The sequence below is a fragment of the Phyllobates terribilis genome, unplaced genomic scaffold (assembly GCF_046119375.1).
Source record: "Phyllobates terribilis strain yellow unplaced genomic scaffold, ASM4611937v1 Scaffold_35__1_contigs__length_13245226, whole genome shotgun sequence".
Taxonomy (NCBI): domain Eukaryota; kingdom Metazoa; phylum Chordata; class Amphibia; order Anura; family Dendrobatidae; genus Phyllobates; species Phyllobates terribilis.
The window spans coordinates 3,965,219-4,037,307 of record NW_027362795.1 but is presented as its reverse complement, the minus strand read 5'-3'; the positions used below and the strand labels follow the sequence as shown (position 1 = coordinate 4,037,307).

Sequence of the window (72,089 nt, the reverse complement as noted above, 5' to 3'; positions counted from 1 at the left end):
CTTCTGTATCTGACACATCTTCTTGTAAAAAGGCATTGGATGCTTTACTGGGTCTGGTAAGCTGTTCATCAGGGTACCTGTCTCTGGGTATTTCCAGGAGTCATTGCGGGAAACAGGTCGAGTGCCAGGATGTAAGCTTTGGGGCTTATATGGACAGGACTGAGATGATGATATCCCCCCACCATATAGTGGTAGGTGCTAGGTCTTGTTCATGGGGTACTGCGGAGTGTCAGTGTCAACTGCTGATTCCTGTCCTCCCTGTTCCTCCTGATCATGTACTGCTATGTCATCCTTATTTTCTTCATTATTCTTTTTATAGACTGCATTAATTATTGGAGCTAGATTAGATGCTGGACAGGAAGTGGCATAGGAAGTGCCATCTATATAACCAATTGGGAATAGGGCAGGACTATTTCGGCTGGTCATATCACAGACAGAAAAAGTCTCACGATATTCTGAATTCTGCATTTTACAGTAGGCACATGTCCAGTCGTCGGGAATATATATAGGAGGTATCAATGGCTCAAATACAGCTGCTGCAACTGATGCATTTTCCTTAGGCGATGACTGATTCGCATTGCATTCAATAAATTGTCATATTCCTCTCCTCATCTGTCTTTTTACTTTCCTTGTCATTTTATACAAAATGTCCACATCCTGTAAAGCTTCATAAAACCTGGGGTACTTTTCTCTCTCCTTCAACATATTCTTCCATTCCTTCTTATCTACTCCTCCTCCTTTTGGAATTGGCAGGAGGGTTTTCACATGCTTTTTCCTTACTTTCTCCGCTACCAGCGCTGTGGGCTGTGTGTCTTCTGCGTGTGTTGACTGATTACTCACACCCATGACGTTGGTATCGTCAATTCCAGGTGGGCTGGCCCCCAACCCATCTTCTAATCTTCCCTCCCCAAAAAACGACAGACACTATGGCTTGGGTGTAATTGGCCGCAGTGGCCTTTATTAATGCATAATAAACGTGTTTGTATATATATACAGTACAGACCAAAAGTTTGGACACACCTTCTCATTTAAAGATTTTTCTGTATTTTCATGACTATGAAAATTGTACATTCACACTGAAGGCATCAAAACTATGCATTAACACATGTGGAATTATATACTTAACAAAAAAGTGTGAAACAACTGAAAATATGTCTTATATTCTAGGTTCTTCAAAGTAGCCACCTTTTGCTTTGATGACTACTTTGCACACTCTTGGCATTCTCTTGATGAGCTTCAAGAGGTAGTCACCGGAAATGGTCTTCCAATAATCTTGAAGGAGTTCCTAGAGATGCTTAGCACTTGTTGGCCCTTTTGTCTTCACTCTGCGGTCCAGCTCACCCCAAACCATCTCGATTGGGTTCAGGTCTGGTGACTGTGGAGGCCAGACCCCTCACTCTCCTTCTTGGTCAAATAGCCCTTACACAGCCTGGAGGTGTGTTTGGGGTCATTGTCCTGTTGAAAAATAAAGGATGGTCCAACTAAACGCAAACCAGATGGAACAGCATGCCACTGCAAGATGCTGTGGTAGTCGTACTGGTTCAGTATACCTTCAATTTTGAATAAATCCCCAACAGTGTCACCAGCAAAGCACCCCCACACCATCACACCTCCTCCTCCATGCTTCATGGTGGGAACCAGGCATGTAGAGTCCATCTGTTCACCTTTTCTGCATCGCACAAAGACACAGTGGTTGGAACCAAAGATCTCAAATCTGGACTCATCAGACCAAAGCACAGATTTCCACTGGTCTAATGTCCATTCCTTGTGTTCTTTAGCCCAAACAAGTCTCTTCTGCTTGTTGCCTGTCCTTAGCAGTGGTTAGCAGTGGTTTCCTAGCAGCTATTTTACCATGAAGGCCTGCTGCACAAAGTCTCCTCTTAACAGTTGTTGAAGAGATGTGTCTGCTGCTAGAACTCTGTGTGGCATTGACCTGGTCTCTAATCTGAGCTGCTGTTAACCTGCGATTTCTGAGGCTGGTGACTCGGATAAACTTATCCTCAGAAGCAGAGGTGACTCTTGGTCTTCCTTTCCTGGGGCGGTCCTCATGTGAGCCAGTTTCTTTGTAGTCCTTGATGGTTTTTGCAACTGCACTTGGGGACACTTTCAAAGTTTTCCCAATTTTTCGCACTGACTGACCTTAATTTCTTAAAGTAATGATGGCCACTCATTTTTCTTTACTTAGCTGCTTTTTTCTTTCCATAATACAAATTCTAACAGTCTATTCAGTAGGACTATCAGCTGTGTTTCCACCAGACTTCTGCACAACACAATTGATGGTCCCAACCCCATTTATAAGGCAAGAAATTCCACTTATTAAATCTGACAGGGAACACCTGTGAAGTGAAAACCATTTCCGGTGACTACCTCTTGAAGCTCATGAAGAGAATGCCAAGAGTGTGCAAAGTAGTCATCAAAGCAAAAGGTGGCTACTTTGAAGTACCTAGAATATAAGACATATTTTCAGTTGTTTCACACTTTTTTGTTAAGTATATAATTCCACATGTGTTAATTCATAGTTTTGATGTCTTCAGTGTGAATGTACAATTTTCATAGTTATGAAAATACTGAAAAATCTTTAAATGAGGTGTGTCCAAACTTTTGGTCTGTACTGTGTGTATATATATATATATATATATATATATACACACACACACACACACACACATAAAGATGAGGTAAGGTCCTTGAAGTTAAGAAGGGGTCTGGTGCTCCCAATGACAAAACTCCACTTGATCCCAGCCGCACACTACCAGCCCAGGAACACCATGAGCCCCCCAAACCCGGGGGGTTCAAACGGTTTGAAACCGCCACACCTGGGACTCGACATTCCTTTTATCTTAAGTCCCGCAACTCACCAGACCCCAATACCGCACATATAACCGAGGGATCCATGTCCTGTGGGCACTCCCATACCAATTTATACCCACTTCAAGGACCCTACGCATGCCTGCCCACTATGGGCAGCCCGGGCACACCTTTAACTCACAGGGAGTCGTCCTTCAGCGCCCAGAATAGGAAAAAAACCCTGTGGGGGAAACCTCTAGGGAACTATGGCTGATGGACTGCCCTTCCCCTGGGCTTAGAAGGATGCTGATCATTGCAATTCCAGGCTCGGCTTTTTTTTTTTTACATAAATTAATGTACAGCAATACAATACATAGCAAAACAATTCTCAGACTCCCTTTTAGCTACCCGTCATAGGCAATTGCCAATGGGACCTGCGATGTCTACCATTTTGAAGGACGGGTGGGACTTGTGTCGTGTCCAGAAGCTGGGAAGAAAGACCAGGCCACTCCCCCGGTGGTCCAATAAGTTCCTCTTTAGCCCACACATTCTCCATACCTGACCCCACCTATGCCGCACCCCCGTCATGCCGGCTTCCGCCCACATGCCCTTAGGCCATTGCTCCAGCCTTTTCTTGACATTGGTATCGTCAATTCCAGGTGGATTGTCCCCCAACCCATCTTACTTCTAATCTTCCCCTTCCCCAAAAACGACAGACACTATGGCTTGGGTGTAATTGGCCGCAGTGGCTTTATTAATGCATAATAAATGTGTTTGTGTATATATATATATATATATATATATATATATATATATATATATATATATATATATACATACACACAGTACAGATCAAAAGATTGGACACACCTTCTCATTTACAGCTCTGGCAAAAATTAGGAGACCACTGCAAAATTTTCAGTTTCTCTGATTTTTCTCTTTATAGGTACAGTACAGACCAAAAGTTTGGACACACCTTCTCATTTAAAGATTTTTCTGTATTTTCATGACTATTGGCATTCCCTTAATGAGCTTCAAGAGGTAGTCACCGGAAATGGTCTTCCAACAATCTTGAAGGAGTTTCCAGAGATGCTTAGCACTTGTTGGTCCTTTTGCCTTCACTCTGCGGTCCAGCTCACCCCAAACCATCTCGATTGGGTTCAGGTCTGGTGACTGTGGAGGCCAGGTCATCTGGCGTAGCACCCCATCACTCTCCTTCTTGATCAAATAGCCCTTACACAGCCTGGAGGTGTGTTTGGGGTCATTGTCCTGTTGAAAAATAAATGATGGTCCAACTAAACGCAAACCGGATGGAATAGCATGCCGCTTCAAGATGCTGTGGTAGCCATGCTGTTTCAGTATGCCTTCAATTTTGAATAAATCCCCCAACAGTGTCACCAGCAAAGCACCCCCACACCATCACACCTCCTCCTCCATGCTTCACGATGGGAACCAGAGATGTAGAGTCCATCCGTTCACCTTTTCTGCGTCACACAAAGACACAGTGGTTGGAACCAAAGATCTCAATTTGGACTCATCAGACCAAAGCACAGATTTCCACTGGTCTAATGTCCATTCCTTGTGTTCTTTAGCCCAAACAAGTATCTTCTGCTTGTTGCCTGTCCTTAGCTGTGGTTTCCTAGCAGCTATTTTACCATGAAGGCCACAAAGTCTCCTCTTAACAGTTGTTGAAGAGATGTGTCTGCTGCTAGAACTCAGTGTGGCATTGACCTGGTCTCTAATCTGAGCTGCTGTTAACCTGCGATTTCTGAGGCTGGTGACTCGGATAAACTTATCCTCAGAAGCAGAGGTGACTCTTGGTCTTCCTTTCCTGGAGCGGTCGTCATGTGAGCCAGTTTCTTTGTAGCGCTTGATGGTTTTTGAAACTGCACTTGGGGACACATTCAAAGTTTGCCCAATTTTTTGGACTGACTGACCTTCAATTCTTAAAGTAATGATGGCCACTCGTTTTTCTTTACTTAGCTGCTTTTTTCTTGCCATAATACAAATTCTAACAGTCTATACAGTAGGACTATCAGCTGTGTATCTACTTGATTTCTGCACAACACAACTGATGGTCCCAACCCCATTTATAAGGCAAGAAATCCCACTTATTAAACCTGACAGGGCACACCTATGAAGTGAAGACCATTTCCGGTGACTACCTCTTGAAGCTCATCAAGAGAATGCCAAGAGTGTGCAAAGCAGTCATCAAAGCAAAAGGTGGCTACTTTGAAGAACCTAGAATATAAGACTGAGTTCACACGATGTGTTTTTAATGCGTTTCCGTTTTTGCAGTTGCGTAAACGCAGCAGAAACGCATTAAAAACGCATGGTAGAAGGGCAGCAATGTTCCCCAATTGAAATCCGCATGTGCTGTGCCCATGATGCGGATTTTTCCGCAGCGTAAACGCTGCGCTCAAAAATCCGCAGCATGTCAATTAATTTTGCGTAAACGCGGCGTTTTCGCCGCCATTGACTTGCATTAGAACGCGCCAATTCCGCAAGACTGCATTTGTACTTGCGTAATTGGCGCGTTCTAATGTGCGGATGGTACCCGGGTGTGGAGGAGAGGAGAGTCTCTTCCACACCCAGGTACCATTAAAAAATCTGTAAAAATAGAATAAAATAAAAAATAAATGTATACTTATCTTCTGTCGGCCCGCGCTGCGCTCCTGCTTGGTTCCCGGCACTTGAGTTGAAGGACCTGCGCTGACGTCAGAGTCATGTGACGGGTCACGTGACACTGACGTCGGCAGGTCTTTCAATTCAAAGTTGTCGGCGAGGGAGAACGGACTGAGCGGGACACCGGGGGCCATCGGAGGGTAAAGTATATACACTCTCTCGGGTCACACTATATAAATCCATGCCGGTTGCATGGATTTATATAGTGTGACCTAGTTGTCAAGCACTTTCCAGGTGATGCTAAAATCGCCTGGAAAGCGCTTGTCAATCTGCATGCGGAAACGCATGTGGAAACGCATGTGAATCCGCATGTATTCCGCAGGAAAAACGCATGCACAATCTGCATGCGTTTTTTCTGCCAGGGAGATGCAGAAATTTTCTGCTTCATTTCTGCATCGTGTGCACATACCGTAAGACATATTTTCAGTTGTTTCACACTTTTTTGTTAAGTATATAATTCCACATGTGTTAATTCATAGTTTTGATGCCTTCAGTGTGAATGTACAATTTTCAAAGTCATGAAAATACAGAAAAATCTTAAAATGAGAAGGTGTGTCCAAACTTTTGGTCTGTACTGTGTGTGTGTGTATATATATATATATAATATACACAGTTACTTGGTTAGGTGCCGCTCAGATGTTTCGCCCCGAACTGAACCGTGCGCTGCGGCACAGAGCAAATGTAATATTATTTTCACACAACCAAATGGTAAAGAAATCAGTGAATCAGCTGTGGGATAGGAACGTAAGAACGTCCATGACACACTCAGATGACTTCCCTGATGGGTACAGTGTCCAAAATGGGGTCACTTTAGGGGGTTGTATGTTGTTCACACCTCGGGGGCTTTGCTATTGGCCCCCACAAGCGAGGACCAGGGCTGTGGCGTCGGTAAGCCAAACCATCGACTCCGACTCCTCAATTTCCATGACACCGACTCCACGACTCCCTCATACATGGCTCATGTTTAAGTGATAAATTTAAAGTAGGACACATTTTTTCAGCTAAAAGTCTAGACCCTTAGATCAGGAATAGGACAGACATTTATAGGACGTTTCATAACTTTCCCAAATTCTTATGAAAAATATTCCCCACATCCTGCATTGAACTACTGTACCCAATTTATTATGTATTTTAAGAGTCGGAGTCCGTCCATTTTATAGCGACTTCAACTTCGACTCCACCAAAATGGGCTCTGACTCTGACTCCACAGCCCTGGTGAGGACTGCCAAACACACACGGCTCCGCTCGGTACGCCTCTTATACGCGCTGCTCTGCTCCGTACGCCTCGTGCACATGTGGCTCCGCTCCGTACACCTCGTACACACGCGGCTCCGCTCCGTACGCCTCATACACGCGCGGCTCCGCTCCGTACGCCTCGTACACGCGCGGCTCCGCTCCGTACGCCTCGTACACGCGCGGCTCCGCTCCGTACGCCTCGTACACGCGCGGCTCCGTACGCCTCGTACACACGCGGCTCCGCACGCCTCGTACACACGCGGCTCCGCTCCGTACACCTCGTACACGCGCGGCTCCGCTCCGTACACCTCGTACACGCGCGGCTCCGCTCCGTACACCTCGTACACGCGCGGCTCCGCTCCGTACACGCGCGGCTCCGCTCCGTACACCTCGTACACGTGCGGCTCCGCTCCGTACACGCGCGTCTCCGCTCCGTACACCTCGTACACGCGCGGCTCCGCTCCGTACACGCGCGGCTCCGCTCCGTACACGCGCGGCTCCGCTCCGTACGCCTCGTACACGCGCGGCTCCGCTCCGTACGCCTCGTACACGCGCGGCTCCGCTCCGTACGCCTCGTACACGCGCGGCTCCGCTCCGTACGCCTCGTACACACGCGGCTCCGCTCCGTACGCCTCGTACACGCGCGGCTCCGCTCCGTACGCCTCGTACACACGCGGCTCCGCTCCGTACACCTTGTATACAGGCGGCTCCGCTCCGTACACCTCGTACACACGCGGCTCTGCTACATCCACACTGTAAACCCCTCCTGACCCCACACATAAACTTCAGCTCATCCAGCACCATGACAACCAGCACAGCAGAGTCCTGCATCCACTGAGGCCCCTGATCATGTGACCCCTGACTCCTCCCCTCCTGTGACCTCATCACAGCTCCTGTGCGCACAGAGCAGCCATATATGTGGTGGCGGCTCTGCAGGTGGAGGTATGTGGAGATTCCCCGTTATTCTCTATTATTTCTTCCTCTTCCTTCTGTGTCGCCTCAATACTCCGCAGCGCTGTACACACATTAATATCACCGTCCCCATCGGGCCTCACTCTCTCCTCTTTCTTCACACCTGTGCACATTTGCCGCCTTCTCCATCTGTGCAATGACGTTTTTCATCCATTTTTAGGAATATTTAACCCCTTGGCATCGGGCGATTTAAAGTTTTTGTGCTTTAGAACTAAATTCACTTTAAAATGCACTGAAAAAAGAGAAAAACCTTCATGAAATGTCCGGTGTGAATGAGCGGCGATGTGATCCTCCCGGTCGGTGCGATACCAAAATTAAGAAGAATTTATTATTATTTATTGGTTAAAATAAAAATCAGAATTTGGGGAAGAATGAGAAGGATTTATAATGTTTATTGTTTTTATATATATTTTATATTGTCAGTTATTCCCCATTCGGCCCCTGTGCACGTCCCCCTCCTCCATAGTGCTGTAACCATCCATGGGGGCCTAGATCCAGGGGCTAGCGGGCACATTATATCCCAGGGTTACAAGCCCTAGCCCATGAGAAGCGGCCCGTCCCTATTGGCCTCCATCCACATTGGACTATAGTTAGGGGAATGGATGGGATCCGCCAGCAGTCTAATGTGTATGGGCGCTTTCCTATTCTTATGAGGATGATGATGTTGGAGAGAAAAGGATCCGAAGCTTTGGATTTCCGGAGGCCGATTCTTTTGTTCTCAGGGAGATAAGCGAATGCCGGAGCAGCTCTCTGATAGAGAACACAGAAGCTCGGAGCAGAGACCAATGCTCTAGTGTATGGGGGAGTCAAGGAAGATAGATTTTGGATGTATCTGATGTGGATGGGGCCTTTGTGTATTTTCCTTTGGCTGCTTTAAGGTATGTGCTGACGATCATTAAACACAACACACTTACGCTGCGTGCAGTCCACAGTGGCCAGATGTTACAGCATAGTGGATGGGATTTGTACAAATCCCATGCCCACTATGCGTTCCTGTGCTCCTGCGGCACACCCGCGGAGACCTGCAGTATGCTGCGTTCAAAGCGCTGCCAAAAAAGCACCGTGTGCACATACCTTTATAAAGGTAACTGAGTTATTAGGCTTTAAAGCAGCCACCATTAACCCCTTGACAAAATACGGCGTACTAGGTATGTCAAATGCTAGCTCTCTGACTTTAATGCAAGCTTGTAAGACAAGCCCGTGTCTTTGCTGGCAGATGATGGCTGTGATAATCAGCCATCATCTTACTCGCTGTTAAATGCCGCTGTTAATCTGTGAAGGCGGCGTTTACATCGCAGGATCAAGTCGCCTAAGAGGACTAAAGTTTTAAAAAATGTGCAAATAAAAAAATTATGTTCAAATCACACCCCTTTTCGCCTATTAACCCCTTTACAACCCAAGGTGGTTTGCACGTTAATGACCAGGCCAATTTTTACAATTCTGACCACTGTCACTTTATGAGGTAATTACTCTGGAACTCTTCAACGGATCCCCCTGGTTCTGAGACTGTTTTTTTTGTGACATATTGTACTTCATGATTGTGGTAAAATTTCTTCTATATCACTTGCGTTTATTTGTGAAAAAAATGGAAATTTGTCGAAAATTTTGAAATTTTCAAAATTTGAATTTTTATGCCCTTAAATCAGAGAGATATGTGACGTGCCCCCTGGGCCGTGTGTGTGTGGGGATACCCGGAACCGGACCCCTTGCGGATGCTGGGGGTTGTAGTCCTTGCATGGCAGGGACCCGATCCCGTGGCTCAGGGTGGTCAACTGAAATGGCAGTCTAATTGTGTGGTTTTATGATATTTAAATGTCCGACTACGCCACCCGTGGATTGCGGTCAGAGAGTACCGCCGCTGCAGGGCAGACCGCTGAGGCTGGTATTGGGAATGCAGCAGAGAATAGTATAACTCCCCATGGGAGGAGTATAGCCTCAGGGCAGTGAATAGGGATGTTGGTGGTGATGGTGCGCGGGAGCAGCAGTAACCACACGGAGTCTGTATGCAATTCAGGGTCTTTACTGTTGGTGGTATTAAGGGACCTGTCCGGAATACAAGTTAACAATGGAGGCCTGGTCAGTCTGAGAGCAACTGGGAAATCCTGCTGGTCAGGGGGAGTTTGTAGGCCTACTGTGCTGACTTCACTCTTTCTTGGCTATCCCGCTGTAGTGTAGTGTTAGCCCACGTCTCTGAGTGTACCGTGTTGTTCTCACCCGTATGACTGGTGACTCGGGCCTTCCGTGCTTCTCACCCCTCCAGGGCAGTAGTGGTCCCTCTCGTGTAGCTGAGCCTCCGAGCTTCCTTGGGCCAAAGGACTTGAAGTCCCCTGCGTGGTGGTTTTCTGCTGCTGGGCTTATAACCCTCACAGCCTCGGACTCCAGTGTCCGGCTTAGTAAGTCTCTGGTCAGGACAAACTCTGCTAGTTCCCCTCCTGGCCTCGTGTTCCTCCTCTGCCTACAGGGACTCCTCAGCCTGCTGCTGACCTGTCCCTATCTGCAACCTTACTGGAACTTGGCTGGAACTAGACTCTCTAACCCCGCCCCAGATCCAGTTTATAAAGGGCAGGTTTCTCCCCTCCCTGGACTGAGGCAGGAGGTGCTGCATGCTAATTGTCCCCAACCAGGGAACCTCCCACCTGCTCTCAGACATGACATTGCTGTCACTGTGGCGACCAGACCTGGGGTGCTACATTCCCCCCTAGTGAAATTTAGTACTCCGGGACTAAACACATTTTGCAAAACACAACAGTTAACAACAATACAATAACATATATACAAGAAGTTTTAGTCTTTTTAGGTCACGGCGCTCCCGTAACCAGGTGTCCTTGTCACCCAAGATTCTCTTTGAGGGACCCGTCCCAAACCCTCCACGTAGGCCCTGGGGTGGCTACAGGGCTTTGATGATCCGGAGTTGGACCACGTCTTCAGCCACCTCCACGGGTTTTGTGTTTTGTGGTCGTCTTCAAAAGAGGGCACCTTACCAGGTGCAACTATGTACACGGTACAGTTCCGGTTACTCGTTGTCCATAACCTGTTAGTCCATGAACCCTGTCGGGTAACTAGAAAAACATAATTAGTAACCAGGTAACACAGACATTAAACATTTTTAACTTTTGCAATATACAGGTAGATATATTACATTTTAAATTCTCCAGCGAGCGGGCATTTGACCCCTAGTGCTCCTGGTGGACCTACATAACCCACTGTCTGGTGGTACTCTATTCGTGTCCCCTGTTTCCACCCCCTGTGTACTGGGTGTGCTTGTGTCTGCACTAGAGGTGTTTGCAGATGTTACGGGTAGGTTGGGCAGCTTTGTGCGTATTCTTTGGCTCACCACGGGCATGGCAGGTTCACTACTAGCAGAGGGTTGATTCTCCTGAGCTGCTGGTATGTACTCTTCTGCCTCCGGGGCCACTTGCTCTTCCAACACTACTTGCTCTTCTGCAGGCCCTTGAGGGGCTGGCTGGAGGAAGGTAAGGACGGGTACCACTATAGCGTTGTTGATTTGTGTCCAGGACCGGGGAAATTCTCCGAGCACTGTACTGACCATTTCTTCCCTTTCCTCTGCGGGTTGAGGGTCTTCATCAGCACTTTGCAGCTGCTCGGGACACCTCTTCAGGTGGTCTCTGGAGACAGTGGCTGTGGTCTCTCCTCCATCCTTACTGATAACACACACTTTTGGGTTTTCATGGCTCGAGGGCAGTACGGTGTACAGGTCTTTCTCCCACTGGTCATCCAACTTGTTGAGCCGTCTCTTCTTCTTCAAGACCTGCTCTCCAGGTGCCAGGGGAGCAGTAGGAGCATACTGGTTGTAATTCCTCTCTTGCCTCTCTCTTGCCTGAGACAGACTTCGCTCCACACTCTCCTGTACTTTCCGGTACAGCTGCTGTCGTTCTGTGTCACAGTCTGCTTCTGGTGAGGTGTCCTCAGGTGTCAGGACTCCCATCTCCAGGTCAATTGGCAGCTTACCAGGTCTTGCTCTCATTAGGTAAGCCGGGGTGCAGTTAGTAGAACCCACTGGGATATGGTTATACAAGTCCACCAGATCCGGCAGTTTCTCCGGCCACAGGCTGCGTTCCTCCAGGGGCAACGTATTGAGCAGGTCTATTACTACCTGGTTCATTTTCTCACACATCCCGTTGGTTTGGGGGTGGTAAGGCGTTGTCCTTATCTTCTTGCAGCCATAGAGGTTGCAGAATTCCTGGAAGACTTCAGCCTCGAACGCTATATCTTGATCAGTCAACACTTGCTCTGGATACCCGTGTGGGCGGCAGAAATACTGCTGAAATGCTCTGGCGGCCGTCTGAGCTATTAAGTCTTTGACAGGGACCACCACTAGGAACCGGGAGTAGTGATCTACGATTGTGAGGGCGTAGACGTATCCCGATCTGCTTGGAGCCAGCTTTACGTGGTCCAGGGCCGCCAGCTCAAGGGGCTGCTTTGTGATGATGGGCTGCAGTGGAGTCTTCTGGCTGGCGCGATCCTTCCTCCTTAGGTTGCATGGGCCACAGTCTCTGCTCCATCTCTCGATAGCCCCTCGCATTCCTACCCAGAAGAACCGCTCACGCAACAGGAACTCCAGCTTCTTCCATCCAAAGTGTCCTCCTCCGTCATGGTATGCTTCTAGGACCATAGCCGCATCCCGCCTTGGGGCCACTACCTGCCAGATCAGCTCATGTGTTCGAGAGTTGACGGTTCTGCGGCACAGCCTCCCCTCGTAGAGAAACAGCTTGCTCCTCTCTTTCCACAGCTGTTTGGCCTCTTCTGGAGCATCTGGATCAAGGTGCGCATCAGCCTGGGTCAGCATCTCTTTTACCAGGCGGACTGCGGGGTCACTATCTTGTGTCTCTGCCCAGCCGTGGTGGGGTAAGGGATTGAACGTAGCGGTGGCAGAGCACCTCTCCTTTACGCAGTGGGAACACTGGGTGATCCCATGACGGTGGAATGCAGGGAGTTCAATTTCTTCCAGTTCTTCTGGATCCTCTCCCCCGTCCTGCAAGTGAGGCATTCTGGACAATGCATCTGCGTTGGCATTTGTGCGCCCTGTCCGGTATTTGATGGTAAATTCATAATTGGACAGCCGGGCCATCCATCTCTGCTCTAGGGCACCAAGTCTTGCAGTGTCCAGATGTGTCAACGAGTTGTTGTCCATATACACAGTGAACTTAGAAGAAGCCAGGTAATGCTTGAAGCGTTTGGTGACTGCCCACACCACTGCCAGGAACTCTAGCTTGAAGGAGCTATAATTCTCAGGGTTTCTCTCTGTGAGTCTCAGCTTCCTGCTAGCATCAGCAATTACCCGTTATCTGCCCTGCTGGATCTGGGACAGTACAGCTCCTAGCCCCACGTTACTGGCGTCAGTGTGGAGGATAAAAGGCTGGCCGTAATCAGGGTAGGCCAGGATCTCATCCCCTGCGAGTACCATCTTCAGCTGGCGGAAAGACTCCTCCTCCAGCTTGTCCCACTTAAAGGGCGGCTTCTGACGTTTATTCCTTGACTGACCTAACAGGAGGTCCTGCATAGGAGCTGCCATTTTGGTGAATCCGGAGATTAATCTTCGGTAGGAGCCTACCAACCCGAGGAACTGCCGCACTTCCTTTAGGCTGGAGGGTCTTGGCCAGTCCTTTATCACCGTGATCTTGTCAGGGTCTGGGGCTACTCCGTCAGCACTCACCACGTGTCCCAGATACTGTACTTTTGGCTTCAGTAGATGACACTTGGAGGGTTTCACCTTTAGGCCGAAGCCTGCCAGGGCATCGAACACCTCTGCCAGATGCTTTAGATGGTCCTCATAGGTCTTGGAATACACGATGACATCGTCCAGGTAGAGTAGGACCATCTCAAAATTTCTGTGCCCCAGACAACACTCCATCAGCCTCGGGAAGGTCCCTGGTGCGTTGCAGAGTCCAAACGGCATACAGTTGAATTCACTGAGACCCATCGGGGTGGTGAAGGCGGTCTTCTCCTTGTCTGACTCTGCTACAGGAACCTGCCAGTACCCACTAGTGAGATCCAAAGTAGAGATGAAGTTAGCAGATTTTAATGCAGCCAAAGACTCCTCTATCGTAGGTAACGGGTATGCATCTTTGTGTGTTATTCTGTTGACCTTTCTATAATCTACACTCATCCTCATCGTGCCATCTTTCTTTTTTACAAGAACTAGAGGAGCTGCCCAGGGGCTACAGCTATCCCTGATCACCCCAGCCTCCTTCATTTCTCGCAACATACTCTTGGCATTCTGATAGTGTGCAGGGGGTACAGGCTGGTATCTTTCTTTTATGGGTGGATGGTCTCCTGTGGGGATTTGGTGTTCTACCCCCTTTACTTGCCCAAAGTCTAGCGGGTGTTTACTAAAGACTGTTTCGTACTCCTGGACCACCCGGTAGACTCCCTGTTTTTGGTGTGAGGGAGTGGAGTCGGTGCCCACATGCAGTTTCTGACACCAGTCCTCCATTTGTTTCTTGGAGCCGTTACCCTCCTCTGGTTGAGATAGAGGCAAGGGTTCCATGGCCTTTACAGAGTTCTGGTTAATGGTGAACAATTTGGATAGAGTGGCATACCGGGGCAAGTGTACTTCTCTTTCCCCAATATTTAGGATGCGGACCGGTACCCTCCCATGGCGGACATCAACCACCCCCCGTGCTGTCAAAATGGTGGGCCTACTGCCTGAGTAAACGGGTTCTACCATAGCTTGGTAGTCTCTACCTCTTAACCCGATTGCAGTCCGGCACCAGATCATCATTTCACTTTTTGGGGGCATGGCAATAGGGAATGGGTCACTCATCCTAACGCTACCAATCTCACCACCAGACAGTTCTACCTGTTGCCGCTTCATCAGGGCTCTGATCTCTTTTTGTAAGACACGCTGCTGGCTGGAGCTGGCATTCATTGCAACCTGCTGTAACATAACAATTATCTCTGAAAGACAATTTTCAATAACGTTAGTACCCAAGGTTATTTTAGGGTGACTTTCACGACGGTCAATGTCCACAATAATCAGTTCCTGCGCCGGCAGTTCAACTTTACCAATTTTGATGGTCACCTCCTTGAACCCCACCTGCGGCACGGGCTGACCATTGCTGGCGATGATGCTCAAGTTATTATCTGGGTAGCGGGTAATATCCATCTCATCCCAGTACCGCTTGAAAAGTACATAGGGGATGGTGGTTACCTGTGACCCGGTGTCCAACAGGGCACTCATGGGAATGCCATCCAGTACCACAGGCAAGACCGGTCGTCCCCCCACATACTTGTCACACCAGTTTGACGGGCCTGATGATCTTAAGCCTGGGGGTTGGCCCTCTGCCCCAGGTTGGGCCCGTTTAAATTACAGTACCTCGCAATATGTCCTGGCTGGCTGCAGCGTCGGCAGATTGGTTGTCCATCCTGGTCGTAGCGGTCCGTTGGCTTCCCTCTGGATGGTGGGATCCTCTTCTGTCGGCGCCACGGGACGTCCTCCGTACTCGTAGCCAGCTGGATCCTTCCTGGAGAGGATACCTGCAACGACTGCACAGTCCTGGTTAGTGCGGCAACGCTTTTGGTCAGTTCTTGGACCTGATGGTGCAGGTCTGCAGCCGGGTTTTTGCCCAAAGCCTGTGCATCAGCTCCCACAGGCTCTGCAGACAAGGGCACCGCCTCCTGGTGATAGGTGATAGCAGGGCGTCTATGGGTCACAACGCCACCTGGTGCCGGTTCTCGGAGCACCCGGATGGCCCTGTCTTTGAACTGTGCAAAGTCTAACTCAGGGTTCTGCAGGGCCATTAGGCGTAACTGGGTTCGGTGGTCGCTGGACAGCAGACCCTCAATGAATTGTTCAGTCAGCAGTTTATCTGCATTCCGCACACTGTCAGGGTCTGCCTGCTTAATGGCTCTCAGGGCCTCTTGCAAATTCAAAGCATAGTCTCTTATACTGTCCTGGGCCCGCTGCTTGCACCCATAAAATCTCATTTTGATCTCTGCTGAGGTGCGGGTATCAAAAGTGTCCTTTAGACGGGCTAAAATCTCCTTCACGGTCCTCTTGTCCCTGACTGACCAGGACTTTACTTCTCGTTGGGCCGCGCCAGTTAACTGGCCTATTAGTATGGTCACTTTTTTGTTCTTCCATCAGGGAGTATACCTTGATTAGGCTATACAGTCTCTCTTTAAAGCCGCTCAGGGTATGCGATTCCCCTGAGTACTGGGGCAACCAGGCCGCTCTGGGGATATAAGGCATCATGAACGGCATTACTGCGGCAGCGGCCGCGCTGGCGGTGACAGTTCCCTCCGCTTCCGTCATCCTCTTCCCCCCCCTAGTCAACCGTGGCCTACCTTCCGTTGTTTTTCTTCTGTAGGCCGCGGCTCCGCAGGTGACCGTCGGGGTTCAGGACCTTGCGTCGCATCTTGGTGACGTCAGCGTCCGCTCGGCTCCTTTCAGGACCTTGCGCAGCGTCGGGCCTCCAGTTCTCGCACGCTTTCGTCGTCCACGCCCCTCTTCTTCCCGCGCGGCGTCCCAGAGATGGCACCCGATGGCGGGAAAATGGCTGCAGATGACGGGAAACAGCTGCGGATGGCGGGAAACTCCACCAAGGTAAGTTTTACAGTCTTTCTTCAGGCACGCAGTACCCGTTGGTGGCGGGCACAAAATCCTGCTGACTACGCCAAAAGTTGACGCGCCCCCTATGCCGTGTGTGTGTGGTGATACCCGGAACCGGACCCCTTGCGGATGCTGGGGGTTGTAGTCCTTGCATGGCGGGGACCTGATCCCGTGGCTCAGGGTGGTCAACTGAAATGGCAGTCTAATTGTGTGGTTTTATGATATTTAAATGTCCGACTACGCCACCCGTGGATTGCGGTCAGAGAGTACCGCCGCTGCAGGGCAGACCGCTGAGGCTGGTATTGGGAATGCAGCAGAGAATAGTATAACTCCCCATGGGAGGAGTATAGCCTCAGGGCAGTGAATAGGGATGTTGGTGGTGATGGTGCGCGGGAGCAGCAGTAACCACACGGAGTCTGTATGCAATTCAGGGTCTTTACTGTTGGTGGTATTAAGGGACCTGTCCGGAATACAAGTTAACAATGGAGGCCTGGTCAGTCTGAGAGCAACTGGGAAATCCTGCTGGTCAGGGGGAGTTTGTAGGCCTACCGTGCTGACTTCACTCTTTCTTGGCTATCCCGCTGTAGTGTGGTGGTAGCCCACGTCTCTGAGTGTACCGTGTTCTCACCCGTATGACTGGCGACTCGGGCCTTCCGTGCTTCTCACCCCTCTAGGGCAGTAGTGGTCCCTCTCGTGTAGCTGAGCCTCCGAGCTTCCTTGGGCCAAAAGACTTGAAGTCCCCTGCGTGGTGGTTTTCTGCTGCTGGGCTTATAACCCTCACAGCCTTGGACTCCAGTGTCCGGCTTAGTAAGTCTCTGGTCAGGACGAACTCTGCTAGTTCCCCTCCTGGCCTCGTGTTCCTCCTCTGCCTACAGGGACTCCTCAGCCTGCTGCTGACCTGTCCCTATCTGCAACCTTACTGGAACTTGGCTGGAATTAGACTCTCTAACCCCGCCCCAGATCCAGTTTATAAAGGGCAGGTTTCTCCCCTCCCTGGACTGAGGCAGGAGGTGCTGCATGCTAATTGTCCCCAACCAGGGAACCTCCCACCTGCTCTGACATGACATTGCTGTCACTGTGGCGACCAGACCTGGGGTGCCACATACAGTACAGACCAAAAGTTTGGACACACCTTCTCATTTAAAGATTTTTCTGTATTTTCATGACTATGAAAATTGTACATTCACACTGAAGGCATCAAAACTATGAATTAACACATGTGGAATTATATACTTAACAAAAAAGTGTGAAACAACTGAAAATATGTCTTATATTCTAGGTTCTTCAAAGTAGCCACCTTTTGCTTTGATGACTGCTTTGCACACTCTTGGCATTCTCTTGATGAGCTTCAAGAGGTAGTCACCGGAAATGGTTTTCACTTCACAGGTCTGCCCTGTCAGGTTTAATAAGTGGGATTTCTTGCCTTATAAATGGGGTTGGGACCATCAGTTGTGTTGTGCAGAAGTCAGGTGGATACACAGCTGATAGTCCTACTGAATAGACTGTTAGAATTTGTATTATGGCAAGAAAAAAGCAGCTAAGTAAAGAAAAACGAGTGGCCATCATTACTTTAAGAAATTAAGGTCAGTCAGTCCGAAAAATTGGGCAAACTTTGAAAGTGTCCCCAAGTGCAGTTGCAAAAACCATCAAGCGCTACAAAGAAACTGGCTCACATGAGGACTGCCCCAGGAAAGGAAGACCAAGAGTCACCTCTGCTTCTGAGGATAAGTTTATCCAAGTCACCAGCTTCAGAAATCGCAGGTTAACAGCAGCTCAGATTAGAGACCAGGTCAATGCCACACAGAGTTCTAGCAGCAGACACATCTGTACAACAACTGTTAAGAGGAGACTTTGTGCAGCAGGCCTTCATGGTAAAATAGCTGCTAGAAAACCTCTGCTAAGGACAGGCAACAAGCAGAAGAGACTTGTTTGGGCTAAAGAACACAAGGAATGGACATTAGACTAGTAGAAATCTGTGCTTTTGTCTGATGAGTCCACATTTGAGATCTTTGGTTCCAACCACTGTGTCTTTGTGCGACGCAGAAAAGGTGAACGGATGAACTCTACATGCCTGGTTCCCACAGTGAAGCATGGAGGAGGAGGTGTGATGGTGTGGGGGTGCTTTGCTGGTTACACTGTTGGGGATTTATTCAAAATTGAAGGCATACTGAACCAGCATGGCTACCACAGCATCTTGCAGCGGCATGATATTCCATCTGGTTTGCGTTTAGGTGGACCATCATTTATTTTTCAACAGGACAATGACCCCAAACACACCTCCTGGCAGTTTAAGGGCTATTTGACCAAGAAGGAGAGTGATGGGGTGCTACGCTAGATGACCTTGCCTCCACAGTCACCAGACCTGAACCCAATCAAGATGGTTTGGGGTGAGCTGGACCGCAGAGTGAAGGCAAAAGGGCCAACAAGTGCTAAGCATCGCTGGGAACTCCTTCAAGATTGTTGGAAGACCATTTCCGCTGACTACCTCTTGAAGCTCATCAAGAGAATGCCAAGAGTGTGCAAAGTAGTCATCAAAGCAAAAGGTGGCTACTTTGAAGAACCTAGAATATAAGACATATTTTCAGTTGTTTCACACTTTTTTGTTAAGTATATAATTCCACATGTGTTAATTCACAGTTTTGATGCCTTCAGTGTGAATGTACAATTTTCAAAGTCATGAAAATATAGAAAAATCATTAAATGAGAAGGTGTGTCCAAACTTTTGGTCTGCACTGTATGTCACACAAAATAGTTAATAAATAACATTTCCCACATGTCTACTTTACATCAGCACAATTTTGGAACCAAATTTCTTTTAATTGGGGAACTATAAGGGTTAAAAGTTGACCAGCGATTTCTCATTTTTCCAACAAAATTTACAAAACCATTTTTTTAGGGACCACATCATATTTAAAGTCACTTTGAGGGGTCTTTATAACAGAAAATACCCAAAAGTGACACCATTCTAAAAACTGCACCCCCTCAAGCTGCTCAAAACCACATTCAAGAACTTTATTAACCCTTCAGGTGCTTCACAGGAATTTTTGGAATGTGGAAGAAAAAAAATTAACATTTAACTTTTTTCACAAAAATGTTACTTTAGACCCAATTTTTTTTATTTTCGCAGAGGTAACAGGAAAAAATGGACCCCAAAATTTGTTGTGCAATTTCTCCTGAGTAAGCAGATACCCCATATGTGGGGGAAAACCACTGTTTGGGCGCACGGCAGGGTTTGGAAGGGATGGAGCGCCATTTGACATTTTGATTGTAAAATTTGCTTGAATAATTAGCGGATGTGCCCCTGCTGTGCCTAAACAGTGGAAACCCCCCACAAGTGACACCATTTTGGAAACTAGACCACTCAGGGAACTTATCTAGATGTGTGGTGAGCACCTTGAACCCCCAAGTCCTTTACAGAAGTTTATAACATGGAGCCGTGAAAATAAAAAAAATCTAACTTTTTCCACACAAATGATGTTTTAGCCCCAATTTTTTTATTTTCACAAGGGTAAGAGGAGAAAATGGACCCCAAAAACTTTTGTGCAATTTCTCCTGAGTACACCAATACCCCATATGTGGGGAAAATACAGCGTTTGGGCGCACGGCAGAGTTCAGAAGGGAAGGAGCACTGTGTGACTTTTTGAACGCAAAATCGGCTGGAATCGAGAACGGACGCCATGTCGCGTTTGGAGAGCCCCTGATGTGCCTAAATAGTTGAAACCCCCCACAATTGACCCCATTTTGGAAACTACACCCCTCAAGGATTTTATCAAGGGGTATAGTGAACATTTTGAACCCAGAGGTACGACACAGAATTTGATGACATTAGGTCATCATATTGAATAAGTTGTCATCAGTCTTGAGCGCAAGTGCTCGCTACTTGAGTTTGCATCGGGTACTCAGGTATGCACCATGTATCACAGGTGCTCAAGTGAAATGCTCGATTCCCCGCCCGCATGTTTCACAGTTATTAGACACCCCCAAAAAAACATGCGGGGATTGCTCGTGCATGGCAGGCAATCGCCGCAAGGTTTTTTTTGGCCGTGAAGCATATGGGGCGGAGACTCGAGCACCCGCGATTCTCAATGCATACCCGAGCACCCGATGCAAATTCAAGTAGCGAGCACTTGCGTTCAACACTAGTTGCCATATCGTCATCTTTTTTTTTTTCAAAAGTAAAAAAAAAAAAAAAAAACCCTACCCTAGCCCAACCCTAACCCCAACCCTAACATTAGCACAACCCTAACCCCAACCCCAGCCCTAGCGTTTATTTTTTACGCCATTCCTAGTGCGGTATAAGTGATTAGACGACCTTATTCTTCGGGTCGGTGCGACTACAGAGATACCAGAATGATATCGGGTTTTTATGCTTGACAGCTGTCACACACTAAAAGACACATATTTTGTAAAATCTAGTTTTTGCATCGCCATATTTTGAGAGCTATAATTTCTCCATATTTTGGCCGACAGAGTCATGTGGCGGCTTGTTTTTTACGGGATGAGTTGACGTTTTTATTGGTGCCATTTTCAGACATGTGACATTTTTTGATCGCTTTCTATTCCAGCTTTTGGGAGGCAGAATAAACAAAAACCAACAATTCAGGAATTGTTGTTTTTTTTTTAAATTTTTTTATTCTACTCCGCGTGTGGTAAAATTGATAAGGCAGCTTTATTCTTCGGGTCAGTACGTTTACAGCGGTACCACATTTATATTGTTTTTCTTTTGTTTTGGCGCTTTTACACAATAAAAGCTATTTGATAGAAAAAAATTTTTTTTTTGCATCGCTTTATTCTGAGAGCTATAACTTTTTGATTTTTCGAATGATCGAGCTGTATGGTGGCTTGTTTTTTGCAGGACAAGGTGACGTTTTCAGCGGTACCGTTTTTATTTATATTTGTCTTTTTGATCGCGTGTTATTCTATTTTTTGTTTGGCGGTATGATGATAAAGCATTGTTTTTTGCTTCGTTTTTTTTTGTTTGTTTTACCGTGTTCACTGAAGGGGTTACTCATAATAATATTAATTGATGGGTGCATTATATTTTTATTTTTGGTGGATTATTTTTATTTATTTTTAAAATATTTTTTACAATTTTTTTTTTCACTTTCTGAGAGTTTTTTTTACTTTTTTACTTTGTCCCACTATGGGACTTTCACTTTTTTTATTCTGATAGCCTGCATAGCACAGGAATGCAGCACTATCCCTGTGCCATGCAGGCAGTCAGCGCTGCACAGTGAGAAGATTGTTTGATCATGCACTGAACATGACCAAAAAATCTTCCTGCTGTCTGGTGACCCGGATGTTGTCATGACGACATCGGGTCGTCATGGCAACACCCGGGAAGCCGCGGCAGACAACACTGGAGGCCGGAAGAGGAGGTGAGTATTGCGATCACCTCCCCTTAGCCACCGCAATGCTGCGATCGACTTCGATCGCAGCATTGCGGGGGTTAATGTGCCGGGAGCAGTGCGGGACTGCTCCCTGCACATAGTACCGGGTGTCAGTTGTGACAATCAGCTGACACCCGGCGGCGATCGCGCCTGCACAGCCCGTGTGCGATCGCGATGACGTACTAATACAGGTGACGCTCTTAAGTCCCAGGGCACAGACGCGTATTAGTACGTCACGGGCTTTAAAAGGGTTAAAAATTAGGAAATAAAAATAATACACTTTTTTTCTTTTCACAAATTTCTGAATTTTTTTTACCACTTAAATAAAACAAAAACTGTGCGTGTTTGGTATCTGCATAATCGTACTGACCAGAAAAATCATGCTTTCAGGTTATTTTTACCATAAAATGGACGCTCTAAAAAAAAAAAAAAAAAAACAATTGCAGAATTGTGCTCTTTTTACTATTTCCCCACACTTGGAATTTTTTTCCCACTGTCCAGTATCACATGATAAAATGGATGGCGTCATTCAAAAGTACAACTCGTCCCACAAAAACCAAGCCCTCAATTATGTGGATGGAAAAATGGCTCTTGGAATAAGGGGAGGAAAAATCAGAAAGGTAAAAAAGGAAAGCTGCCTGGTCCTTAAAAAGTTAAAGAAGGAGCAGGGGTTTTGTGTTCATGTTTGGATTGTATCTGTAATGTAATCTCAAACCCATGATTGAACAGACTATACAGATATGGTAAAAAAAAACCCCTACTGAATAAATAGGATATGAAAGCCAAGCGTACTACATAGCTACAGTACCAGAACCAAGCTTACTACATAGCTACAGTACCAGAACCAAGCTTACTACATAACTACAGTACCAGAACCAAGCTTACTACATAGCTACAGTACCAGAGCCAAGCTTAAAGCGCACTTGTCAGCAGGATTGTGTTCAGTAAACCACAAACATTGTCAGGTGGGAGACATTAAACTGATTAAAATGATACCTTGGTTGATTAAATCCGTCCTCTGGTTCTTGTGTAATCTTTACTTTCAGTTTGAAGATCATGATATGCTCGTGCTTCAGGGCGGCCTGTGGGGTGCGCTCTATCTGGTGCTCTGCTTATATATTCATCTGTATGCTTTTATGACAGCTCACTGACCTGTCTCCTATTTTACATAATACATCTAGTAGTATGGAGCCAGGTAAAATAGGAGGCAGGTCAGTGAGCTGTCATAAGAGCATACAGATGAATATTTATACACCAGAGCATACAGATGAATATATATACACCAGAATATGTGAGTACCAGAGAGAGCCCACCTCACAGGCTTCCCCGAAGCACGAGCATATTATTTTCTCCAAACTGAAAGTAAAGATTAAATCCGTCCTGTGGTTCTTGTGTAATCAACCAATGTATCATTTTAATCAGTGTAAAGGAGCCCACCTGTCAATGTTTGTGGTTTACTGAGCAAAATCCTGCTGACAGGTGCACTTTAATACACAGCTACAACCAAGCTTACTACACGGCTACAGGAACAAAACCAACCTTACTACATAGATACAGGAACAGAACCAAGCCTATTAGAAGCAGACTGTATCAGAACCTAGATTACTGTTGATATACATTTACAAAAAGGTTACTATATATATATGATCAGAGAAAACTTACTGCATAGAAATAATAACATCCATACGCACTATGTACAGTAGATACAGTAACACAATTAAGATTGCTACACACGTGGTCAAAATTGTTGGTACCCCTCGTTTAATGAAAGAAAACCCACAATGGTCATAGAAATAACTTGCATCCGACAAAAGTAATATTAAATTAAAAATCTATGAAAATGAAGAAATGAAAGTCAGACATTGCTTTTCAACCCAGCTTCCACAGAATTTAAAAAAAAATTTAAGTCATGAAATAGGCCTGGACAGAAATGATGGTACTCTTAACTTAATATTTTGTTGAACAACCTTTTGAGGCAATCACTGCAATCAAACGATTCCTGTACCTGTCAATGAGACGTCTGTACCTCTCGACAGGTATTTTGGCCACTCCTCATGAGCAAACTGCTCCAGTTGTCTCGTGTTTGAAGGTTGCCTTTTCCAGATGGCATGTTTCAGCTCTTTCCAAAGATGCTCAATAGGATTTAGGTCAGGGCTCGTAGAAGGCCAATTCAGAATAGTCCAATGTTTTGTTCTTAGGCATTCTTGGGTGTTTTTAGCTGTGTGTTTTGGGTCATTATCCTGTTGCAAGACCAATGACCTGTGACTGAGACCAAGCTTTCTGACACTGGGCAGGACATTTCTCTCTAGAATCCCTTGATAGTCATGAGATTTCATTGTACCCTGCACAAATTCAAGACACCCTGTGCCAGATGCAGCAAAGCAGCCCCAGAACATAACTGAGCCTCCTCCATGTTTCACAGTAGGGACAGTGTTCTTTTCTTGATATGCTTCATTTTTCCGTCTGTGAACATAGAGTTGATGTGCCTTGCCCAAAAGTTCCATTTTTGTCTCATCTGTCCATAAGACATTCTCCCAGAAGCTTTGTGGCTTGTCAACATGTAGTTTGGCAACTTCCAGTCTGGCTTTATGATTTTTTTTCAACAATGGTGTTCTCCTTTGTCGTCTCCCATGAAGTCCACTTTGGATCAAATGACTGATGGTGCGATATGACACTGATGTTCATAGAATCATAGAATGGTAGAGTTGGAAGGGACCTCCTGGGTCATCTGGTCCAACCCCCTGCTCAAAGCAGGATTCACTAAATCATCTCAGACAGATGTCTGTCCAGCCTCTGTTTGAAGACGTCCATTGAAGGGGAACTCACCACCTCTCGTGGTAGCCTGTTCCACTCATTAATCACCCTAACTGTCAAAAAGTTTTTTCTAATATCTAATCTGTGTCTCCTCCCATTTAGTTTCATCCCATTGCTTCTAGTATTTCCTTGTGCAAATGAGAATAAAGATGATCCTTCTACAATGTGACAGCCCTTGAGATATTTCTAGACAGCTATTAAGTCTCCTCTCAGTCTTCTTCTTTGCAAGCTAAACATTCCCAAATCCTGCAACCGTTTCTCATAGGACATGGTTTGCAGACCAGTCACCATTCTGGTCGCTCTTCTCTGAACTTGCTCCAGTTTGTCTATGTCTTTTTTAAAATGTGGTGCCCAAAACTGTACACAGTATTCCAGATGAGGTCTGACCAAAGGGGAGTAAAGACCGATAATGACTTCACGTGATCTAGACTGTATGCTTCTGTTAATACATCCCAGAATTGTATTTGCCTTTTTTGCTGCTGCATCACACTGTTGACTCATGTTCAGTCTATGATCTATTAGTATACCTAAGTCTTTTTCACATGTACTGTTGCTTAGCTCTATTCCTCCCATTCTGTATATGCTTTTTTCATTTTTATTGCCCAGATGTAGTACTTTGCATTTTTCCCTGTTAAAAACCATTCTGCTGGTTGTTGCCCACTGCTCCAGTTTATTTAGGTCTTTTTGAATCCTCTCTCTCTCTTCTCTAGTATTAGCTATCCCTCCTAGCTTTGTGTCATCAGCAAATTTAATCAGTTTACCCTCAATTCCTTCATCTAAATCATTGATAAAGATGTTGAACAATACAGGTCCCAGGACGGAGCCCTGTGGTACCCCACTTGAGACATTCATCCAGCTGGATGTGAAGCCATTTACAACCACCCTTTGAGTCCGATCACTAAGCCAGTTATGAATCCACCTAACAGTTGCCTGGTCCATTGCATACTTGGTCATTTTTTCAATAAGGATGGTGTGAGATACTTTGTCAAATGCTTTGCTGAAGTCAAGATATACTATATCTACAGCATTTCCCTGATCCACCCAGTCAGTGATTCTGTCATAGAAGGAAATTAAGTTAGTCTGACATGACTTGTTAGTTACAAACCCATGCTGACTCTGGTTAATCACTTCATTCTTATCCATGTATTTATGTGACACCCCAGGGGTCTGGTTGCCACAGTAATAGAGATATTATGTCTGAGAGCAAGTGGGAGGTTTCTCTGGTCAGGATCCCTAAACATGCAACACGGTCCGCCCAGACCTGGGAGGGGAGGAATCTGCCCTTTTAAACTGGGTCTGGGGCGGGATTAGAGCAGACAGAGACAGAGCCTGCAGAACAAGCAGAGTAGTCAGAGTCAGAGTGGAGCTGCATACAGTTCCAGACACAGGGAAAGCAAGAACAGGAGCTCTGTAGGAGCAGTAGCAGAAGTCCAGGGGCTGGAGCTGAGCAGAGCTCGCCCTGGACGAAGACACTAAAACCGGACACAGGAGTCCGAGGCTGTGGGGACTGATCTACACCCAGCAGCAGAAACCAGCCGGCAGGGGATTCCAGGTCCTCTGCCCATAGAAGCCCGGAGGCTCAGTCACAGAGAAGGGACCAGCGCCGCCATCCAGGAGCGGAGGCTAACAGAAGGCCCCAAGTCACCAGCCATACGGGTGAGCACCACACGGTATACTCAGGGACGTGGGCTACTTGTAACCGCTGACAGCAAGGTAGCCAGGAAGAGTGCAGATTAACAGGGAGGCCTACAACTCCACCTGGCCAGGGGAACTCCTGCTTGCTCGCAGACTGATCAGGCCCCTTATACTAGCCAGTACTCCCGGGAGGGTCTGCCTTGTACCATCAGTAAAGACCCTGAACTGCACCTCATGTCTCTGTGATTCCTTGCCGCTCCAGCACCATTAGTACTGGGACACTCTCACCATCACTCCCATCATCTCTCACATTAGCTGCCCTGAGGCAATACTCCTCCCGTGGGGAGTTATCCCATATTCGGCTGCGCAACCAACATCAGCCTCAGCGGTCGGCAGCGCAGCGGCGGTCCCCACTGACCGCAATCCACGGGTGGCGTAGTCGGACACTTATTACAACATTTAGACTGCCACTGGTTTGACCACCCTGGGCACGGACCGGGTCACCGCCACGGAGAACTACAACCCCCAGCGATCCGGCTCCGGGTATTCCCCCTGCACAGCAGCAGCAGCACAGGCCCAGGGGGCGCGTCAACTTTGGCGTAGTCGGCAGGATTTCGTGCCCGCAACCACCGGGTACTGCGTGCCTGAAAAAGAGACTTTTATACTTACCTGTGGTGAAGTTTCCCGCCGTCCGGAGTCGTTTCCCGCCATCCGGAGCCGATTCCCGCCATCAGACGCCATCTTGGACAGTTTCCCGCCGTCTTCTGCCTTCTTCCCGCCATCCGCAGCTGCTTCCCGCCTTCGGACGCCATCTTCGGGACGCCGCACGGGAAGAAGAGGGGCGTGGACGCCGAAAGCGCGCGAGATCCGAAGCTCCGCCCCACGCTCCGCCCCACGCTCTGACGCTACGCAAGGTCCTGGAAGGGAGGAAGAGCGATGCTGACGTCATCGGAGCGCGACGCCAGGTCCTCAACCCCGACGATCGACTGCGGAGCCGCGGCCTACGGAAGAAGAGCATCGCAAGGTAGGCCACGGTCCACTAGGGGGGAGGAGGATGCCGGATACCGAGGGGAGCTCCACTGCCACAGCCACCGCCAGCGCAACCGCTGCAGCAGTCATGCCATTCACCACGCCCTATATCCCGGGGGCAACCTGGCTACCCCAGTACTCAGGGGAGTCACATACTCTAAATGACTTTAGAGAAAGACTGGATAGCCTCTTCCAGGTGTACCCCCTCACAGAAGAGCAAAAAGTGAGCATCCTGGTGGCCCAATTAATCGGGGCAGCCCAAAGGGAGGTAAAGTCCTGGCCACCTGGGAGGAAGAGGACTGTCAGAGACATACTAGCCCGGCTGAAAGACACATTTGACACCCGCACCTCAGCCGAAATAAAGCTCAGATTTTACGGGTGCAAACAGCGGGCACATGAGAGTATAAGAGACTATGCTTTAAACCTACAAGAGGCCCTGAGAGCCATTAAGCAGGCAGACCCTGACAGCGTGGGAAATGAAGATAAGCTGTTGACTGAACAATTTATTGAGGGTCTACTGTGCAATGCCCATCGAACCCAGTTGCGGGCAATGGCCTTACAGGACCCTGACCTGGACTTTGCACAGTTCAAGGACAGAGCCATCCGGGTGCTCCGAGAACCGGCACCAGGTGGCGCTGTGACCCACAGGCGCCCTGCTATCACTTACCACCAGGAGACGGCGCCCTTGTCTGCAGGGCCTGTGGGAGCTGATGCGCAGGCTTTAAACAGTGACCCGGCTACAGACCTGCACCATCAGGTCCAAGAGCTGACTAAGAGCGTTGCCGCGCTAACCAGAACTGTGCAGTCTTTACAGGTCTCTTCTCCAGGAAAGATCCAGCTGGCATCCGGACCGGAGGACGTCCCGTGGCGCCGACTGAGGAGGACCCCACCCGCCAGAGGAAGACCCAGCGACAGATACAACGAGGACAGATGACCCATCTGCCGCCGCTGCAATCAACCCGGACATGTGGCAAGGTACTGTCATTTAAACGGGCACAACCTGGGGTAGAGGGCCAACCCCCAGGCATAAGACCATCAGGCCCATCAAACTGGCGTGATAAATACGTAGGGGGACGTCCAATCTTGCCTGTGGTACTGGATGGCATTCCTATGAGTGCCCTACTAGACACCGGGTCACAGGTCACCACCATCCCGTACGTGCTCTTCAAGCAGTACTGGAATGACTCGGACATAACCCGCTACCCAGATGACGACCTGAGTATCATCGCCAGCAATGGTCAGCCCGTGCCGCAGGTGGGATTCAAAGAGGTGACCATTAAGATCAGTAAAGTCGAACTGGCGGCACAAGGACTGATAATAGTGGACATAGACCGTCATGAGAGTCACCCTAGAATAACCTTGGGAACTAATGTGATTGAAAATTGTCTTGCAGAGGTGATTCTCATTTTACAGCAGGTTGCCAAGAACGCCAGTTCCGGCCAGCAGCGTGTGCTCCAAAAAGAGATCCGGGCACTGATGAAGCGGCAACAGGTGGAACTATCTGGTGGTGAGATAGGTAGCGTGAGAATGTGTGACCCGTTCCCTATTGCCATGCCCCCAAAAAGTGAGATGATGATTTGGTGCCGGGCAGCTATTGGTCTAAGAGGTAGAGACTACCAAGCAATGGTAGAACCCGTCTACTCAGACAGTAGGCCCACCATTTTGACAGCACGGGGGGTGGTCGATGTACGCCATGGGAGTGTGCCCGTTCGCATCATAAATATCGGGGAGAGAGAAGTATACCTGCCCCGGTATGCCACGCTAGCCAAATTGTTCACCATAAACCAGAATTCTGTACAGGCCGTGGAACCCTTGCCTCCATCTCAACCAGAGGAAGGTAACGGCTCTAAGAAACCAATGGAGGACTGGTGTCAGCAACTGCATTTGGGTACTGACTCTACTCCCTCACACCAGAAACAGGGAGTCTATCGGGTGGTTCGAGAGTACGAGAGAGTGTTTAGTAAACACCCGCTAGACTTCGGGCGAGTAAAGGGGGTAGAACACCACATCCCCACGGGAGACCATCCTCCCATAAAGGAGAGATACCGACCCGTACCCCCTGCACACTATCAACACGCCAAGGGGATGCTTAGAGACATGAAGGAGGCTGGGGTAATCAGGGACAGCTGTAGCCCCTGGGCAGCTCCACTAGTCCTAGTGAAAAAGAAAGACAACACCATGAGAATGTGTGTAGACTACAGGAAGGTCAACCGTATCACACACAAAGATGCGTACCCGTTACCAAGGATAGAAGAGTCCTTAGCTGCATTAAAATCTGCTAACTTCTTCTCTACTTTGGATCTCACTAGCGGGTACTGGCAGGTTCCTGTAGCAGAGGCGGACCGGGAGAAGACCGCATTCACCACCCCGATGGGTCTCAGCGAATTTAACTGTATGCCGTTCGGGCTCTGCAACGCACCAGGAACCTTCCAACGGTTGATGGAATGCTGTCTGGGACACCGGAACTTCGAGACGGTCCTGTTATACCTGGACGATGTCATCGTCTATTCCAAGACCTACGAGGACCACCTGAAACACCTGGCAGAAGTGTTCGAAGCTCTGGCAAACTACGGCCTAAAGGTGAAACCCTCCAAGTGTCACCTCCTGAAACCAAAGGTGCAATACCTGGGACACGTGGTGAGTGCTGACTGAGTGGCTCCTGACCCTGATAAGATCACCGTGATTAAGGACTGGCCAAGACCCTCCAGCATAAAGGAAGTGCGGCAGTTCCTCGGGTTGGTAGGCTACTACCGAAGATTCATTCCCGGTTTCACCAAAATGGCAGCCCCTATGCAGGACCTCCTGATAGGTCAATCTCGGAAAGCCAAAAGCCAGAAGCCGCCCTTTAGGTGGGAAAAGCTGGAAGAGGAGTCCTTCTGCCAGCTGAAGTTGGCCCTCACGGGGGGATGAAATCCTGGCATATCCAGACTACAGCCAGCCCTTTATCCTCCACACGGACGCAAGCAACATCGGGCTAGGAGCCGTACTGTCCCAGATCCAGCAAGGGAAAGAACGGGTAATCGCTTACGCCAGCCGAAAGCTACGGCCCACGGAGAGGAACCCTGAGAATTATAGCTCATTCAAGCTGGAGTTCCTGGCAGTAGTGTGGGCAGTGACCGAACGTTTCAAGCATTACCTTGCCTCCTCCAAATTCACCGTGTACACGGATAACAACCCGTTGACACACCTGGACACTGCAAGGCTTGGTGCCCTGGAACAGAGATGGATGGCCTGCCTGTCCAACTTTGAATTCACCATCAAATACCGGGCAGGACGCTCAAATGCCAACGCGGATGCCCTGTCTAGAATGCCGAACTTACCGGACGTAGGGGAAGATCCAGAAGATCTGGAAGAAGTTGAGCTCCCTGCGTTCCACCGTCATGGGATTACCCTGTATTCCCACCGTGTAAAGGACAGGCGCTCCGTGACGTTCAATCCCTTGCCCCACTACAACTGGGCGGAGACGCAAGACAGTGATCCCGCAGTCCGTTTGGTGAAGGAAATGCTGACCCAGGCCGATGCCAGTCTTGACCCAGACGCTCCGGAGGAGACCAAGCAACTGTGGAAGGAGAAAAGTAAGCTGTTCCTCTACAGGGAGAAGCTGTGCCGGAGAATGGTTAACTCTCGAACACATGAGCTGACCTGGCAGGTAGTGGTCCCAAGACGAGACGCGGCTATGGTTCTGGAGGCATACCACAACGGAGCAGGGCATTTCGGATGGAAGAAGCTGGAGTTCTTGTTGCGTGAACGGTTCTACTGGGTAGGCATGAGAGGAGCCATCGAGAGGTGGTGCAGAGACTGTGGCCCGTGCCACCTGAGAAGAAAAGACCGAGCCAGCCAGAAGACTCCCCTGCAGCCCATCATCACCAGACAGCCACTGGAACTGGTAGCTCTGGACCATGTGAAACTGGCTCCAAGCAGATCTGGGTATGTCTACGCCCTCACAATCGTGGATCATTACTCCCGGTTCCTGGTGGTGGTCCCGGTCAAGGACTTAACGGCTCAAACAGCAGCTAGAGCCTTCCAGCAGCACTTCTGCCGTCCACACGGGTACCCGGACCAAGTGCTGACAGACCAAGGACCAGCCTTTGAAGCGGAGGTCTTCCAGGAGTTCTGCAACCTGTATGGCTGCAAGAAGATAAGAACAACGCCCTATCACCCTCAAACCAATGGACTCTGCGAGAAGATGAACCAGGTGGTGATAGATCTGCTAAAAACACTGCCCCTGGAAGAACGCAGTCTGTGGCCTGAGAAACTGCCCGATCTGGTGGACCTGTATAACCACATCCCTGTAGGTTCCACCAACTGTACCCCGGCTTACCTAATGAGAGCAAGACCTGGTAAGCTGCCTATTGACCTGGATATGGGAGTCCTGACGCCTGAGGACACCTCGCCAGAGGCAGACTGGGATACAGAACGGCAGCAGCAGTATCGGAAAGTACAGGAGAGCGTCGAGCGAAGTCTGTCTCAAGCTAGAGAAAGGCAAGAGAAGGCTTATAACCAGTATGCTCCCGCTGTTCCCCTGGTACCTGGAGAGCAGGTCTTGAAGAGGAAGAGGCGGCTCCACAAGTTGGACGACCAGTGGGAGAAGGACCCGTACACCGTACTGCCATCAAGCCATGAGAACCCAAAAATCTGCGTAATCAGTAAGGATGGAGGAGAAACCACAGCCATTGTCTCCAGAGACCACCTGAAGAAGTGTCCCGAGCAGCTGCAAAGCCCTGAAGAAGATCAAGAAAACCCTCAACCCGCAGAGGAAAGGGAAGAAATGATCAGTACCGTACTCGGAGACTTCCCCCGGTCTTGGACACAAGTAAACGGCGCTGTCGTAGTACCCGTCCTCACCTTTCTCCAGCCAGCCCCGCAAGTGCCTACAGAGGAACCGGTAGAGCTGGAAGAGCAGCTGGCCCAAGAGGCAGAAGAATCCACACCAGCAGTCCAGGAGGATCAACCCTCTGCTAGTAGTGAGCCTGCCGTGCCCCTAGTGAGCCAAAGAGTGCGCAGAAAGCTGCCCAGCTTGCCCATAACACCTCCTACACCCTGTAGTGCAGAACCAGTTAGTGAGCTCCGTAGGTCCACTAGAGTCACTAGAGGTCAGATGCCCGCTCGCTGGAGAATCTAAACCAGTGCACTGTAAAGTTGACTGTTTATTGAAAAATGTTTATGGTTTATGTTTGTTGCCTGTTACTAATTATGTTTCTCAGTTACCCTGCAGATTTATTTGGACTAACAGGTTATTGACGCTGGATAACCGGAACAGTTTTGTAGATAGTTGCACCTTGGTGCCTCTTGCGAAGACGGCCGCGGAAGAGAAAACCTGTCTGGCGTGGCCTCCTTGCGGCCCAAAGTAGTTAGTCTACCCTTGCAGCCACGCCCAAGGACAACGCAAGGGGTTTGCTTTGGACAGGTCCCCTATTCTGTGCCAAGACTTCGCCTTGTTGGGTGACATGGACACCCCCTTTGTTTCATAAACTTCACCTAGGGTGATATGGACACCCGGTCACGGAAACGCCGTGACCTCTACAGACTAAAGCTTCTTGTAAATATGTTGTCTTGTTATTGTTATACCTTGTATTTATGTTTCTTTAAAAATGTGTTTAGTCCCGGAGTACTAAAATTTACTAGGGGGGAATGTGACACCCCAGGGGTCTGGTTGCCACAGTAATTGAGATATTATGTCTGAGAGCAAGTGGGAGGTTTCTCTGGTCAGGATCCCTAAACATGCAACACGGTCCGCCCAGACCTGGGAGGGGAGGAATCTGCCCTTTTAAACTGGGTCTGGGGCGGGATTAGAGCAGACAGAGACAGAGCCTGCAGAACAAGCAGAGTAGTCCGAGTCAGAGTGGAGCTGCATACAGTTCCAGACACAGGGAAAGCAAGAACAGGAGCTCTGTAGGAGCAGTAGCTGAAGTCCAGGGGCTGGAGCTGAGCAGAGCTCGCCCTGGATGAAGACACTAAAACCGGACACAGGAGTCCGAGGCTGTGGGGACTGATCTACACCCAGCAGCAGAAACCAGCCGGCAGGGGATTCCAGGTCCTCTGGCCATAGAAGCCCGGAGGCTCAGTCACAGAGAAGGGACCAGTGCCGCCATCCAGGAGCGGAGGCTAACAGAAGGCCCCAAGTCACCAGCCATACGGGTGAGCACCACACGGTATACTCAGGGACGTGGGCTACTTGTAACCGCTGACAGCAAGGTAGCCAGGAAGAGTGAAGATTAACAGGGAGGCCTACAACTCCACCTGGCCAGGGGAACGCCTGCTTGCTCGCAGACTGACCAGGCCCCTTATACTAGTCAGTACTCCCGGGAGGGTCTGCCTTGTACCATCAGTAAAGACCCTGAACTGCACCTCACGTCTCTGTGATTCCTTGCCGCTCCAGCACCATTAGTACTGGGACACTCACCATCACTCCCATCATCTCTCACATTAGCTGCCCTGAGGCAATACTCCTCCCGTGGGGAGTTATCCCATATTCGGCTGCGCAACCAACATCAGCCTCAGCGGTCGGCAGCGCAGCGGCGGTCCCCACTGACCGCAATCCACGGGTGGCGTAGTCGGACACTTATTACAACATTTAGACTGCCACTGGTTTGACCACCCTGGGCACGGACCGGGTCACCGCCACGGAGAACTACAACCCCCAGCGATCCGGCTCCGGGTATTCCCCCTGCACAGCAGCAGCAGCACAGGCCCAGGAGGCGCGTCACTTACATACATGTTGTTTAATAATTTGTTCAAAGATCTTTCCTGGTATAGAAGTCAGACTCACCGGCCTATAGTTCCCTGGGTCCACCTTCTTCCCCTTTTTGAAGATAGGAACAACATTTGCTCTTCTCCAGTCTTCTGGGACTTCTCCTGTTCTCCAAGAATTTTCAAAGATTATGGAGAGTGGTTCTAAAATTTCTTCTACGATCTCCTTCAGTACTCTGGGGTGTAATTCATCTGAACCTGGAGACTTGAACTCATTTATGTTAGCTAAATATTCCCTCACAATCTTTCTGTTTACAGATAACTTGGATTCTTCTATTCCTTTAAAAGGACAGTGAAGATCAGTTGATGTTACATTTTCTTTCTGAGAGAAAACAGATGCAAAATAGGAATTAAAAAGTTCGGCCTTCTCAACATCCTCTCTTACCATTTCTCCATTTTCATTCTGTAAAAATCCTATAGCATCTTTGACTTTTCTTTTACTTTTGACATACCCCCAAAATCCTTTTTTATTGCTTTTGACATCTCTTGCAAGCCTTAATTCATTGTCAGCTTTAGCTAACCTGATACGTGCCCTGCAGGATCTGCAGACTGCATTATAATCTTCTTTAGATATGCCTCCCTCTTTCCATTTAATAAACATTTCTTTCTTTCTTTTTAGCATGTGTTTAAGTTCTGTGTTCATCCATCCTGGTTTCCTTAAATGCTTCCCATTCTTCCTACTTTTCGGGATTGTTAACGATTTGTGCTTTGAGAATCTCATTTTTAAAAATTTCCCATCCTTCCTGGACATTTTTGTCCTTAAGGACATCCAGCCATTGGATCCCTCCTATTCTCTTTCTGAGTCTCTTAAAATCTGCCTTTCTAAAATCTAACCTTGAAGTTTGAGTCTTCACATGTCTTCCTCCTCTAGTTATCCAAAATTCTATAATAGCATGATCGCTGCCTCCTAGGGTCCCAGCCACCTTTACCTCCTCAACCATTTCCTCCCTGTTTATAAGGATTAGATCCAAAGTAGCAGATCCCCTTGTTTTCTCCCCTACCTTTTGGAAGATAAAGTTGTCAGCAAGAGAGGATAAGAATTTGCTTGACCTGTTAGTTTTACTTGAGAGAGATTCCCAACAAATATCTGGATAGTTGAAATCTCCCATGACCACTACGTCATATTTTTTGGAGAACTTGGTCATTTGATACATAAAGAGTTCATCCATATCTTCAGCTTGCCCAGGTGGCCTGTAGTAAATGCCTACAATGGTGTCCTTTCCGTTGTTCTCTCCTTGTATTCTTACCCAAACAGTTTCCACAGAACTCCCAGTCTCTGAAGCTTCAATCTCTGTGCAGATATACGCTTTTCTAACATACAATGCGACACCTCCTCCTCGTTTATCAAGTCTGTTTCTTGCAAATAAGTTGTATCCTTTTAGCCTTTTATTCCAATCATGTGTATCGTCCCACCAAGTTTCAGTGATTCCAATGACATCATATTTCTTTTCCTGCATTAGTAGTTCCAATTCTCCTTGTTTGTTGCCCATGCTTTGTGCATTTGTATAAAAACATTTTAGTTTGTGATTGGTTTCTCTTCCTCTCATATTTTTATTTAGATTTTTTTGTCTTTGTTCTTTCTTTCCACTTCCAGTAGCAGAGATCTCAATAGTATTTGTCAGCTGTATGGCTTTTTCTGGACTTTTGCTTCCCTTCCCACATTGTTCTAGTTTAAAGCTCTCCTGATGAGTGTAGCAAGGCGACTTCCAAATACATGTTTTCCAGTCTTCATAAGGTGCACCCCATCTCTAGCAAGTAGTCCATCGTATAGGTAATTCATTCCGTGATCCAGAAATCCAAATCCTTGCTGACGGCACCATCGACGTAGCCAGTTGTTCACCTGTAGAATCTTATTCCACCTCATTGTTCCATGGTCATCCACTGGGAGGATGGATGAGAAGACCACCTGCGCTCCCAATTCTTTCACTTTCTTGCCTAAGTCTTCAAAGTTACTGCAGATGGTTTCCAGGTCCTTTCTTGCGGTGTCATTTGTCCCCACATGTATTAGCAGGAATGGGTAGTGATCTGTAGGTCTGATCTGTAGGTTCTGTAGTGATCTGTAGTGATCTGTAGGTTCCTTGAGCTTGAAGTTCACCTTTAATCTCTTTAAAAGTTTTCCTGGGCTCTTTTGTTACCATTCGTATTATATCCGTCTCTTTGATTTGTCATAAATTTTCCTCCTGGGGCCACGTCCAGGGAGGTTGGCTACAGTCCCATGGATCTTAAATTTCTAAATAATATGTGCAACTCCAGTCACAGGAACATCAAGCTGCTTGGAGATGGTCTTATAACCTTTACCTTTAACATGCTTGTCTATAATTTTCTTTCTAATCTCCTGAGACAACTCTTTCCTTTGCTTCCTCTGGTCCATGTTGAGTGTGGTACACACCATGTCACCAAACAGCACAGTGAGTATCTGTAGCCCTATATACAGGCCCACTGACTGATTACAAGATTGTAGACACCTGTGATGATAATTAGTGGACACAACTTGATTTAACATGTCCCTTTTGTCACATTATTTTCAGGGGTACCATCATTTCTGTCCAGGCCTATTTCATGAGTTTAATTTTTTTTTTAATTCTGTGGAAGCAGGGTTGAAAAGCAATGTCTGACTTTCATTTGTTAGTTTTCAAAGATTTTTAATTTATTATTACTTTTGTCAGATTCAAGTTATTTCTGTGACCGTTGTGGGTTTTTCTTTCATTAAACGAGGGGTACCAACAATTTTGACCACGTGTGTATATTGATACAACAACAATGATAGAATACAAAGCATGTGGCTTGGAAACTGCTGCTCTCATGATTGTGCTGCATTCAAGCAGCACTGGGATTATATCAATAGTGAACATTACACGACGGTCATATAGTAAAGTCCCCACACACCAATTGTTTATTTAATTCTCCTAAAAAAACTGATAGGTTATGTGTACATAAGTCTCTGAATCATAATGGGGATAATTTGGGAAGCTTGGGGAACCTGACATGATCGAGAGGAGATGAGTTTAATGACAAACCTGAAAACATCGTGTCTGCATAACCTGCATTTTCTTACATCATAAGACACAATACGTATATCCACATCATTGGTTTTTTCCTTTAAAAAAATATTCCATATAAACAGCACGTAATTGACAAAGTTGTATCCTTTTTTTGTAGTAGACATAAATATATAAAACGCACATATACTGTATGTGCAGACCTTATCATACACTGCTCAAAAAAATAAAGGGAACACTGAAATAACACATCCTAGATCTGAATGAATGAAATATTCTCATTGAATACTTTGTTCTGTACAAAGTTGAATGTTCTGACAACAAAATCACACAAAAATCATCAAAGGAAATCAAATTTATTAACCAATGGAGGGCTGGATTTGGAGTCACCCCCAAAATTAAAGTGGACAAACACACTACAGGCTGATCCAACTTTGATGTAATGTCCTTAAAACAAGTCAAAATGAGGTTCAGTATTGTGTGTGGCCTCCACGTGCCTGTATGACCTCCCTACAACGCCTGGGCATGCTCCTGATGAGGCTGAGTATTGTGTGTGGCCTCCACGTGCCTGTATGACCTCCCTACAATGCCTGGGCATGCTCCTGATGAGGTTGCGGATGGTCTCCTGTGGGATCTCCTCCCAGACCTGGACTAAAGCATCCGCCAACTCCTGGACAGTCTGTGGTGCAACATGACGTTGGTGGATGAAGCGAGACATGATGTCCAAGATGTGCTCCATTGGATTCAGGTCTGGGGAACGGGCGGGCCAGTCCATAGCTTCAATGCCTTCATCTTGTAGGAAGTGCTGACACACTCCAGCCACATGAGGTCTGGCATTGTCCTGCATTAGGATGAACCCAGGGCCAACCGCACCAGCATATGGTCTCACAAGGGGTCTGAGGATCTCATCTCGGTACCTAATGCAGTCAGGCTACCTCTGGCGAGCACATGGAGGGCTGTGTGGCCCTCCAAAGAAATGCCACTCTACCCCATTACTGACCCACTGCCAAACCGATCATGCTGAAGGATGTTGCAGGCAGCAGATCGCTCTCCACGGTGTCTCCAGACTCTGTCACGTCTCTCACATGTGCTCAGTGTGAGCCCTCTTTGATCTGTGAAGAGCACAGGGCGCCAGTGGCGACTTTGCCAATCCTGGTGTTCTGTGGCAAATGCCAAGCGTCCTGCACAGTGTTGGGCTGTGACCACAACCCCCATCTGTGGACGTCGGGCCCTCATACCACCCTCATGGAGTCGGTTTCTAACCGTTTGTGCAGACACATGCACATTTGTGGCCTGCTGGAGGTCATTTTGCAGGGCTCTGGCAGTGTTCCTCCTGTTTCTCCTTGCACAAAGGCGGAGGTAGCGTTCCTGCTGCTGGGTTGTTGCCCTCCTACAGCCCCCTCCATGTCTCCTGGTGTACTGGCCTGTCTCCTGGTAGCGCCTCCAGGCTCTGGACACTACGCTGACAGACACAGCAAACCTTCTTGCCGCAGCTCACATTGATGTGCCATCCTGGATGAGCGCACTACCTGAGCAACTTCTGTGGGTTGTAGAGTCCGTCTTATGCTACCAAGAGTGTGAAAGCACAATCAACATTCAAAAGTGACCAAAACATCAGCCAGAAAGCATTGGTACTGAGATGTGGTCTGTGGTCCCCACCTGCTGAACCACTCCTTTATTGAGGGTGTCTTGATAATTGCCAATAATTTCCATCTATTGTCTATTCCATTTGCACATCAGCATGTGAAATTGATTGTCAATCGGTGTTGCTTCCTAAGTGGACAGTTTGATTTCACAGAAGTTTGATTTACTTGGAGTTATATTCTGTTGTTTAAGTGTTCCCTTTATTTTTTTGAGCAGTGTATATATATATATATATATATATATATATATATATATATATATATATATATAATCATACATATATGCAGACCTTATCCATACATACACCCACATATAGACAGGCTTACAGTATATGTAACCACACAGAGAGTCAGCACTTGTGAGGTAGCCAACAGGCAGATGCCCCCTTGCTCAGGCAAGCCCTGCGGTAATAGTAATACACCCGCCACCCCCAATTGCCATAGACCATAATAATGCTCAACTTTGTTCCCCTCCAAAGTTATTGTGCTCAATAATACTAAAGGTTCATTTAGACGTCTGTGTAATGTATGGACTGGCCGTGGGTCTCTCCTGACCTGAGCATGACGACTTCATAGAAGTTTATGTAGCTCCATGGTGAAGTCCTGGTGATAAGAAACAGGGAAGGGTCAATGGAATCTTCCCACCTGGTGGAGTTGAGACGGTCAGGCACAACTGTGCAAAGAGAAGTAGCACAATGGTATTCCTCTTATAGACTGCTTCTCCACTGTTCAAGTTGACAGAAGGAGGCAAAAAAATGAGGAAAAAAAAGCTTTATGATGACCCGAGGAAGATATCAGATCGATTTTGAAACACATTGCTATCTTTTAATATGTTTTTTGTTTTTCTACCCTTTCTCATCCTTGTCTTCAGCATGACAGCGCCCACCATAAATCTTCCTAGTCAGGTCACAGTCCAGAGTCAGAATTCCAAGGTCAGCGTGTGTCAAGGCAAAAAGGGTAATACAAACGGGTAGTCAATAGGGAAAGCCAGGGTCTGGCAACAGAATACCAGAATGTCTAAATTCAGAGCACAAAGCACAGAGGGAACAGACCACATTGAGCTGAAAGCTACAACTGGCAGCTATCTGAGACTGACAGCTCAGGTAAGTAGCAGGTTAATCACTAGGAACAGGGAACACTTTACACACCTGAAGGAAACTCAGCATCTCCCAATCTCAGATTGGACGGCTGAGCTGTCAATCAAAGTACTGACAGCTCAGCACGTCCCTGCACTAGATTAGATGACTGAGCTGTCAGTCACTGCGTCCAAGACACATTGAGCGGAGGAATCGTGACAGACACAATATCAAATACACTGCAGGACACAACAGTCCCCATGATAAAGTCGGAGTCAGCACAGGTGCAAAATAGATGAAACAACCACTCACACCGTCGGTTCATGGAGGGGCGGCTGCGCAGTATTATAAGTGTGCATGGATAAGGCCGATATAGGGCGCCAGTCACACAGATAAGTGTGGTATATAGTGTCTGGCCTATAACCTAATAGAGATGCTCACCACACACTAAACACTTGTACACGCTCCATCCTGCCGGGTACAGTGGAGTCCTGCATCCACTGAGGCCCCTGATCATGTGACCCCTGACTCCTCCCCTCCTGTGACCTCATCACAGGTCCTGTGCGCACAGAGCAGCCATATATGTGGTGGCGGCTCTGCAGGTGGAGGTATGTGGAGATTCCCCATTATTCTCTATATAGCCACCATACTCCGCAGCGCTGTACACACATTACTATCACAGTCCCCATTGGGGCTCACACCCTCTATAGACTTTATTCACACATTGCAATTGCATTAATTAAATTAGATTTCTACATTTGTGTGACCTCCCAACTGTTAGAGAAGATAAAGAGGGATAGATTGTACATCATGACATCTTAGGTCACGTCCATAACCATTCCTCTAACCCCTAACACCACCCATTACCATTTGATTCTACCTTGAAAACATAAAGTAAATGGACAACCCCTTTAAGGCCTCACTCTCACTTGCAATTAAATTGGTTGAATGCAATCCGATAAAAAATCAGATTGCATTCGGACCAATTTAATCCCATGTTTCTGTGCTCAGTTGCGTTTTTTTTTACAGCACCGATCAGATTGCGATTGGGCTGGAAAACAATCTCAGCATACTGCGATTGCGTGCTGGAATCGGATCACACGCACCCATATAATCTATGGGTGCGTGTGAAACATCGCACTGCACTCGGATAACACCCGAGTGCAGTGCGATACCCACCGATGCCAGCAGCAGAGGAGATGGAGAAATTGATTTCTACGTCCCCTCCGCAGCTATGCCGTGATCCTCTTCATGAGAGAGGATCGCAGCATGGAGCACTGACATTCGGCTCCCGCTCGCCGCAGAGCAGGAGCCGAATGTCATTAGCATATCACATCCGATGCTCTCGCAACGGATGCCATACGCTAGTGGGACCCCAGACTAAGGCTGTGTTTACTGCTAAATCCGTCCGTTGTTCTGTTACTTTGTAGGAATAGAGCAATGGAAAACAGACTGGAGATGGATTCACCATTAGATGCCCAGGAGTGGAGTTCGACTGTCACCACTGACTATAATGAGCTCCGTCAACTTTCTGTCAAGATTCCTATCATATTTCTCACCTAAGTTGTTCTTGTTCTTATAAATCCACTCTCAGGCCGTCTCCTCGGTGTTCCTCTCTATCCTCAGACCATCTCCTCTGCATTTTCTTGTTGGTCTCCTCAACGCTCCTCTTTACTCTCAGCCCATCTCCTCAGCACTGAGGCCATCTCCTCCATGTTCCTCTCTGCTATCAGGCCATCTCCTTGGGCTCCTCTCTGCACTCAGGCCATCTCCTCCATGTTCCTCTCTGCTATCAGGCCATCTCCTTGGGCTCCTCTCTGCTCTCAGGCCATCTCCTCAGTGCTCCTTTCTGCTCTCAGGTCATCTCCTCAGCGCTCCTCTCTGCTCTCAGGCCATCTAAGCGCTCCTCTCTGCTCTCAGGTCATCTAAGCGCTCCTCTCTGCTCTCAGGCCATCTTCTCAGCGCTCCTTTCTGCTTTCACACCATCTCCTCAGCTCTCTTCTTTACTCTCAGGCCATCTTCTCAGCGCTCCTCTTTACTCTCAGGCCATCTCCTCAGTTCTCCTCTCTGATCTCAGGCCATCTCCTCAGCGCTCCTCTTTACTCTCAGGCCATCTCCTCAGTTCTCCTCTCTGCTGTCACTCCATCTCTTCAGCACTGCTCTCAGGCCATCTCCTCAGTTCTCCTCTCTGCTGTCACTCCATCTCTTCAGCACTGCTCTCAGGCCATCTCCTCAGCGATCCTCTCTGCTCTCAGGCCATCTCTTCAGCGCTCCTGTCTGCTCTCAGGCCATCTCTTAGCGCTCCTGTCTGCTCTCGGGCCATCTCCTCAGTGATCCTCTCTGCTCTCAGGCCGTCTCCTCAGTGCTTCCCTCTGCTCCCAGGTTGTCTCCTCAGCGCTCCTGTCTCCTCTCAGGCCATCTCGTCATTGCTCCTCTTTGAAACTCCCCGGCGATCCTCTATCCTCAGGCAATCCCCTCAGTGCTTTTCTCTGCTCTCAGGCCATCTCTTCAGTGATCCCCTCTGCCCTAAGTCTGTCCCCTCATCACTTTTCTATGCTCCCAGGTAGTCTCCTCAGCTCTTCTCTCTAAATAAGCTGTCTCCTCAGTGTCCCTCTCTTCTCTCAGGCTGCCTCCTTCGCACTCCTCTCTACGCTCAGGCTGTCTCTTCAGCGCTACTCTCTACACTCATGCTGTCTCCTCAGCTCTATGCTCAGGCTGTCTCCCCAGTGCTCCTTTCTACCCTCAGGTTGTCTCTTCAGTGCGCCTCTCTGCTCTCAGGCTATCTCCTCAGCGCTCCTCTCTGTATTTCGGCCATCTCCTTTCTTCTCTGCTCTCTAGCTGCCTCCTTAGTGCTCATATCTAACCTCAGGCCATCCTCTCAACATTCCTCTCCACTTTCAGGCTGTCTTCTCAGCCCTCCTTTCTACCCTCAGGCTGTCTCCTCAGCTCTCTTCTGTACCCTCAAGACATCTCCTCACCATTCCTCTTTGACGTCAGGCCATCTTATTGGCATTCCTCTCTGCAATCAGGCTGCCTTCTCAGCGTTCCTCTCTTCCCTCAGACCTTCTCCTCAGCGTTCCTCTCTGCTCTCAGGCCATCTCATCATTATTCCTGTGTCCTCAGACTAGGGCTCATTACAACTTTGAACACCACAATGTGCCCTGTACCAGCAGAGAAGAGGTTTCCACTTTTAGTGTTCTGAACACAATCTACGAGCCTGTGTAACAAATACTACAATCAGCATTACTCACCTTCCCCTGCTCCAGTGCCGGCTCTCTGCTGCTGCTCGGGTCTTCTTTATAGGCTGCAGTGGTGATGTCATGTCTTTAGCGTGTGTGACAACCGCAGCCAGTCACTGAGCTCAACGGTTCATACTGAATAAATTGGCATCAGTTCTGAGATCAGTGGTTGACTGCAGCGGTCAAATGCGCTATAGTTATGATGTCACCTGGGCTGAAAATTTAGTATTTTAACAATTTTTTCATGTCGCCATTTTCTGAGACCCGTAACTATTTTCATTCTTCCATCGATGAACTGGTTTCAATAATTATTTCTTGTTTTCTTCGTTTTTGTTGATACAATTTTGGAGGAAATATGACATTTTAATAGCTTTTTATTACATTTTAATGTGGAATTGTGGTGATCAAAACCATTTTTCCTAGTGTTTTGAATTTATACCACATGGGAAAAAATATTTCAAAATTGTATTAATTCAGGCAGTTACGTGCATGGCAATACCGAATAATGTTTTCAATGTATTACATTTTGCTATTTACTTGGCAGGGGTGATATAAACTAAATTATTGTTTGTGTTTTTTTATATTTTGTCGTTTTTATATATATATTTTTCATTACTCTCCTTGTCCTGCCTGAATTTTTCTCCACTTCCACATAGTGCTATAACCATCTATAGTGCCCTATAAAGTAATAGCCCCCCTCTCAGTGCCATATACAGTAATGATCCTCATATTTGTTACCCCCATAGTTTTAGTGCCCCACACCACTAATAGGGTCGTTCTTCTCTTTTGCTGTAATCTACAGGATATGGTTGTAATCATTTATTTTTTGTAACACCAGAACTTAACACCTGAGCATACACTGCACCCTGCTAGGTGCCACCATACCAGTGTTTCTTTATGTATTACCATATAAAACAGTGCACCCCTAAGACACATTGAAAGAACTGAGAGATTTAAACTTGCTTATAACATATCATAATCACAATGGAGACAAGCTTCAGAATATTACCCAACTATTTTCACTTTTTGGCTTTGTCAGGGGTGAGATGTGGAGTCCACGTTCTATGGATTGAGGGATGATTCCTGAACATTGCACCCATAGCTTATAGCAGTGGAGAATAAAAAATAGTTTTCTTGATCACTTTGAAACATACACTGTCTGCGCAATTATTAGGCAAGTGAATATTTTGACCATAACGTCATTTTTATGCAGATTTTCCAAATGCAAGCTATATAAACATTTGTTTATTGGATGAAGTAGACCAGGTGTTGTGTAGAATTATTAGGCAGCTTCTTTTCCTCAGGCAAAATGGGCCAAAAAGAGTTTTAACTGATTATAAAATCTCAAAAATGGTTAAAAGTCTTACAGAGGGATGCAGCACTCCTTAACCACTTCGCGCCAGAGCCTGTTTTTGCCTTCGTGACCGGGCCAATTTTTTCAATTCTGACCACTGTCACTTTATGAAGTAATTACTCTGGAACGCTTCAACGGATCCCCCTGATTCTGAGATTGTTTTTTCGTGACATATTGTACTTCATGATAGTGGTAATATTTCTTCGATATCACTTGTGTTTATTTGTGAAAAAATCGGAAATTTGGCGAAAATTTAGAAAATTTTGCAATTTTCAAACTTTTAATTTTCATGCCCTTAAATCAGAGAGATATGTCACACAAAATAGTTAATAAATAACATTTCCCCCATGTCTACTTTACATTAGCACAATTTTGCAACCAAAATTTTTTTTTGTCAGGGAGCTATAAGGGTTAAAAGTTGACCAGTGATTTCTCATTTTTCCAACAAAATTTACAAAAACATTTTTTTAGGGACATCATACTTGAAGTCACTTTGAGGGGTCTTTATGACAGAAAATACCCAAAAGTGACACCATTCTAAAAACAGCACCCCTCAAGGTGCTCAAAACCACATTCAAGAACTTTATTAACCCTTCAGGTGCTTCACAGGAATTTTTGGAATGTGGAAGAAAAAAATTAACATTTAACTTTTTTCACAAAAATGTTACTTTAGACCCAATTTTTTTTATTTTCACAGGGGTAACAGGAAAAAATGGACCGCAAAATTTTTTTGTGCAATTTCTCTTGAGCGCGCTGATACCCCATATGTGAGGGAAAACCACTGTTTGGGCGCACTGCAGGGTTCGGAAGGGAAGGAGCGCCATTAGACTTTTTGAATGTAAAATTTGTTTGAATAATTAGCAGACGCCATGTTGCGTTTGGAGAGCCCCTGATGTGCCTAAACAGTGGAAACCCCCCACAAGTGACACCATTTTGGAAACTAGACCCCTTAGAGAACTTATCTAGATGTGTGGTGAGCACCTTGAACCCCAAGGTACTTCACAGAAGTTTATAATATTGAGCTGTAAAAATAAAATTTTCACATTTTTCCCACGAAAACATTTTTCATCCCTTAATTTTGCATTATCATAAGGGTAATAGCATAAATTGCACCATGAAATTTGTTGTGCAATTTCTCCTGAACGCGTTGATACCCCATATGTGGAGGCAAACCACTGTTTGGGCGCACGGCAGGGTTTGAAAGGGAAGGAGCGCCATTTGACTTTTTGAATGTAAAATTTGTTTGAATAATTAGCGGACGCCATGTTGCATTTGGGGAGCCCCTGATGTGCCTAAACAGTGGAAACCCCCCACAAGTGACACCATTTTGGAAACTAGACCCCTTAGGGAACTTATCTAGATGTGTGGTGAGCACCTTGAACCCCAAGGTGCTTCACAGAAGTTTATAATATTGAGCTGTAAAAATAAAATTTTCACATTTTTCCCACAAAAACATTTTTCATCCCTTAATTTTGCATTATCATAAGGGTAATAGCATAAATTGCACCATGAAATTTGTTGTGCAATTTCTCCTGAACGCGTTGATACCCCATATGTGGAGGCAAACCACTGTTTGGGCGCACGGCAGGGTTTGAAAGGGAAGGAGCGCCATTTGACTTTTTGAATGTAAAATTTGTTTGAATAATTAGCGGACGCCATGTTGCATTTGGGGAGCCCCTGATGTGCCTAAACAGTGGAAACCCCCCACAAGTGACACCATTTTGGAAACTAGACCCCTTAGGGAACTTATCTAGATGTGTGGTGAGCACCTTGAACCCCAAGGTGCTTCACAGAAGTTTATAATAATGAGCTGTAAAAATAAAATGTTCACATTTTTCCCACAAAAACGTTTTTCATCCCTTTAACTTTGCATTATCATAAGGGTAATAGGATAAATTGCACCATGAAATTTGTTGTGCAATTTCTCCTGAACACGCCAATACCCCATATGTGGAGGCAAACCACTGTTTGGGCGCACGGCAGGGTTTGAAAGGGAAGGAGCACCATTTGACTTTTTGAATGTAAAATTTGTTTGAATAATTAGCAGATGCCATGTCGCATTTGGGGAGCCCCTAATGTGCCTAAACAGTGGAAACCCCCCACAAGTGCCACCATTTTGGAAACTAGACCCCTTAGGGAACTTATCTAGATGTGTGGTGAGCACCTTGCACCCCCAGCTGCTTCACAGAAGTTTATAATATTGAGCCGTAAAAATAAAATTTTCACATTTTTCCCATAAAAAATGTTTTTCATTCCCTAATTTTGCATTATCATAAGTGTAACAGGATAAATTGCACCATGAAATTTGTTGTGCAATTTCTCCTGAGTACGCCGATACCCCATATGTGGGGGAAAACCACTGCTTTGGTGTACGGCAGGGTTCGGAAGAGAAAGGAGCGCTATGTTGGCTGGGATAGGCAGCAGACACCATGTCACATTTGAAGAGTCGCTGACATGCCGAAACAGCAGAAACCCCCACAAGTGACCGCATTTTGTAAACTACACCTCTCAAGGAATTCATCTAGGGAAGTAGTGAGTATTTTTTAATTTTTTAATTTATACCATTGGGCAGTGAAAAAAGCATAATTATATTTTTACCACAAAAAAATGTTTTACCCTCAGATTTTACATTTTCACACCGGGCAATGGGTAAAAATGGTGCCGAAATGTGTCACACAATTTCTTCTAATAGTGGCAATACCCCATATGTGGCTGTATCGTACCGCTCAGCCATACGGCGAGATCTGGGGGGGGACGGAGAGCTATTTGACAATTGGAGAACAAATTATTGTAGAATAGGCATTTGGATTTGGGAGCACAAAATTTTCTGAATTTCTTTTGGGGGGCAAGGGCCATTTAGCTTTTCCAGAGCCTTTCTGCTACCAGTAACTTGGAAGTCCCTTATATTTTTAACAAATGACGGACCTGAGTGGGGACTAGCTTTTTTTGAGGACTGAGTTGAAGCTTTTATTGGGAACATTTTACGCAACATTTATCCGGCGCTCTAGGCTGAGCACTTACATTGGGGTTTCCATCTAAATTTCCAAGTGATGTAATTCAGATGAAACCCCTGCGGGATCCATTCACTGTAATGAGGCAGCAGAGTTACTCTGGACTCCTTCTGGCCCCTGTTTAGCGGTGTCCTTTTTTTCTGAAGTGCACAAAACTGTGGCCAACCGCACTTTTATGCACGCCTAAAACAAATGACACCGTGGGATCACAGGCCGGACGGCATCCACAGTGGCCTATATCTGCCTCATTACAGGGAATCTTCCGTCATGGCTTCCGTCTGAATCACGTATTTCAGAGATTTACACGGAAACTCTGGTGTAAGTGCTCAGCGCAGTGCGCAGGATAAATGTGAGCAGAGCCTTACTGCGATCTTTGGGAGACATAATAAACAAATCTGTAGCTGGTGAAGAATTGGTTTTATTTATTTTTTACGCCGTTCCCCGTGCGGTATAAGTGATGAGATTACTTTATTCTTCGGGTCGGTGCGATTACAGAGATACCAGATTTATATCGTGTTTTTATGACTGACAGCTGTCACACACTAAGAGACGCTTTTTTTTGCAAAATCTAGTTTTTGCGTCGCCATATTTTGAGAGCTATAATTTTTCCATATTTCGTCCAACAGAGTCATGTGACAGCTTGTTTTTTGCGGGACGAGTTGACATTTTTATTGGTACCATTTTTGGGTACGTGACATTTTTTGATCGCTTTCTATTCCGTTTTTTGGGAGGTAAAATTAACAAAAACCAACAATTCAGGAATTGTTTTTTGAGGTTTTTTTTTATGCCGTTCTGCGTGTGGTAAAAGTGATCAGGCAGCGTTATTCTTCGGGTCAGTACGTTTACAGGGATACTACACTTACTGTATATTTATCGGTCGACCATGACAGCACCACGAGAGAGGGAATCCGCCCACCAAGGACAGGAAACCTACAGGCTTAAAAGGGGGCGGCCCTCCCTCTCGCCTCAGCTTCCAAAAATACCTTAGAGTGGCCTTGGTCATAGGGGATGAAATCAGACATTTCCAATTTGCGGCCTTGCCATTCGGTCTCGCTATAGCCCCTAGAATATTTACGAAGGTGATAGCGGAGGTGATGGCTCATGTACGCGAACATAATGTGTTAATTATCCCTTACTTAGATGATTTTTTGATCATTGGAGACTCAGCCTCTCAATGTGTCTCCCATCTTAAATTGGTCTCCTCTATTCTGGAAGGCCTGGGCTGGATCCTAAATCTGGAGAAATCCAGGGTAGTCCCTTCGAGAGTACAGCAGTTCCTAGGTATCATGCTAGACTCAGACCTCCAGATCTGTTTCCTTCCAGAAGCCAAAAAACAGAAGGTCATAAGGCTGGTGGAAGGAGCTCTTGCGAACCCGGTCATGTCCCTTAGGGCTGCAATGTCCTTACTTGGTACCCTGATATCTTGTCTGCCGGGGGTAATGTGGGCACAATACCACTCCAGAGTTTTACAGTGGGACGTCCTACAGAATGAGGTCTCGTTACATGGGCACTTGGAGAGACTTATGTTCCTATCTCCCCGGTCTATTGACTCTCTACAGTGGTGGGTGAATTTAGAAAGCTTGTCTCGAGGAGTTCCCTGGGTGGTCAGAATATCTGAAATAATTACAACTGACGCAAGTCTACATGGATGGGGAGCTCACTTGGGGGATATGATTGCCCAGGGGTTCTGGTCGGATGCTGAGAGAGCTCTTTCCTCTAATACTAGGGAACTACTGGCAGTTGATAGGGCTGTTAATCATTTCTTAACATTCCTTCACAATAAGAACATTAGGATCCTGTCCGATAATAATATAGCAGTAGCTTATATTAACCATCAGGGGGGTACTCGTGCTGGATCGCTAATGAGAGTGGCGGATCATCTCTTTCAGATCTCGGAACACCATCTCCTCTCTTTAACAGCCCTCCACATCAAAGGGAAAGAAAATTCAAAGGCAGACTTCTTAAGCCGTCATTTTTTAAGGCAAGGCGAATGGGAACTAAAACAGGACATTTTTTCCCTATTAGTCCGGAAATGGAGTCTTCCGGTGGTGGATCTCTTCGCCACAAAGCAAAACCGGAAGACAAAGGTTTTTTGGTCCCTAGATCCGAGAGAAAGGCCCCTGACAGTAGACGCTCTCCAAATCCCTTGGAACTTCAGTCTGGCCTATGCCTTCCCACCGTTAAACCTTCTGCCTATGGTGCTAAGAAAGATCAGAGAGGACAAGGCAAGGGTCCTCTTGATCGCCCCCTTTTGGCCCAAAAGACCCTGGTTCTCATGCCTGAGGAACATGTCCATCTCGGACCCTTGGGTCCTGCCCGAAGTTCCAGATCTCCTCAGCCAGGGTCCAGTGCTCCATCCGCGAGCTCCGGCCTCCACTTGACGGCGTGGAATTTGAGAGGTCCCTGCTAGAACTAAAAGGTTTTTCCCAGAGTCTAGTATCTACTTTATTACGTAGTAGAAAGCCTGTCACTACCAAAATTTATGCAAAAGTTTGGAACAAGTTTTTATCTTTTTCTAAATCTTCAGTGGATAAGGGAGCGCCAATTGGGAAGGTTTTAGAGTTCCTACAAAGGGGCTTCGAGCTGGGGTTAGCAACGAGCACCTTGAAGGTCCAAGTGTCGGCACTAGGTGCCCTCTATAACTGTGTCCTCGCAGAAAACTATTGGATTTTCCGCTTTATAAAAGCAGTAGGTAGGTCCAGGCCGGTTACCAAAACTAATGTCGTTCCATGGGACCTAAACCTGGTTCTGAAAGCGTTAGCTGGGGCACCCTTTGAACCGATAGATTCTGTATCCCTGAGATCTATTACCCTCAAAACAGCGCTTCTTGTAGCCCTAACATCTGCTAGGAGGATTGGTGATATTCAGGCTCTGTCCTCTGGCCCTCCCTTCACCCAGGTTCTGGACGACAGAATAATTCTTAGAGCAGATCCAGCATACTTGCCTAAGGTAGCTTCCCGGTTTCATAGACTTCAGGAAGTAATATTACCCTCTTTTTGTCCGAACCCTAGTAATCAGATAGAAGCAGATTTCCATGCTTTAGATGTGAGAGGGTGTGTGGTTAGGTACCTTGCTGTCACTCAGCCCTTTAGGAGAGAGAATTCCTTATTTATCTCCTATCAGGGGGTTAGGAAGGGGCTTAAGGTCTCTAGATCCACCATAGCTAGATGGATTAGGGAGACCATTACGCTAGCCTATGTATCCAGCGGAGAGGAAGCACCGCGTGGCCTGAAAGCTCACTCTACCCGGGCGGTGGAAACCACATGGGCAGAGAGGTCTGGCGTCTCGATGGAGGACATATGTAAGGCAGCTACCTGGTCTTCTCCATCTACCTTCTATAAGCACTATAGACTAGATCTGAGTGCTTCGTCTGACCTCACATTTGGGAGAAGGGTGCTCCAAGCCGTGGTCCCTCCCTAGAATCTTCATCTCTGCAATTCTCTCGTGGTGCTGTCATGGTCGACCGATAAAGAGATTAGTTACTTACCGGTAACGGGATTTCTCGGAGACCATGACAGCACCCTTATATTCCCTCCCTTCACCCCTTTTTGGGAGCACTTCTTATCTGTTTTCATTCTTTATTCTCACACATTGATGTTGTAAGAAAATGTATATACTGTTTGTTTCATGATTATGTTGCTATGTCTACCAACCGGGCGGTCCTCTCAATGCTCTGTAATCCAAACTGAGGCGAGAGGGAGGGCCGCCCCCTTTTAAGCCTGTAGGTTTCCTGTCCTTGGTGGGCGGATTCCCTCTCTCGTGGTGCTGTCATGGTCTCCGAGAAATCCCGTTACCGGTAAGTAACTAATCTCTTTTTTTTATGTTTTGGCGCTTTTACACAATAAAACAATTTTATAGAAAAAATATTTTTTTTGCATTGCTTTATTCTGAGCGCTATAACTTTTTTATTTTTCGGCTGATGGAGCTGTATGGTGGCTTTTTTTTTGCGGAACAAGAAGACGTTTTCAGCAGTACCATTTTTATTTCCATTTTGCTTTTTGATCGCATTTTTTTTCCACTTTTTGTTTGGCGATATGATGAAAAAGCATATTTTTTTGCTCCGTTTTTTATTTATTTTTATTACGGTGTGCACAGAAGGAGTTAATTAGTGTGACAGTTTTATAGATCGGGTTGTTTCGGAGGCGGCGATACCAAATATGTGTACTTTTTTTGGTTTTGCATCAATATACGGATTTATTGGTTTAATATTTTTTATTTATTTTTAGTTATTTTGTGATTTTTTTTTAACCGTTTAAAAACATTTTTTTTTTACATTTTTACTTAGTCCCTGTATGAGACATTAATTTTTATTTTTCTGATCACTAATCTCATGTAATGTAATAGACATATATTACATTACATGAGATCTTTGCTGACTGCTTCACAGTCAGTGTGTTCTGCCAGGCTTCAGCTGCAGGCTGAGCCAGGCAGGACACCATATATGGCAGATCTGGAGGTGGTCATGTGACCTACAGCTGCCATAGCAACGCCAGGTCCTGGAAGGTATAAGGGGGCCGTCGGAGAGGTAAGTGGACGACCCCCTCTCCTCCTGCTGTCTTCTATATGCCGCGATCACTATAGATCGCGGCATATAGAAGACAGCAAAGGGTTAACATCACTGGGACCTGATCCAATCAGGTCCCGATGATGTTCCCTGTCAGTGCTAATGCTCTGCACCGGAATCGCAGCGCTTGCAGGACCCTGGGGGTCCTGAGCGCTGCGAGACCACCCACCGTTTTTAAACGTCGGCGCTGCACAGAGCCCAGAAAGCGCCGACGTTTATCTACAGTGGGCCGTCGCGAAGCGGTTAAATTGCTCAGATATTGCGTGTGATCACACAACCTTCAAAAGTCTACAGGGTCACAAAAGAAAAAAAAAGAATAGCATTAACTGCTAAAGATTTCAGGAGACTCAAACTTGAAGCGACCAGGAAGATATTATCCTCTTGAGCTGTCATATTCCAGAACTGCCGCCTCTCTGGATGCCCAGAAGTACAAGGTGTTCGGTGCTCAGAGACAAGGCCGAGGCTGAATACCGAACACCACTGAACAAGACTCAAGAAAAAACTTGGCCAAGAAATATCTGAAGACAGATTTTTCAAAGGTTTTATGGACTGATGAGAGTGACTCTTGACAGAACAGATGGATGGGCCCGTGGCTGGATAAGTAATGGGCACAGACCTCGACTTCGACTCAGACATTAGCGAGGTGGAGATGGGCACTGCTATAGGCTGGTATTATTACAGGTGAGCTTGTTGGACCTTTTCTTTCCAGAACTTAACGTGGAAATAAATAAACCATTAACATATTTTATTGGCTGTACAAAGACTGTTGCGTTCTTTATATTATTAAATTACCGTATTTTTTGGACTATAAGACGCACTTTATTCCTCAAAAATTTTGGAGGAAAGTGGGGGGTGCGTCTTATAGTCCAACATACATAAATACTGTGGCTGTGTGTGGTGGGGGATGTGGGGGGAGCGACAGCGGCAGAGAAGCAGGGCACTGGATGCAGCAGCCGCCTGCTGCAGCCTACACTGTGCCCGCTACTAAAGAAAATGAATATTCACTGCTCCCCACGCCCATGGGCATGGGGAGTAGTGAATATTTATTTTCCTTAATAGCGGCACACTGTGCCTGCAGTGTGGCTCCTGGTATGTATGGCACCCTTCATCCCTATAAGTATGGTCCCCCTCATCCCTCTTCTTGGTATGTATGGTACCCTTCATCCCTGTATGTATAGCCTCCCCCCTCATCCTGGTATGCTTGGCACCCCCTGATCCCCATCACGCTGCACACAAAAAATAAACAATCACACTCCCCTCCTCTCTCCTCCAGCGCTGCATCCCGCTCTGCTGCCGACAGGATTCTCACTGTGTGAGCCGCACATGGCGTCCCTGACATGCGCCCTCACACAGTGATCTGCTGTGCCGAAATAGTCACTGCTCCCCACGCCAGGACTGTGTGCGTGGTGAGCAATGACCATTCATTCTCCTTAATAGCGTGCACACTGTAACTTCAGCGCGTCTCCTGCTGCCGCTCTGCCATGCATGCCAGGATGGTGGATTGGGGTGCCATGCATACTAGGATGGTGGATTAGGGTGCTATGCTTACCAGGATTTTGGATTGGGGTGCTATGCATACCAGGATGGGGATAGGGGCCACTTATTACAGGAAGAAGGGGGCCATATATACCAGGATGGAGGATATTAACAGAATTGGGGGACATTACCCCTATAACAGTGTCAGCAGCAGACCCCCTCCCACTTAACAGAGCATAATGACCACATTTTTTGCTTAATTTGTTTTTTTCTATCTTCCTCCTTTAAAACCTAGGTGCGTCTTATGGTCCAGTGCGTCTTATAGTCCGAAAAATACGGTATCTGAATTATTTTATAACTTCCGTAATCCCAACTGATAACACATAGGTATCTCTATCTGACCTCAACATGTATGAAGTGCTCTACCACATTATTGCTTTATACCAGCATCACAATGCTATTAATTTTTTTATTACACAGAATTTTATATATTTTACACCAACTCATCTTCAATTCACTCAGATTCCCACAATATGAGATACTAACAATTTATCTATATAATTTTCCTAGAGAAGAATGGATAGAGACAAAAAGAAGATGGCGGAGAGGATATTCCACCTCACCCTAGAGATCCTCTTCCGGCTTACTGGAGAGGTGAGAGATTCTGATGACGTCACATTACATCATTCTTATCTATGGGAATAACAGATGGACAGAACTGGAGAGGTGAGGACTCTGGAAATGTCTGGAGGGAGATTTATTAATGTGTCTCTCCATAACCAGAGATTAATCATGGGGCCTCCATCTCACCCCCTGATACATGAGGACATCAATGACCAGAAGATCCTAGAACTCACCTACAAGATGATTGAGCTGCTGACTGGAGAGGTGACACTGCTGGGACATTATACAGTAACGCTATGAAGGGATCGAGGGGATGACGGTATAATTGTATGTGTCAGGTTCCTATAAGGTGTCAGGATGTCGCCGTCTATTTCTCCATGGAGGAGTGGGAGTATTTAGAAAGACAAAAAGATCTATACAAGGACGTCATGATGGAGGTTCCCCAGCCCCTCACATCTCCAGGTAATAGACAGGACTAAATACACACGGCCTATAATTATCTGTATGTAAAGAATGAATTCAGCCCCTGTATGTGTTTCCTCCAGATCTATCCAGTAAGAGGACAACACCAGAGAGATGTCCCCATCCTCTTCTTCCACAGGACTGTAAACAAGAAGACCCCAATGTTCCTCAGGTAGATACAGAGAAGATGTCATGAGATGTCTCCTATGATGTGTAGACGGCTGTAAAGGTCTTGTGTTCAGTCTTGTTTTATCCACCAGTATTATGTTTTATATTTGTGTAATGAGAACGGTGGAGATGGCAGGATTAGAGCTGATCATAGAGGTGACTTCTCCATCTGTCTTTGACTTTTATAATATTTGTTTCAGGGTGAAGATCTGATCCATATTAATACTACAGAGACATATGTGAGGGGTGATGAGCGGTGTAAAGAGGAGATTCCTACATATGACTACCCAGGTGAGTAGTAACCACTGAATACAGAGAAGTCACAGATTCTTCTCAGTCCCTGTCTGTGGCTGCTTTATCGGTGATGTAGTCCGGCCGTATCACAATCGTGTGATCACCATTTTGCCGCTCTACCACAACATTCTCCTCCATCCAAAAATGTTCACATTACTTTGTGTGATTGTGAAAGGCATTTTCTGTAGAACTTACAACCTGGAGGATCCACCTACCCCCTGGGATTAAAAGACTCTGTCCGTTACTTGCCCAGATCTGTAAACTGCAAAGCCAAATGTCAGCGTACGTAGAATGTGCTGACGAGTGAGAAAATCACTTGAAGAAAAATTATGATGGACCTCTTAGAGGAAGCGAAGGGTAATGATGATGTTGGCTTACTAGGTGCCTGATATCTTATTAGATGAATCCACCTTCTGTGCTGCTGAATGTGCTCATATGGTCCCTACAAGACCAGGTCCAGTCTTTCTGACCAAACTTCACTTTTATGAGATACAACATTAAATGTGCAGTGAGGGCCAAGTGTGAATTTCTGTATAATAACAACAGAGTTTCCCTTTATCCTGAGTTTTCAAACCAACTAACTTCAAACAGAATTGTGATATCCTATACAGAAAACATTACACCTGTGCCATGATATATCTCTAAGCTGTGCATGGCTGATGGGTGTAATATACATTTATTCACGCCTGCAGGAGATGTGTTGGCATGGCTCGAGCCCTGGTTTCATGGATTCACCCCACGTCATAAATTACATTGTTTTTGATCCCAAAGGAGTTCAGATTACTGCACAATCTCTCCTGAAATGGGGGCACTAATACTTTCTCTACTCTTCTGGTCCGGACTCATAGTAGCTCCAATGGTCCACCATAAATTAATGCGTTTAGTGAGTTTAGAGTTGGAGCTCTCCTTACATATGTTATTGTTGGGGATGTAACATATCTTTTAATCTGTCTTTTTTTTACAGGTTCATTTTGTATGATAGTTTGATTGTGGTGGGATTGGCCTGCCTCACTTATGTGTCTCTGTAACGCCCTGGTAGTCTTTCAAAGAAGGTCTCCATTGCCTCTTCCCAATGCCCGAGGTCTAAATTTAAGACACCTCAGCTCTGCACTATTTTAAAAAGTTCTCCTTGAAAGTCTAATATTTCTTCTTGAAACTCATCTGACAGAAAATATTGTCCCTTACGATAGTTTAGATTCCCAAGAGCCCCCGAGCCCCATACTCTAATTACCCCAGAGAGGTTTCACCACAAGTTATTCATTTTTCTCTGATGAAGACTGTTGAGTTTGATCATTTCAGTAGATGTGTTATTGTCTATACTCACAGTTTTTTACTTCAGTAGTTAGTGCCCAAAATTCTCTGATTTAATCTCTTCCTACAGCCAGTTTTCTGTTCCTAATCAGGACCCATTTTTCAAATCTGACGTGTGTCACTTTATGTGGTGATAAGTGTTGGAATTCTTCACAAAGGATAATGGGAAACAAATGGACCTTACAAATTATTTTCCAACTTCTTTTGAACCCGACAATACCCTATATTCGTTTGTACACTACTGTCTGGGTACATAGCACGGATAAGGAGGGAAGGAGCGCCATTTAGCTATTTGAATGCAGATCTTGCTGGAATAGTTTGCAGACACAATGTATTGGGGGAACTGTTCATGATCACCTGGCAGCTCAAAACATGGCCACCACGAATAGGCTTGGCTCTATCTACTCCATTTTCCAGATCCCAGGGATAGCCTTTCTCATCACCCTTTAACCCCAAGAAGAATAGTCAGGTAGCCGGGTCATAACCAAGAGGGCAGAGAAAATACAAAATCAGAAGACACAAGAGTAGTCAGTAAACGGGCCGAGGTCACAACAGGAAACAAATACACAAGCCGAGAGCTGAGCACAGAGGACTGAACCAGAGGATAACAAGGCTGTATCTGGCAGCTCCGGCAATATTCTTCAAGCTTTAGTAGGGTGTGGTGCTTTCCAGTTGGCTGAAGCAGGGAGCAGATTACTCCAGCTGGACAGCACACGCACCCATACTGCCAGACTGGATGGTACTACAGGTCCCAGGCACCCTAATCTTAGTGGCTGGACAGAGCCTGTGCCACCCAGAGCTTTTGGTTCCGACATCTCCTCCATCATCAACACCACCTGCAGAATGAATAAGGCGGTGCCTGGTGACAGAAGGAGACATCGGGGGAGCAGATCCCAGAGGAGATGGGACACATCATTTATAGAATCCCTAATATAACAAAATGGCAGAAAACCAGAGCTGTAGAAATCCCCATAAAGTGTCTCCATTTTGGAAATTATAACCCTTAGTAAATTTATCTATAGGCGTAGTGATTATCTTGACTCCACAGGCACTTTCCGGAAATTGGCACGCAATGGATGTTGGAGAGTGAAAATTGCACTTTGGCCATTTTATTACCCAACACATAGTGCCCAGATTGTGCTTCAGGAGACACACACGGTAAATGAAGTGGGTACTTGTCACTATAGTAATGCCAAATACATGGATGCTTGTGACAACACCGCTTTTCTTCTTAATTATGCCAAACATGATTTCTGATTTCCAAGAGCAATATACCTTTTTATTTTTATGTTGACTTTTTTAACCTGTGTTCTTCTTTGGTTGATTAACACAGACTATTGTTTGAATAATACTGAATGTTAACACTTGAGTTGAGATGTACTGCAACTTGTCTGCAAATCTTGCAAGATAGGGACATGGAGCAATACTGTTTGATAATATACTAATTTCATATTATACCAGCCCAGCGAATTGTTGATTTGTCGAGCAATGGAGGACAAACTATGCAAGTTGATTAAATGCTCAAACAATGAGTCATGAGCTTCTTCCACCTTCATCCCTAACCCTAACCCTTGACCTGTGAATGATGGTTGCAAAGACAATTGTGATCTATAAAAAGGGGGTCTCTGCCTCTATTCGGTGTCATTCTACAGCATGTCAGCTTAGGGGACTTCGGTCCCAGCTGGAGGAATACAGATCGGCTCCATTGACCATTGCTGAACCCTCAGAGACGTCTTGAAGAATCCAGGTAGGAACAAACAGTTCACCTGGCCGCAGACCTCACTGCTCTCGGTTAGTTTCCTAAGCTTGTCGTTACCTCCTCTCTTTGGGGGCCAGCCAAAAGCGGGGGACCACTGGTGCCGGTAGTTGGCTCTGGAAGCCCCAAAATCGCAGCTGTTCTATCCCAGGCGTGCCAGCGGAAGGGTGAGGACTCTGTAATTTGCACCATCTTGGGTACTTGCTGGGACTGTTTTACCTGTTTATTGTTAGAACCCTCCTGTTTGTTTTTGTTTCTATCTTGTGTTTTGCGGTCACGTGACCATCTTCCTATATATTCCAGCTCCGCCCTTCTGGCTTTGCTGGACTTCAGTGTTGTTTTGACTGTCTCTCTAGCCAGGTGCTTTTGTGCCTATCTATCTCTAGTTTGCTTGGTCCTCTGGACCTCTAGTACTTTTGTCAGTTTATCTTTTGCTCTGCAACAACTTCTGTTAGGAGGTGTCCCATTTTTGTCCCAGTCCTTAGTTCTTTTAGGGACCCCTCCCTTTCTCTATAGGTCTCCGTTCAGACTAGCCTAGGACGAAGGCGGGTCTGTTCTCAAGGAACAGGTTGCCGCTACAATGTAGGGACTCAGCTTAGTCTTACTGTAGGGACAGCTCTCCCCTTCTTTCCCTAGTTTATGTTGCAGATCATAACAGTAAGTCCAGCCCAAACAAAAACCTTAAGGAAAGAAATCCGGGGATCAGTATGGTTTCTGTTCAAGATTTGGCTCAACGCCTGCAGGGATTGTCTCTGGAGTTGTCCGAGCTCCGGAAACACGGGAGTAGCTGTCCTGGGGCGCATTTTGTCGAACCCAAGGTAGGACTCCCTGATATTTTTTATGATAAACAACAAGATTTTTTTTCCTTTAAAAATGCTTGTTTATTATATTTTCGTTTGAGACCAAGGTCCTCTGGGAATGAATCACAGCGCATTTTGTTTATCATGTCACTTTTGCGCAAGGAACCACAGGGGTGGGCCTTTTCTCTCCAACCTAATGATCCGTGTTTTAGGTCAGTGGAGGATTTTTTTTCTGCTATGGGGCTATTGTATGACGATCCTGATCGAGTCTCATCTGCTGAGACAGAACTGAGGCGTTTGAATCAGGGGTCAGGTGATGTTGAAAATTATTGTACACACTTCAGGAGGTGGTCCTCAGAAGTGAAATGGAATGATTCGGTGTTAAAATGTTTTTTTCTTGCTGGTCTAAGTGAAAGGGTTAAGGATCTGCTGATTGCATTTCCCGCACCTGAAACCTTGCAGGAAGCCATGCAATTAGCTATACGTGTGGACAGGAGACTGCGTGCCAGGGTTGATGATGAAAAAATTCCTGCAATGGCAGCTCCTAGTCCCCAGAGGGTCTGCTCGGACGGCGGAGAACCGATGGAGTTTGGGGTGATGTCACTTCGCTCTCAGGAAAGAGACCGCAGGTTTTCCAAGGGATTGTGTTTTTATTGTGGTAAAACTGACCATTTGATTAAGAACTGTGAGCTTTGTTTAAGTAAAGAAAAAAAAAAAGGTCAGTTACGCCCTTATTGCTTGTTTGAGCTCTAAGGGAGTATTTCTTTCAGGGAGTACCTCATTGCAGGAAGATTTGATTGAATTTCAGGTATTTGTGGATTGTGGTTCAACACTTAATGTGATTGATAAGGGTTTTTTGGAAAAACTTAAATTGGAATCCAAACCTTTGTCATCACCTATTTCTGTGATTGCAATTGATAACACTCCTTCGAAACGTATTACTCGCAAGGTTGCTGCATTTCCCCTCACTATCAATGGCATTCACCAAGAAAATTTGGATTTGGTGGTATTAAATAATTTACCCTCTCCAGTCGTTTTAGGTTTGCCTTGGTTAAAACTGCACAATCCTTTACTGGACTGGTCTACTAATGAGATTAAGTCTTGGAGTCCTAAGTGCTATGATAAGTGTTGTAATGGTCGCATTGCGGTTGTGGAAAAAGGGGAATTACCTGTACCTATTCAGGATTTTTGGAAGTTTTTTTCAGAGGAGGAGTCGCAAGTTTTACCTCCTCATAGGGACTATGATTGCACCATTGAGTTTGTTCCTCGAGCTACTCTTCCCAAGAGTCTCTTATTTAATCTGACTATCCCTGAAAGAAAGGCCTTGGAGGAATACATACAGACGAGATTGGCTGCTGGTCATATTAGACCTTCTAAGTCGCCTGGTGCCGTTGGATTTTTCTTTTTGCTAAAAAAAAGGACGGCGGTTTACGTCCATGTCTGGACTTTCGTGAAATTAATAAGATTACCGTACGCAATTCCTACCCATTGCCGTTAATTCCTGACTTGTTTAACCAGTTAGTGGGGGCCAAGTGGTTCTCTAAAATTGATCTCCGGGGGGCATACAATTTGTTACGAATGAAGGAGGGTGATGAATGGAAAACTGATTTTAACACTCCGGTAGGTCATTTTGAGAATCTGGTGATGCCTTTTGGTCTTACCAATGCACCCGCGTTTTTTCAGAACCTTATTAATGACATCCTGAGACCTTTGATTGGTAAGAATGTGGTTGTGTATTTGGATGACATTCTGATTTATTCACCAGATCTGGAGTCTCATTGGCAGAGTGTACGTGAAGTTTTGCAGTTATTGAGTGATAATTCACTCTTTGCTAAGCTGGAGAAATGTGAGTTCGCTGTGCAGAGAATTAGTTTTTTGGGCTACATTATCTCCAGCGAGGGCTTTGAGATGGACCCGGTGAAGGATCAGGCTGTGCAGAAATGGCCTAGACCTATTGGTTTGAAACCAATACAGAGATTTTTGGGTTTCGCCAATTATTACAGGAAATTCATTAAGAATTTTTCTATAATTGTTAAGCCGCTGACCGATCTCACCAGGAAAGGTGCGAATACGGTCCAGTGGACTACTGAGGCCATTGAAGCTTTTGTGTATCTCAAGGAGAGGTTCAGTTCTGCCCCTATCCTTATGCAGCCTGATGAGACCAAGCCTTTTTTGGTCGAGGTGGAGGCTTCTTCGGTGGGGCTCGGTGCAGTTTTGTCGCAGGAGAACAAGGATGGAGTACATCCCTGTGCTTTTTTTTTAAAAAAAATTTCAGAGACCGAACTTAATTACGATGTTGGTAATCAGGAATTGCTGGCTATTAAACTCGCGTTTGAACATTGGTGTCATTTCTTGGAAGGTGCTAGATTTCCTATTCAGGTTTTCACAGATCATAAGAATTTGATCTATCTGGATGCTGCCAAACGCTTGAATGCCCGTCAAGCTAGGTGGGCACTTTTTTTTTCTCGGTTTAATTTTTCTGTTACCTATATCCCTGGTACTAAGAATGTTAAAGGTGATGCTTTTCTCCCATGGTTGGTACCGAGGAGGAGGAGAGCATTTTACAGGAAGGAGTTGTGGTAGCAGCATTGGACTCCGTTTTGGAAGATGGGATTCTGAAAGCCCAAGAGGATGCCCTATCTAACACTCCTCATGGGAGGTTGTTTGTGCCTAGAACCTTTAGGAGAGAGTTGTTTGTGGAGTATTATGAGTCTCGGTTGGCAGGTCATCCAGGAATTTCTGAGACTAAGAGACTTATCAGTCGCAGGTTTTGGTGGCCTGGGTGGCAGAAGGAAGTCATCAAGTGGGTACGTCAATGTACGGTGTGTGCTGGGTCAAAGGCTTCACATACCCCTGCTGCGGGGTTGCTTTGCCCTCTGGTGGTTCCTAGTGCGCCTTGGACGCATCTGGCAATGGATTTTATTACTGACCTTCCTGTGTCCGAGGGTTTCACTGTCATCTGGGTTGTCGTGGACCGTTTTAGCAAGATGTGTCATTTGGTTCCATTCATTAAGCTACCCTGCGCTAAGACACTCGCTAAGGCGTTTGTTAAGGAAATTGTCAGGCTCCATGGCGTTCCCACTGACATTGTTTCTGATAGGGGACCTCAGTTTGTGGCTCGCTTTTGGCGTGCTTTTTGTGACAGGTTGGGAGTCCATTTGTCATTTTCGTCTGGTTATCATCCTGAGTCTAATGGACAGACTGAAAGAAAGAACCAGGATGTTGAACAGTTTTTGCGTTGTTTTATGGCGGACAATCAAGAGGGGTGGTCTGAGTTTCTGCCACTCTCAGAATTTGCTCTTAACAACCATACATCCTCCTCTGCTGGGTGTTCTCCTTTTTTTTGTTGTACTGGGAGACATCCGTCTTTTGGTTCGTTCTCCAAATTGGGGTCAGCGGTGCCGGAGGAGGAGAATTTTTCCGGTGATTTGGAGAGAGTTTGGACTAATGTACGTTGTAACCTTCAAGAGGCTAACAAAAAGTCCAAGAAGTATTTTAACAGGAAACGTAAAGAGGTTTTGTTTACTGTGGGTGACATGGTTTGGTTGTCCTCAAAGAATCTGCGGTTGAGGATTCCCTCTAAAAAATTGGGTCCGAAGTTTGTGGGGCCATTTAAGGTGCTTCAGGTGGTTAACCAGTCTGCTGTTAGGTTGGAGGTTCCCACCTCCTGGAAGATTAATCCTGTGTTTCATGTTTCCTTGTTGAAAAAGGCTGATGTATCGGATAGGGAGGCCACTGTCAGAGTTCCTCCGGTGGTGGAAGATGGCGAATATGAAATTTCTCGTATCCTGAATTCCAGAGGGCATAGAGGGAGATTGCAGTATCTCGTCGCTTGGAAAGGTTTCGGTCCTGAGGATAACTCCTGGGTAAAGGCAGATGATGTCTCTGCCCCTAGACTTGTCAGAGCTTTCCACAGGAGATTTCCGGATAGGCCTGGAGGATCTGGAGGATCCTCATAAAAGAGGGGGGTACTGTTAGAACCCTCCTGTTTGTTTTTGTTTCTATCTTGTGTTTTGCGGTCACGTGACCATCTTCCTATATATTCCAGCTCCACCCTTCTGGCTTTGCTGGACTTCAGTGTTGTTTTGACTGTCTCTCTAGCCAGGTGCTTTTGTGCCTATCTATCTCTAGCTTGTTTGGTCCTCTGGGACCTCTAGTACTTTTGTCAGTTTATCTTTTGCTCTGCAACAACTTCTGTTAGGAGGTGTCCCATTTTTGTCCCAGTCCTTAGTTCTTTTAGGGACCCCTCCCTTTCTCTATAGGTCTCCGTTCAGACTAGCCGAGGACGAAGGCGGGTCTGTTCTCAAGGAACAGATTGCCCGCTACAACGTAAGGACTCAGCTTAGTCTTAATGTAGGGACAGCTCTCCCCTTCTTTCCCTAGTTTATGTTGCAGATCTTAACATTTATTGTCCGCTTTGTGGTTCAATAAACTATTACCACACTGTTTTACCTGCACCCTGTGTTGTCTGAGTAGTATTACGCCCACGGAAGACCCGGTGTCTTCACAATGTTAAATATGGTTTGGGCACACTGCAAGGCTCAGAAGCGAAGGGAAGATTTGACTTTGGGAGAGCAGATTTTGCTGGATTGGTTTATGGATAAGTAGAAGTTTTTATTGGTATCATTTTTGCCTACATAATAATTTTTGATGGCTTCTTATTCCATATTTTGGAGGCAGAATGAAAAAACAGTTGAACACCACGTTATACTGGTTCATCCTATGAGGTTTTCTATTATACTGTGACTGTCATTCTATCAATAACTTGCCATTTCTACAGACACTTTAAGTAGAAATGTTCAAAAATTACATTTCAAGGATATTTTATTCAAAAATAATTGTTTCTTATTGTTAAACAAAGTAGCACTCTGTAATGCTAAGTATGTAAATATGAAGTATGAAATATGACTAGCATTACTGCTGTAGAAAATAGAAATAAATGAGAAATTGTAGCACATAAATTGGCCAATTCATGTGTACCTGACAGCTGCGGTAAGGTGTTTCTTGATGTCAGGACCCTACCAATGTGAATACCTCTCTAAGGGACATCCGTCTGCTTATGTGTGGGAAAGTAAGATTTTCTACAGCAGTAATGCTATTCATATTTCATATGTCATATTTACATACTTAGCGTTACAGAGTGCTACTTTGTTTGTTAATTGTATATGGAGGTAGCTTCTCCTAGTAAGCACCTGTTCTCACCTATTTCTTGTATTGGAAGTGCCATTAGAAACAGAAAAAAATATGTTTAAGCTTTGACTGAGCACTCCACCTCTATGCCGCAGGTGGTTTTAATTGCAGTAGGATCTTGCTTTCCCACACATAAGCAGACGGATGTCCCTTAGAGAGGTATTCACATTGGTAGGATCCTGACATCGAGAAACGCCTTACCGCGCCTGTCAGGTACACATGAATTGGCCAATTTATGCGCTAAGATTTCTCATTTATTTTTATTTTCTACAGCAGTAATGCTACTCATATTTCATACTTCATATTTACATACTTAGCGTTACAAAGTTCTACTTTGTTTGTTAATTGTATATGGAGGTATCTTCTCCTAGTAAGCAACTGTTCACACCTATTTCTTGTATTGGAAGTGCCGTCAGTTTTTTCTGTTTCTATGTTTTTTATTCTTGGCAGATGACTGTACCAGGAGATCAGAGGGACAGCTGACATCTTCAATTTTTAAATCAGATGATCTTCAGATTCCACGGGATACAATTGAAGTGAATGCCATTACTCCAGATATACCATCATCCCTTCACAGCAAAGATCTATCATCTAATCCTATGAAACAGGTCCTGTCTTCTGATTCATTACCGACTACTAAGGAAAATCAAAATAAAAAAATAAGCATTACAAAACGTACTGCTCCTAACGCAAAGAAGTCATTTTCATGTTCAGAAAATAGGAATAGTTTTATCCTTGAAAAGTGTATTCTTAAGCATCAAAAATTACACACAGCTTACAACAGATTTTTTTGTTCCAAATGTGGGAGATGTTTTAACCAGAAATCAGACTTTGTCAAGCACCAGAGAATTCACACAGGGGAGAAGCCTTTTTCATGTTCAGAATGTGGGAAATGTTTTAACCAGAAAGTGCATCTTGATCGCCACCAGAGAACCCACACAGAGAAGAAGCCTTTTTCATGTTCAGAATGTGGGAAATGTTTTAACCGGAAATCAGACTTTGTCAGGCACCAGAGAATTCACACAGGGGAGAAGCCTTTTTCATGTTCAGAATGTGGGAAATGTTTTAACCAGAAATCAGACTTTGTCAGGCACCAGAGAATTCACACAGGGGAGAAGCCTTTTTCATGTTCAGAATGTGGGAAATGTTTTAACCAGAAATCAGACTTTGTCAGGCACCAGAGAATTCACACAGGGGAGAAGCCTTTTTCATGTTCAGAATGTGGGAAATGTTTTAACCAGAAATCAGACTTTGTCAAGCACCAGAGAAATCACACAGGGGAGAAGCCTTTTTCATGCTCAGAATGTGGGAAATGTTTTAACCAGAAATCAGACTTTGTCAAGCACCTGAGAATTCACACAGGGGAGAAGCCTTTTTCCTGTTCAGAATGTGGGAAATGTTTTAACCAGAAAGCACATCTTGAAAACCACCAGAGAACCCACACAGGGGAGAAGCCTTTTTCATGTTCAGAATGTGGGAAATGTTTTAACCAGAAATCAGATTTTGTCAAGCACCAGAGAATTCACACAGGGGAGAAGCCTTTTTCATGTTCAGAATGCGGGAAATGTTTTAACCGGAAAGACTATCTTGATGGCCACCAGAGAATCCACACAGGGGAGAAGCCTTTTTCCTGCTCAGAATGTGGGAAATATTTTAACCATAGATGGATTTTTGTTGTACACCAAAGAACTCACACAGGGGAGAAACCTTTTTCATGTTCAGAATGTGGGAAATGTTTTAACCATAAATCAGATTTGAATAGGCACCAGAGAACCCACACAGGGAAGAAGCCTTTTTCCTGTTCAGAATGTGAAAAATGTTTTAGTTGGAAAGCACATCTTCATAACCACCAGAGAACTCACACAGGGGAGAAGCCTTTTTCATGTTCAGAATGTGGAAAATGTTTTACCCAGAAATCAGTTCTTGTTAGACACCAGAGAATTCACACAGGGGAGAAGCCATTTTCATGTTCAGAATGTGGGAAATGTTTTAACCAAAAATCAGATTTGATTAAGCACCAGGGAACCCACACAGGGGAGAAGCCTTTTTCCTGTTCTTTATATTTTTAATCCAAAAAATTTTCATTGAGCTTTTTTTCATTAGTTTTTTTGATAAAACACAGAAACCAGTACGTACAATAATAAAATAACATACCATAGGGATGACATACATGCATCTCTCCTATATATCCTTTCAGGTGGCCCATTACCGTCTGATAACTTTCAGTTACTATATCTTACAATTAACATTCCACATTCATGAAATCTCTTATATAGCCATAATATTGTAATAAACATTATAATCCTATACACATATAGGTGTGCTATATTACCCATACCACATGTTAAGGAATTCCAATGAAACATTAGACCTCGCCAATACCCCCATTACCACCCATAAATCAAATAGTCTCTCCAACAATAACCCTCTTGATGGCATTCTAGGTGTATCCAACCATAATCCGATAATATTATTTATCTTATTTTTGAGTTCACTCATTTCTGGAGGTGAGGGAGTAATCCATTTGGATGCTATATGTTTCCTAGCTTGAAATAAAATACGTGAAATCCCTATTGAAATTGGGTCAAATTCCATATCATCTTCTAATATACCTAATAGGCATTTTTTGGGTCTGGTTGAATATCTATTTTATATACCCTCTTTATAATAGACAAAAAACTCCTTTCCAGTATTTACCTAACTCCCGGCATTCCCATAGTGTATGTAATATTTGAGGTCTACCTATGATGTCAATTACAGGCCTCTCTCATCTTTTTAAATGGGAGAACTTGCACAATTCGTGGCTGATTATCGTATTTTTCGGACCATAAGACGCACTTTTTTCCCCCCAATATTTGGGAGGAAAATGGGGGGTGCGTCTTATGGTCCGAACCTTACCTGCGGTGGTGGTAAAGTGGGATCGCAGGGCCCTCCAGGAACGCGGCGGTGGCGTCGTCGTCAGCAGCAGCAGAGATGAGCGGCTGGGGCAAGCAACTGTGCCTGGCTGGTACTGGGGCTGGCGCCGGTGTCGGGCTGTGAGCGGTGTGCGGCCTGAGCAGATTTTTGATGTGCGTGGCCAACTTCCTAGAGCTGTGATCTACAGGAAAATGGCCACCGGAGCTACCGGTCCGCGCATGCGGCGGCTCGGGCGGCCATTTTCATGTAGATCACAGCTCTAGGAAGTTGGCCGCGCACACCGGAAACCTGCTCAGGCCGCACGCCGCTCACAGCCCGGCGCCAGCCCCAGTACCAGCCAGGCACAGTTGCTGGCTCCAGCCGCTCACCTCTACTGCCGCTGACGACGCCACCGCCGCTAATTCCACCGCGTTCCTGGAGGGCCCTACGATCCCACTTTACCACCACCGCAGGTAACGTTCGGACCATAAGACGCACCCCCCATTTTCCTCCCAAATATTGGGGGAAAAAAGTGCGTCTTATGGTCCGAAAAATACGGTAATCAGCCACGAATTGTGCAAGTTCTCCCACTTAAAAAGATGAGAGAGGCCTGTAATTGACATCATAGGTAGACCTCAAATATGAGAGACAAAATGAGGGAACAAATACTGAAAATCACATTGTCTGATTTGGAAAGAAATTTTTTTCAAATTTGGGTGGAAAATAAGTGTTTGGTCAATTACAAAAGTTCATCTCCATACTTTGTTATATATCCTTTGTTGGCAATGCCAGAGGTCAAACGTTTTCTGTAAGTCTTCACAATTTTGGCACACACTGTTGATAGTATGTTGGCCCATTCCTCCATGCAGATCTTCTCTAGAGCAGTGATGTTTTGTGGCTGTCGCTGGGCAACAAGGACTTTCAACTCCCTCCAAAGCTTTTTATAAGGTTTAGATCTGGAGACTGGCTAGGCCACTCCAGGACCTTGAAATGCTTCTTACGAAGCCACTCCTTCGTTGCCCTGGCGGTGTGCTTGGAATTATTGTCATGCTGAAAGACCCAGCCCCGTTTCATCTTCAATGCCCTTGCTAATGGAAGGAGGTTTGGACTCAAAATCTCACGATACATGGCCCCATTCATTCTTTCATGTACATGGCCCCAAAGCATGATGTTGCCACCCCCGTGCTCACAGTAGGTATGGTATTCTTTGGATGCAACTCAGCATTCTTTCTCCTCCAAATACGACAAGTTGTGTTTCTACCAAACAGTTCTACTTTGGTTACATCTGACTATATGACATTCTCCCAATACTCTTCTGAATCATCCAAATGTTCTCTAGCAAACTTCAAACGGGCCCGGACATGTAATGACTTAAGCAGGGGGACACGTCTGGCACTGCAGGATCTGAGTCCCTGGCAGCTTAGTGTGTTACTTATGGTAGCCTGTGTAACGTTGGTCCCAGCTCTCTGCAGGTCATTCACTAAGTCCCCCCATGTGGTTCTGGGATTTTTGTTCACCATTCTTGAGATCATTTTGATCCCACGGGGTGAGATCTTGTGTGGAGCCCCCGATCGAGGGAGATTATCAGTGGTCTTGTATGTCTTCCATTTTCTAATTATCGCTCCCACAGTTGATTTCTTCACACCAAGCTTCTTGCCTATTGCAGATTCAGTCTTCCCAGCCTGGTGCAGGGCTACAATTTTGTTTCTGGTGTCCTTCAACAGCTCTTTGGTCTTCACCATAGTGGAGTTTCGAGTGTGACTGTGGACAGGTGTCTTTTAAACTGATAACAGGTTCAAATAGGTGCCAGTACAACAGGTAATGAGTGGAGGACAGAGGAGTCTCTTAAAGAAGAAGTTACAGGTATGTGAGAGCCAGAAATCTTGCTTGTTTGTAATTAACCAAATACTTATTTTCCACCAAAATTTGAAAAAAATTTCTTTCCAAATCAGACAATATAATTTTCAAGATTTGTTTTCTCATTTTGTCTCTCATAGTTGAGGTCTACCGATGATGTAAATTACAGGCCTCTCTCATCTTTTTAAGTGGGAGACCTTGCACAATTGGTGGCTGACTAAATACTTTTTTTCCCCACTGTATATTAGTGCATTAGGAATCGCCAAAACACCAGATTCCTTGTGTCACTTTATAGTTATTCAAATTTTATCCTAGCCGATTTCTTTTTCCATATAAGAGAACGAAACTTGGTATGAATTTTCTGAAAATGGGAGTTATGGATCCAAATAGGGGCATTATGCAGAATGTATAAGAGTTGGGGCATCAATATAATTTTTAATAAGTTCCCTCTTCCTACAGCCGATAATGGTAATCTCCACCACACATCTATTTTCTTTTTATAGTTTTCCAGAAGAAGATATAGATTCATACAATGTAATCCTGAGATCTTTTTGTTATACTTATACCAAGGTATTAGAATTTCTCAACTGTTTGTATTCGTGTATGTTCTAATATGCTCGAATTAGGGATATCTTCACATGGTGGAATAACCGACTTATCCCAATTAATGGACAGGCCTGACCATTCACCAAACTCTCCAATAATGTTTAGAATAGGATCAATAGAGTTCTGGATATCACCTACTGTACATATATAACGGTTTGTGTATTATACAATCACTGTATTTTATGTAGTGTGGGCACCCGCTTCTGCAGTGCCACCATGTAACCAATTGTTTGTGAAATAAAGGTTTTTGACCGAACTCATGTTTGGTGTTTCTGCTTTGGGTTCCTGATTATTCCCAAATGGTCTGCCATTCATATCCTAGTGTAGATATGTCACCATCTTATTGGTACTAGACAATTGTTTGATACGTAGATCCTTTCCTTTGGTTTAATATATATTATTTGCTTCGTTCAATTTTTGTTGTGTTAACCCCTTTACTCCCGAACGTGATTTGCACGTTAATGACCAGGCCAATTTTTACAATTCTGACCACTGTCACTTTATGATGTAATAACTCTGGAACGCTTCAACGGATCTCACTGATTCTGAGATTATTTTTTTGTGACATATTGCACTTCATGATAGTGTTAAAATTTCTTCGATGAGACTTGCGGTACTTTGTGAAAAAATCTGAAATTTGGCGAAATTTGAATTTTTATGCCCTTAAATCAGATAGAGATGTCACACAAAATAGTTAATAAATAACATTTCCCACATGTCTACTTTACATCAGCACAATTTTTGAACCAAAATTTTTTTTTGTTAAGAAGTTATAAGGGTTAAAAGTTGACCAGCGATTTCTCATTTTTCCAACATAATTTAAAAAAAACTTTTTTTAGGGACTACATCACATTTGAAGTGACTTTGAGGAGCCTTTGTGACCGAAAATACCCAGAAGTGACACCTTTCAGGTGCTTCACAGGACGTTTTGGAATGTGGAAGAAAACAATGAACATTTAACTTTTTTTCACAAAAATGTTACTTTAGAAAAAACATTTTTTTATTTTTGCACTAAGTATCGTGGGTGCTCGAGTGACATGCTCGAGTCCCTGCCCCGCATGTTTCACGGTTGTTAAACACCCAAAAAAACCATGCGGGGATTGCTCGTGTATGGCTGGCATCCCACATGCGGGGTGGAGACTTGAGTATGTCACCCGAGCACCCACGATACTCGGAGCAAACCCAAGCACCCGATGCAAACTCAAGTAGCGAACACTTGCGCTCAACACTAGTCGCCATATCCTCATCATTTTTTTTTCTTTACTTTTGAAAAAATACCAACCCTAACACAACCCTAACCTTAACACAACCTCAATCCTAACCCCAACCCTAACCCTACCCCAAGGGATCCATTCACTATAAAGAGGCAGCAGAGTTACTCTGAACTCTATCTGGCCTCTGTTTAGCAGTGTCCTTTGTTTCAGAGGTTCAGAAAACTGTGGCTAACGGCACTTTTATGCACATCTAATTAAAAGACAGACACCGTGTGATCACAGGCCAGACTGCATCCACGGTGCCTCCATCTGACTCATTACAGGGAGTCTTCCGCCGGGGGTTCCATCTAAATCACGTATTTCAGAGATTTACAAAGAAACCCCGGTGTAAGCCCTCAGTGCAGAACGCAGGATAAATGTGAGCCAAGCCTTACTTTGATCTTTGGGAGGCAGAATGAACAAATCAGCAGCAGGTGAAGAATTAATTTTATTCATTTTTTTATGTCGTTCCTCATGTGGTATAAGTGATTAGACTACTTTATTCTTTGGGTCGGTGCGATTACAGTGATACCAGATTTATATTGGGTTTTTATGTTTGGCTGCTGTCACACACTAAAATACACTTATTTTTGCAAAGACTAGTTTTTGCATCGCCATATTTTGATAGCTATAATTTTTCCATATTTCGACCGACAAAGTCATGTAAAGGTTTGTTTTTTGCAGGACAACTTGACGTTTTTATTGGTGCCATTTTCGGGCACGTGACATTGTTTGATCACTTTCTATTGCAATTTTTGGGAGGCAGAATAAACAAAAACCAACAGTTCAGGAATAATTTTTTTTATGCTGTTCCACATGTAGGGTAACACCACTGAATGTAAATTCTTGGTGATATTGGACGTTTTTTGATATATGAATTATTTCTGTCATTACAGAGTGTCCAAGTAAAAAATGTTTGATTAAATTCAAATGGATCTTAAAGCCAGAGAACTGGTCTGGCAATCTAAGGCTATAGAAATTTTTAAAAAAGGTAGTAAATGTGGTTTTAGTGACACCTCCACCTCAAATAAAGAAACCATACGTCAATAGAAAAATCTATTATTCAAGAAAACCAAACTTTGATGGACCAAAACTTCACTTGAGAATTATCTAGATCAAAAAATAATTCCTAGGAGTCTGAGAATCCATCTTTTTCCCACTTTTGAACTTGAAGATGAAACCCTTGTTAGTAAATGGATCACAGTAGCACCTACATGTTCCATTTTGTTCATTAAGGTCATAGTGGACAAAAATACCTCCCTATTGGTGGAAATAGATAATGAGATTGAAAAAAATAGAAAAAGTCATGCATAAAGATATGTCAACTAAGAATCTTCAAAATGGCATAAAGATATTGAGAAGGACTTGGAAAAATGTGAACATAATCTAAGTCAAGGCAAATTGAAAAAATTCGCCAGAGATCAGGCGGATTATGAATCCAATAAAGTATACAGATGGCAATTCAAGAAATTGTATAGAAAAACACCCTAGACGCGAAGTATATCCTCAAATTCACATCAGCAGCAGAAAGCACATCATCCAATAGGGACCAGGATGGACCGGATGGTGCCAGTTATAGTGGGCAGAAAACAAGATATTTTGATAAGAAAAAGAAATTTGGAGCACCTACTCATGGAGGAG

The 72,089-nt window shown here is 45.6% G+C and overlaps 1 protein-coding gene across 1 annotated transcript; it reads left to right on the top strand.

The window, feature by feature from the left end:
* The first annotated feature begins 53,806 nt into the window (after positions 1-53,806).
* On the top strand, positions 53,807-66,600 carry LOC141182669 (uncharacterized). The gene is made up of 4 exons (XM_073660825.1): positions 53,807-54,318; positions 54,402-54,490; positions 54,687-54,777; positions 64,288-66,600. The coding sequence occupies exons 1-4, from the start codon at positions 54,186-54,188 to the stop codon at positions 65,904-65,906; spliced, it is 1,932 nt and encodes a 643-aa protein (XP_073516926.1). The 5' UTR covers positions 53,807-54,185; the 3' UTR covers positions 65,907-66,600.
* The last annotated feature ends 5,489 nt before the right edge of the window (positions 66,601-72,089 follow it).

Coding starts and splice junctions, on each gene's coding strand:
- LOC141182669 (XM_073660825.1), top strand. CDS start 54,186: ATGTGTCAGGTTCCTATAAGGTGTCAGGATGTCGCCGTCTATTTCTCC. Junction 54,319..54,401: donor CCAGCCCCTCACATCTCCAG/GTAATAGACAGG, acceptor TGTTTCCTCCAG/ATCTATCCAGTAAGAGGACA. Junction 54,778..64,287: donor TCCTACATATGACTACCCAG/GTGAGTAGTAAC, acceptor TATTCTTGGCAG/ATGACTGTACCAGGAGATCA.